Raw genomic sequence first — 72,089 nt, forward strand, 5'->3', positions numbered from 1 at the left:
AAATTAACTTCCTTTTTTGTTATGATGCCATATTTATGGCACACTAATTATTCTGCCAAGGCCTAAGAGAAAGAAAAATGGATATCAGACATGGATTTAAAAATTGCTGTGAAAATAGTGCAAGATGGAAAATTTTACCAGAGAATTTCATCTTAAAAATTGAGATAAAATTCACACATCTTAATATTCACTCTTCAAAGATATGATACAGTTTTTAGTATTTTCACAGATATGCACAACATCACCATTATATAATATTTTCATCATTGCTAAAAGAAATCCATTACCTATGGGCAATCACTTCCCAATTCTCTTACCCTCAGCCTCTGACAACCACTAAGTTATTTTCTCTCTCAATGGATTTACCTATTCTGAGCATTTCATAAAAATGGAATCATGCTGTATGTGGTCTTTTCTGTCTGCCTTCTTCCACTTAGCATAATGTTTTCAAGGTTCACCTGTACTGTAATATGTACTTCATTTTTTTCTATTGTTGAATGGCATTTCATTGTATATACCACATTTCACTAAAATATCACGGTTTGTTTAGCCATTCATCTGCTGATAAACATTTTCTTTTTCAATTTTGGGCTATTATGTATAAGCTTTTGTGTAGATAGATGTTTTCATTTCTCTTGGGTATATCTAGGAGTAAATTGCTTGTTAATATGGCAACTCATATTTAACCATTTGAGAAACTGCCAAGCTGCTTTCCAAAGTGGCCATAACATTTTACATTCTCACCAGAAATGCATGAGAATATGTATTTCTCCAAATCCTCAACAACACTTGTTATTGTCTGCTTTTTGATTATTGCCATCCTTGTGGGTATGCAGTGGTACCACATTGTGGTTTTGATTCATATTTCCTTAATTACTAATGAGGCTGAGCATATTTTCATGTACTTATTAGCTATTAATAGATTTTCTTTGGAGGAATGCCTACTCAAATCCTTTGCTGATTTTTGAATGGGGTTATCTGTCCTTTTACTGAGTTGTAAAGGCTCTTTGTGTATTTTGCATATGAGTTTATACATCTATGCAAATATTTTCTCTCATTCTGTAGTCAGTCTTTGTATTTTCTTGAAAGTGCCTTTTGGAGCAAAAAGTTTTTAATTTTATGATGTCCAATTTATTTTTTTCTTTTGTCATTTGTGCTTTTGATGTCATGCTAAGAAACTATTGTCTAATCCAAGCTCACTAAGATTTATGCCTATGCTTTTGTGCAAAAGTTTTCCAGTCTAAACTCTTAAAAATGTAAGTCTTTGCTTAGTTTCTGAATTAATTTTTGTTAATTGGGAGCCAGGGTCCAGCTTAATTCTTCTGCATGTGGATACCCAGTTTGACCAAGATTAAATTTCACTCGATGGTGAAATATTGCAATCTTTACCACATAGATAAGGATTAAGAATGCTCGTTACAGCCACTACTACTGAACATTGTATGAGATTCTTTTTTTTTTTTTGCTAGTGCAATAAATCAAGAAAGAAAAAGATACAAAGATGAGAAACCAAGAAATAAACTCCCACTATTCACAGGTAACATGATACTGTACACAAAAAGCACAAAATAACCTAAATAAATTACTATAATTAATAAATGAATTTAGTAAGGTCACTAGTTACAAGGTCAGCTTATCAAAGTCAATTGCATTTCTATATACCAGTAAAAGGAAAACTAGAAAATAAAAATGAAAAAATGGAAAATGAAACATTTAGAATGATAGTATGTACACTAGCACAGAAAATTAAATATAAACAAATATAATATAAACAATTAAATATAAACAAACAAATTAAATATCAACAAATATAAACAAATTAAATATAAACAAATATAAACAAAATTAAATATAAACAAATGGATCTAGTAACACATATGAAAGAGCTCCTCACTGAAAACTACAAAGTATTATTGAGAGAAACTTTAAAAGAGCTAAAACCATAGGCCATACCATGTTTGCAGACTGGAAATCTCAGTATTGTAAAAATGTCATTTCTCTTTAAAAATCTATTCAAATAATCTATAGACTCAATGCATGCCAAATAAAATCCTAGCAGAATTTGTTTTTTGTAGAAATTAACAAACTTATTCTAAAGTTTAAATGGGGTTGCAAAGAGTTGGACACCATGGAGTAACTAAGCACATATAGAGAAAAAGAGCAATCTTTCCATAATTATGCTGTACACACTGGATATTTTTATGCAACAAAAATAAATCTTGATTATCCTACCTCATATTATATCCATAAATCAATGCCAGATAGACTGTAGATTTAAATGTGAAAGATAAATCATAAAGAATTTACCTGAAGGACTAACAAATGATTTCTACTTCTTAAATTCCATTCATTGAAAGACACCATTAAGAGTAACAGGACAGGTCACATAATGGGAGAAATAATATACATATAGACATGCATACATGTATTTCTGGGAAAAACATTAATATCTATATATCAATTTATTGATCAATCAATTTATCTGACTTCAACAGTCACTTCACAGAACAAGACATGCATATGTTCAAAAAGTGAGAAGATGCTTAACTTTATTAGACATCAAAAAACAAAAGTAAGATACCATTTCATAATGACCATGTGACAAATAAAACTATTGACAATACCCTGGGCCTGCAAGAACTCATAGTAACTCAGATCCTCATACATTGCTATTTGGAGTGTATATTGTCCCACCACTTTGATAAATTGCTTGGTAGTAGCTTCCCTCCATGGGATTCTCCAGGCAAGAGTACTGGAGTGGATTGCCATTTTCCTTCTCCAGGGGATCTTCCTGACCCAGGGATCGAACCCAGGTCTCCCTCATTCCAGGCAGATGCTTTAACTTCTGAGCTACCAGGGAAGCCCAATAAATTAGAATATACATATACAAGTTTAGAATATATGTTCCTAAACTGTCTTTAGGGTTCATATATTAACAAACCAAAGGTCTTTCAACAGTAGAATGAATAGTAAGTTATGACCTTTTCATAAAATAGAAGAGGACATATCAAAGAGAATGGATGAATCTCACAAATATTATATTAAGCAAAAGAAACTAGACCAGAGTTTGGTTTCAGAAAAATTAAACTTAAAAACAAGAAAAACTAATCAGTGGTGACGGAAGTCAAAATAGTGGTTACCTTTAAATACAGCTTTTGAGAGTGGGTATGAGGATTTCTTGCTGGAGTTGGTAATCCATTTTTCAAAGTAGTTGGTTAAATGGCTAAGATCACTTTGGGAAAAATTCAGTGAGCTGTACATTAATGATTTGTGAGCTTTTAGTATAAATGTAATAGTTTAAAAGTTTTGCTTCAGTTGATACAAAAGACTTTGGTTAAGGCAGTAAGTTCTTATGAGGATATCAAATGCTGCTTCTGAGACAACAATAAAAATAAAACACAAAAACTAATGTAAATTAAACTATAGCACAAAATAATAGAGCTTTTATTAATTTATTCAAGTGGAATGTGATGCCTCACGAAGCAGTGAGTTTGCTGTCAATGGATTTATACAAGGTAAAGACAGAAGCATTCCTGTTTAAGGGTGGGCTTTGGATAAAATGATCTCCAAGGAGCTTTCCAATTCTAAGACAAAATAATGTCAACCTTACCGTGAAGAAACACAACCTCCCAAGTGTATATTCCAGACAATTTGCCAAACAACTGTTTATCTGTGAGAAAATCATTTAAACTATCAAGCTGACTCCACTTAGAAAATGTATTTCTCACTTCCTTATAAGTTTGACAATATTTTGTTATATAATTTAATATATATGTATATATATATGTTATTAAGATACTGACTTAAACCATAGATTATGCCTAGATTTTTTTTATATATTTTAAGAAAAACCTAAAATAATCCAGTGACAGTTGACTACTCTATTGGTAAAAGATGATTTGCCATGGGAAAATTTAGAATGATGTCCACTATATTCACTGTACCAAGAATGCCTTATGAAAAATTAAGCAAGTTCTGTTTATTGCTCACCTAAATAGTCAGATGAGATACACATAATGTGTATATGTTTTGATATAAACATCATCATGTATTTTTCATATTCCATAACAAAGAGATTTCTTATAAAGGATTTTGATTCAGTTTTGAATGAACTTCAAGTGCATGAGAAAGAGACTTGCAATTATTCTACTTTTAATTCACAGGACCAACTCCTCTTGGTTGTCAAATAATTATTTGCAGATATCAAAAATTGTTAAATTTTTTGGTTCAGGACTTGCAATAAAAATTGTGTATAGTCAATACAGTAAAATTTAGACATGAATAAATTTAACATATAATTTTAGAGAATTTTCAGATCCTTTGCCTTCCACCTACATATCCAGCAGTGTAACAGATATCACAGGTCCTGGCCTGGTTAAATAAAATAATGTATATTTGAGACAAAACTGGCATTGTTGTTGGCTTTGTTACAATATTAAACAATAGTAGGCATCCTACTCTGCATGATATATTCAATTTGAGATTCTTTAAGTTGTTGAAGAAACATTAAGTATTTATCATCACCCAAAATTGTGCCAAACATTGCATAAAGTATATACCTGTCTTTGAAACTTTGAGAGAAACCCATGGCTAATGCTGAATTTTTGCCTATAGTAACTCAAATAACATGACATAAAAAAGTAAGTCACATATATTAAAATTGTACCCTGTAAGTAGATTGAAAAAACTGTAGTACCTGCATGCTTATTTACGTAGGATCTCATGGTAAAATCTCAGAAACTCTTAATTTTCCAAAACTGAATTTTATATCCTTCCATGTCTTATATTGTTTCATTCTATCTTAAACAATTTGTTTAATTCTGTAACAATAAGGAAGGACTAGTATGAAGTGGAGGAGAAGGCAAAAGTCTTCTACTGGTCTGAACCTATGGTGACTCAATGCAAAGAAAATATATTTATGCCTCTAAAATAATGAAGTAGGAAGTGAATCTGAAACTAATACAATTTTTTCTTATGTTTTCCCAACAGCATGCATTGTCTTTACATTTTCTTTACTATGGAAAATATTTAGCCTGAACAAAGAATAGAGTATTCTGCTTAACAAATTATTTTGGCAGATAGAGAATTGCCACATTTTCCACATATGATTAATAGTTTTTAAAAATAATTTAAAAGTTACTTCAGGATTTTACATTATATATATTGACTTTACTATATTGCAGAAGTACAGAATTAACAATAAAAAGGATATTTGAATTCCAGGAAGATGATGGCTTATGTCGAAGTCCTTCATTCTGCTTACCACTCATCCACCCATCCACCTATCTATCCATCCATGCACACACCCATTTTGTATAATATGGGATATACGGAAATACAATGGTACACAAGATGAATAATTCTGCCCATGAAGAATTATTCTTTCATGAAGAAAATTGCACAGTGACTATACTAGATGATTGGATTTTAAAAAATTAGTGCAATATAATTGACATATAATATTGTCCCAGTTTGGGGCTTCCCAGGTGCCTCAGTGGTAAAGAATTCACTTACAAATGCAGGGGACTCAGGAGATGTGGTTTGATTCCTGGATTCGGAAGATCCCCTGGAGAAGGAAATGGTAAGCCCCTCCAATATTCTTGCCTGAGATATTCCATGTACAGAGGAGCCTGGTGGGCTGCAGTCCATGGGATCACAAATAGTCGAACCCAATGGAGTGACTGCATGCACCCTTAAGATTATTAGATAACTGTTCCAGTTTAAAGTGTACAACATGTTGAGTTCATAAATTTATATTTTGAAATATGATTACCACCAAAGTGTTAGCTAACGCTTCTATCATGTCACATAATTTGGTGGTGGTGGTTTAGTTGCTAAGTCGTGTCCAACTCTTTCAATCCCATGGACTGTAGCCCACCAGGCTCCTCTGTCCATAGGATTTTCCAGGCAAGAATACTGGAGTGGGTTGCCATTTCCTTCTCCAAGGGATCTTTCTGACCCAGGGATTGAACCCACGTCTCCTGCACTCCAGGAGCTACCGACTGAGCTACCAGGGAAGCCCCCGTCACATAATTTAGATGATGAAATTTCAAGTGATCTTTTTCCTTGTGAATTTTATAACCACCATAATTGCATGTTTTTATTTCTTCATAAGCTTTCCATTTATTAACTCATTTGATCCTGTAACAACCTTGGAGGTAGGAACTATTAGTATTGCTATTGTACAGCTGCAGAAATAAAAGCACAGAAAGGTTAAGTAATTACCTAAAGCCCCTCAGCTAATAAATAGAAACAGGATATAAGCTATACAGTGTGTCTCTAGACACTGTTCTCAAATCCCACAGTTGTATTATCTGTCAAACAGAGGTATGTTAATATGATCAACAATACTGCAATATTATCATCATCAAGAATAACCATAATAATATATACAATTTTTATTCATTATATAGACTTGTCACTCGGCTCCCCAAGTGGTGCTAGTGATGAAGAACCCACCTGCCAATGCAGGAGACATAAGAGTTGCAGATTTGATTCCTGGGTCAGGAAGATCCCCTGGAGGAGGGCATGGCTTAATCCTTAAAGCATGATTGAAGTAGGACCCTTTAACAGTCCTTTAAAATAATAAATATCCATATTAGCTCTAAAGAGATTATATAATTCATTTTTATAACTGAGACCAGTAATTCCCAAATAGGAGTATAAAAAGTCTGAGGGAGAGAAATAAAACAGTGTAAGATATTATATTTACCAAAGGAGCATGGGTTAAAAAAGGTTGAGAGACTCTGACACAAAGAAAAATTATTTGGACATCTTGGGAGATCTTTCATCAAATGGAAAAAAGAAAGTTCACAAAAGTTAATTGATTATAAAAGTAAACTAAATCTAGAACAAATGAATTTTAATGACTATCTTTCAAAGAATGATTAATTTGTTAATTATGCATTATAAAACTAAAAGTTGGTGTATGGATGGTATACTATGGAGAATACTGCACTGAAAGCAGAGACATCTGAGTTTAAGTCCCAGCACTGTTCCAAATGTTGGGGTCCTTCATTGTTCTTGATTTCAGTTTTCTTATGTGAAAATGAAGGGGTAGCCCAGAAGACTGTTAAGTGCCTTAGCATTCTGCTTCTCTATAACTCACCTAAACTTTTGTCGTTTTTTGTCAAAGTATTTTGTAGCCTCCGCATAAGAAAAAAAAAAAAAAAAAGATGTGATAATTGCAGGATGATAGCTATAATTCTAACTAGAACCTAAGTCCTTGACCCTAAGGCCAACAAAGTAGTAGATTATGCATTATAACCATTCTGCAAACCAGAACCACTTGTGGGGCACCAGCAACCTGGAAGCTATCACTCAGTAGATCTGACAGTGCATCTGAGCCTGTGTAATTTGAGCATCTCACTCAGTGATTTTTGTTCTGTATCAATTGGCTTCCCTTGTGGTTCAGCTGGTAAAGAATCCACCTGCAATGCAGGAGACCTGGGTTTGATCCTTGGGTCTGGAAGATCCCCTGGAGAAGGGAAATGCTACCCACTCCAGTATTCTGGCCTGGAGAATTCCATGGACTGCATAGTCCATGGTGTCACAAAGAGTCGGAAATGACTGAGCGACCTTTACTTTCACTTGTGAATAATCATTGTTCCAGATTCTCTTTTGACAAAATGTTACTTGAGTTTAAGTTGCAGACAAAGACTTATGCTAACAAGGGAAACAAATGCAATATTATAATTAATCTCAAAAAAACACTATTTCTTTTTTAGTCATCTGTGGATAAGATCAATATTTCTTATGTGACTTGCACTGTATCAGAGCTTATAGATCTTAGATACTTGAACTTATTTTTTTGCTGTGATAATAGAAGATCAAGGAATAGAAACTCAGTTGGCATTGAGATGGAATATTCAGAAAATATATACACACACATATGCTTAAACATAGTACATAAGCTCATAAAGATACATAAATACAAAACTTTTAATCTCCATTATCTTTTGTTTGCTCTTCCAAATTCATGCACCACTTTTTTCACCCTTTTCCATCCTGCTCTGTGCTCTGGGAGACTGACCTGAATGAACTGTAATAGTACCCATAGCCTTTGGCCAACGGGTAACTGGTAGGATACTGTATGAAAGGATAAGAGTGAATTCAGTGTGTGTTTGCCCATGGATCACTCCTGCTCATCTTCAGCTGACTGTGTCCCTTGACTAAAGATCACTGATCCCCTTCAGCCTGGTGAATAGTTTATGACACTCTGTGCTTTGAAGTTTTGATACTTGGCCCCTTTCCTCATTCCTTGAAAAACTGTAGCAGTTCTGATGCAATTGGCTCCAGTTTACTGCACAAACTCCTGTGGATTTTCTGCATTTACACTTTTAAATAGATGCTTGTAAATAAGCCCTGCTGGAATTATCAAATTTTGTGCATGACGTCTATATTTCCTATTTACAGGGATCCTGATTGCAACAGTCTTTTATGTTAAAGGTACCTTTGAAAATATTTGGTTAACACAAAAGAAGTAAATGTATGGAAACTTGAACTGAAATTTTATTAAATAAATAAACAGTCATAATGGATAAAAACAGTATACTTAAGTAATTGAGGAAAATATAAAACTCATATTATTAAAATTGAGGTAGCAGTGAATATAAGAAAATGAGACGTTGGCCTGATATGGAAAAAAAGTAAGGAGATGTGAATTTTAATTGATACAAACACCAAGTCACAAGGCTGAAACTGATAGAGCTTTCTCCATGCCCCAGAGACACTTGATCTGTGCTACTACATTCATCTAGGGGCAGCTCATTACCAGAATAATATAGGCAAGCTGGAAAGATTCATAGAGGAGTAACAAAATGATAAAAAGTGCTGAAGGATTGACCTATAAGAAGAGATTAAAAAGAGGAAATCACTCTGCTTTAGCTAAGCAGTGACTAAGGGGGAATATGTCAACCATCTATAATTATGCGAAGGTTATAAACTCCAAAAGATAGGCAGCAATTACTACAAATCTAGGGTGTAGTGCTCTGCAGAAAGATAAATTAAGAAAAGGAGATTTTAACTCAAAAAACAGGACCATTTCCTAATGTAGAGCTATTTTATGTCTTCTAAAGCTAAGTGTTCTATAATATAGCCTTTGAAAAAGACAAAAATGAAACAAATTACAAACCATTACTTATTATTATATATGTAGATTCTTTACAATCTATTTCTATCTATCCTATCCACCTAACTAGCTGATCTAACTATTGGTGTGTCTCAGAAATCAACCTTTCACAAACATATATAGCTATTTATTTAGCAATATATTAAATAAATATTTATTTAGTAAGCATCTCATTTAATTGTTAACATTACATTTTAGCAATCAAAGAAAAGAAAATTTAAGCAATGTTCTGAAGGTTACCCAGCTAGTAAGTATCACAGCCAGAGTACAAACCCAGGGGTCTTTATCTCCATGTCTCTGCTTATCATCCTTGAATAGTTAAACTACTTCAGTACATTATTATATCATTTCCACAACAATTCTCCATTCTTGAACAATCCATGTGGTTATCATCCATTCTAGCTATGTGATAAAGCCTAAAGTAGTTTTCATTTCCTTATCCTAGATAGATAATACTTATTTTTAATCTTGCAAAATAATTCCTTAATTCACTATTGTACACAATTCAAGTTATTCAGTAAGTCATAATTATTTATAAAGTTTAAATTTAAGAAAGTATGCTATTGACTTCTCTTAAAAAAATAATCACCTCTCACAATTTATTTGAGTTGAAAATACATTGAAAAAAAAACCGTGGTCATGGCTAGTATTTCAAATAATACAGAGACCATAAAGTGAAATGAATGAGTCCTTTTCACTTAAAACCTTCAACCTCTGTGGTTAGAGATAACTGCTCCTAGTAGTTTCTTTTGTGTATTTCCAGGAATTTTCTATGTACGTATCTGCGCATACTTTCTTTTCTTTCCTTAGAAGTGATTTTGGTTGTCTTTCCACATCCACACATAAATTGGTACTTTATCCTTTTTAATGACTGTAAAATATTCTATTGAATGGGTGTAACATTATTTGTCAATTTCCCTGTTGATGGATATTTAGATAGCTTCTAAAATAATCAGTCCTATTATGAACATATATTTACATTCATCTTTGCAGACTTATCCCTTACTGATAGGGCAAATTTGTAGCTGGAGCATTTTCTAGGTCAAAGCATATGTATGTTTACATTTTTATAGGTATTTCCCAATTGTTATCTACAAAATAGATTTTACATTAATACAAAAATATGAGAGTCTAAACAGGCTGCTCACACTCTAAAATTCACATAGAACCCCAACATGTCATGGTATTAACTTCTGCTTTGTGAGCATAAAATGGCATCTTGCCAAACATTTTATTCAACATAAATATTTTATTCCTGGACCAGGTTTATCACTGCCTACTTATATTTCAAGTCATTAACATATTACTTGTTTATATTTTTCTGTGACTTAATTAAAAGAAACTTGCTAATGTTTGAAATAACAGATTTGACTAATTGTTTGTCTTACACCTTAACTTACACTATTTCTTCCACCTGGAAAATCTACCTCATTCTAACCCTAGATGTCTATGTCCTACCTACCCTTCATGATTTCTTTCAAATGATACCTTCTCCATCTAAATCTTGTTTCTTTCCTCAGAACTCCCAGCATCTTATTTAACCATTTAGAGTTACATTATACATAAGTCCATGATCAATGGTGGCTATCATTATTATTAAATACTGGATCTTTCGAATTCTATAAATGCTCTTATTCTCTCCTGCCTTCCTTTGCCTTCTTCAATGGATGGATCGAACTCAAACTACATATTTAGTATTGTGATACTATTTTTATTCTCTTTTAAAATAAATGGTTCAATTTTTAATTTTTAATATCAACAGGTTAAAGTAATATTTTACTCTAAAGTTTCAGATTTTTGAACACAGCAGAAAATGATTTAAGATGTCTCTTTAGAACTCATAAACACACTCAATTTTAAAAATTAAGAGTTAAATCTGAAACATGCTGCCGAGAGTTAATGTGGATGCTATCATATTAAAGGCCTTTGGAGGCAAGCAAGCATAGTTTACACGCCATCAGACCTATTTATAGAGCTGACTCCTTTTTGCAATGTCAACTGTAACCTTATACTTATTTTAAGCCTCAGTGTCTCAAATATCAGCCTCTACTAGTTATACAGTTCTCCCTTATTTGATATCAGAGAGCCTAATGGAGCCTTCTGAAGAACCTAGTCAGATTAGCAAAGATAACTTTTTAGAAGTTCCTAGTTTATCTGATTCTCTTTCTGAAGATGAAGAAGTTAAAGCTACCTTCAGACCTGGATTCTCCCCACAACCTAGCAGACGAGGTTCTGAATCATCTGAAGACCTTTACCTGGACTCTCCACCATCAGGTGCAAGAAGAGTTTCATTTGCTGATACCTTTGGACTCAATCTTGTGTCTGTTAAAGAATTTGATTCCTGGGAATTACCGAGTGGTTCAGCTGATTTTGACTTAAGGCAGGACGTTTTCCACACAGAAGAATATGTTTTATCTCCACAATTTGGCTTGCCTTCTTCAAAAGAAGATCTTATGCAACAACTTCAAGTACAGAAAGCAATACTGGAATCAACCGAGTATCCTCCTGGATCTACAAGTATGAAGGGCATTATTCGAGTTTTGAATGTTTCTTTTGAGAAGTTAGTATATGTGAGAATGTCCTTAGATGACTGGCAGTCATATTATGATATATTAGCAGAATATATTCCAAATTCATGTGATGGTGAAACTGACCAGTTCTCCTTTAAGATATCATTGGTTCCTCCTTACCAAAAAGATGGCAGTAAAGTTGAGTTTTGTATACGTTATGAAACTTCTGTTGGTACATTTTGGTCAAATAATAATGGCACAAATTATGTATTGATTTGTCAAAAGAAAGAACAAGAGCCGGAGCCTGAAAAACTACAGGAAGACGTTCCTAATAGACAAATAAAAGGCTGCTTAAAGGTAAAATCAAGGTGAGGCTATATCTTACATCATTACTTTTCATAATTTTAAAGTTTTTAAAAAAAGTCATTCTTTATTTCACTACCAAGAAATAGCCATACTGTTTAAAAATATAGTCTTGTTATGTATAAAGCAATGGTGCTGGGCTTTAACAAGGTCAGTGATGTTTGGATAATAGTACTGTGTCATCTCTCCTCCAGATATAAGGAAAATATGGGTATAATGTAACAGATAGCACGGGGAGTGCAATATGTATATTTCCTACCTAATGAGCTATAAATTGCTTAAATTCAAACAATGGAATCTAGATTCTTAACATGTAAAACTGTTTATTTGCCATTTAAAGTATATTTATGTTTAATATTTTAAATACTATTGCCGTACTTAAAAACATTTCTGATGAGCATAAAACTGTGTTTCAATATGTACCTAGTGCTCAGAAATTCATAGACTTCCCCTCAAACTTTTCAATGACATTTAGTTGTATAGGGATGTCTGGAGTAACACATATTTAGTTACATTTTAAGAGCTATGATGACTTTAGTGATAAGCTAAGAGAAAGTAGTATATGAGTGGTATATGAATTATCCATAAAAATTTATAATTATAACCAAATGTAACATTATAGAACACAAAGTAGTATAATTTAGTAAAAGTAAATGGAGCAGAATAAAAAAAAATGACCCAAGTAGAAATAAGGATATTAGCTTTATAGATTAGAGATTTGGGATATGACCCTTCATTAGTAACCTTGCTCTCCTGTTAATGTAATAAAATAAAATAAAAATAAATGGGTATTCAGTTCGTTCTCTCTATTGTAGAGTTGGCTCATTTCCATGACAGTAGGTGAGTAGATAAAACATCCAGGAGGAGATGGATGTCTCCTGCTCCTCAGAGTGTCCCAAAGGAAAATCACATTGCTCTACCAGCCACAGGCAAAAGCTTGATTATTTTCTGGATGGTCCATCCTAACTGTCATTAGACCCAAAGATTCTAGTAACTGCACCAGAAATAGTGTAATATGATGAAAAGGGAACTGTTTTAGGAATCAAGACATCCAGATTCTAAGTGGAAATAAATAAAAACATAAAGAATTACACTGGAAAATTTTTAATCTTTCATGCTCTAATGCCTTGATCTATTATATGATAATAAATAATAACCACTAAATGTGCTATTCTAATGCATTAATGAACTAAATATAATGTAAGTGAAACAATTCAATCATATAAAATATTTCTGTTTTCATTATCCTTTAAAGTAATTTAAAGATTGGTTTACCTGACTTTGTGAGTTGTGCTGTCTTTCTCAGTCCAAATAAACTTTCTTAGGTTTTAACTGATGCTATTGAGAAATAATAAAATCATAATCTGTGTGCTAAAATAATTTATGTTTATGAGATCACTCAGCAACATGTTAGCTATGTAGACAAAATATGTTCAACACTATTTAATAAACTAATTTGTATACATAAACATACACATATTAAATACAAATAAAATCATCATCAGTGAATAATGTACAGGCTGCAACTTGGTCTATATATTAGAGAAAAGCAAAATTTAAAAAAGGCACAGCCGTATTGTCAAAGCTCTCATAAAAGAAGGAGTGTTTAACTCTGGATTTTTCTGCAAGTTAGAAATGCAGTTTAAAATTATAAGCATTACAAGCTGAACTATGGTAAAGATAGAGGATTCCTTTGATAGACCAAATTTGACTTGAAAATAAGGACAAAAATGGATAACTGCTAGGCCTAATCTACCCCAGTCTTGATATTATTGAAACTTCTCCTAGTCTAAGATATGTATAACTGGATATATATCCATACCCACATTTATATTCAGAACAGTAATTGTTAGGTTCATAGCGGACACCATTCAAGTTTTAATATTGCTTTGGGGAAAAACTTGAGAAGAACTAAACCACAAAATGGTCTAAAGGCCTGTAAAGTTTCCTAATGAGTTATAAAAATGGAAAAAATCTCTCTCCTTCAAAACCACAAATACATTTTCTGCACTTCTATAACTTAAAAATGACCAACATAATTCAAACCACATTTTGAAAAAAAAAAAAATGCATTTGCCTCTGGAGAAGGCCTTTTGTGCTAAGTTTCAGTCCAACATGAATTTTTACATCTGATTTATATACCACTCAAAATGGAGTGTATAAAGGAAATCCTGACAGATCCTTAGAACAGCATGTGCCATAATAGAATATTTATACAGCTTTTCCATGATATAATTTATATGCAATGGGGTTTCAAATATTCCTAAAACTCACACAAGAGAGCATTATCGAATTTCTAAATGAATATTGCAGTTGGATTTCATTGTGAAGAATTTGGTTAAGGAAAAATAGCACATCTTATTAGTGTTTCTTTACGAAATGTGTACTTGGCTAAAGCAAAAATTCACTAACACTTATTTGATCAAAAAAGTTACAGCTTCTAAAATATCTTCCTCCCTTCAAAAGTTACAGAATTTTGTAATTTAATTTGTAATTTAATTTAGCGGTCAGTTGTTTGAGAAGACAAATGCAGAAGAGAAATATATGTCAATTTTTACTTCATATATGCAGGTAGATTAATAATAGTATGTAATATAAGTCAGAGTTAGACTGAAAATAAGTCTGTCTTAACGTAGAGAGTAGCAACTAAAGTGAATTCCTCTTGATCCCAAAGTTAATTTGCTTTCAGGATCTCAGAGATTGTATCTTCTAAAAGCATCAAGAATCTCTTCTAAACAGTACAGAATGAACTGTGGGAACACATTTAGTGAGGTAGGATTTCTGTTATGTCAGTCACCCTAGGCATGATGTCTTCTCTATGGAAGATTTTTTCAGGTCAGAGTTTGCAAACCTCCACATTGATGTGGTTGTCTGATTTTTTTGTTTTTGGTTTTTCTTTATTCTTATTAATCTATCCCCTTTGGATCAAAAGAAATATCTAGTGGGGGAGGAAAAGAGAATTTGTAACTCATAGGCATGTGACCGAGAGTGACCCAGAGGTATTTAATTGCACTGAAAGGCATGCATCATGAGATACTTGATAAGTGTCACCACATATGTAGTACTGGAGTATGTGTTAGCAAACAAACTAAGCACACTGCTGATCTATGTCCCATGAACATTATTTCAAAATAAGTGACCAAAAGAATTAAATAAAATTGACATAAGTAATATTAGATATATTAGATAAATAAACTAAAAATAACATGCAGAAGCAATATACCTCCAAAGTTAAAATTTGGGTTTCAGAGATAAACATATCTGGGTTTGAGTCTAAGCTGCACTGCATGCTAGCTGTGTGACCTTCTGCAAGTTAAACTCAATATCCCTTCTGTTAATTGTGAATAACAATTAGAATCTAATAGAGATTGTTAGAGATTTCCGTAAAATAATACATACAAAGTTTTGGCCTAGTGTATGGCACATAGTAAGTTATCAGAAAATAATAACTCCTGTAAAAAGCCAAGGCTAACTCTAGCTTTAGGTGGATCTAAAAAACCCTAGGGAGGCCCAAACTATCCAAAAGTTTCTCTTTTCTTTCTTTTCAAAGTTTCTGAAATTTCTGTTTTGGAGAGCAGTTTTCTTTGTTTTTTTTTCAGGATTTTAATCAACAAGGGAAACCCACTGAATTGTCAGTTTTCTTGAGATGTATGTTACCTGATATCTGGAATATCTTAAAGTTGGAAAAGATCTTAATGACTATTAAAATTTTCATGCTTAATAAATTAAAAAAATAAGGACTAGATCAAAAGGGTTAAAAAAGGCTTAATTGAGGCATTGAACAAATGTTATTTATCCCAGTTCATATTTATAATATTCATAATACATAATACATATTTATAATATTCATAATACATATTTATCCCAGTTAATATTCACTTAATAACTATGTGGCTATGGACATATTATTTTACTTCTTAAAGCCGCTATTTATTCATATGTAAAATAGGGGCAATGGTGCTTGTCCAGTCTTGTGATGATTAAGTTAACATAAAATGAGATTATATTTTTAAAGCTTCTAGTAAAGTGTTGGGCATATATATAGCTATCAAAACTCAAATATAATTGCCATCATTATTATCAAATTGTGTTCAGCTAATTTCTTGGTTCTTGGACTTGTGTTATTTCTTCTGACATCATAGTCTTCTTGTTAGGGTTTCAAAATTCATTCCCTAAGTGTTTATTAAGGGCCTGTGTTTCAGGTACTGTGTTGTTAGGCACAAGGTTGGAAACATGACTCAGTGAAGACCAGAGGCCCCAAGGAAACAGTCCTCACAGGGGCTGAGAGCAGAGGGGGTGAGGGGAGAGAACATTAAAGCCAAGCTCAGATTCTTCAGGTAAACAAGGGAAGCCACAGATGAAAAATAAGAACCACTTACATTACATTTTGAGTTTTCTCAAATCTGTGATCAATAACTGGTCTTGAGTACTGGCCAGGGGACTGACCTTTTCAGCATATCCTTTTCCCTACCAACAGCTGCTAAATGTTCCCAACTGTTGGGTACACAGACTGACTTCATATGGTCTTGTATTTTATTAAGTGAAACCAATTTATTATTTTAAGTAATGAAATGGCATGATATAGGTGTTGGATGGTATTTATAACTTGGCCAGGTGAATGCAAATAAATTCCTGAAAGATTTCAAGGCCAAAGGAAAAAAAAAGATCACTCTTCAGTACCTGAAGAATAATAGAAACAGGCACATTCAAGAATAGGAATGAGAGAGAGGCTTTCTAAAGTATGACTTGAAGATTACAGAGAGTTTATCTTTCAGGGTGGTAAACTGTTAAAATGAGGCCAAGAAAAACACTGGAAAATGGTGCCTAATATATGCTCACATTGCATGTTCCAGTCAGAGCTATAGCATTGTGAGACTTCCTTAATTTACACTTACAGTATAATCTGGAGTCCTGGAAATAGTCCAAAGAAGTGTAAATAGCCCCATGAAGCCTTTAGGACTTAATATATTCCATAACCAACCTGTTTTGAGTCCTAACTAATTGTGGAACCCTGGTCTGTTTAAGGGAGGGACCTCTGGCAAGGCCACATGGAAACATAAAACACAGCTGCACAGGACCCGTCAAGAGGACTGTTTGGAAACTGCCGGCTGGTTGACAACAAGGAGCCAACTAGCTTAGAGTTTCCTTGGAGATCTACCAGGGCTTTGTGGCTTCCTGGTCTTATGGGAAATCCATACTCCTATAAGCCTTGACTTTCCCTAGAGTAGTTTTGAACCTTTTCTGAGAGAAGAAGAGGGTCTCATCACTCAAGAGTTTCTCTCAAGCCCTAGCTAAAGGGGATCACTATAGATGCCAGGCCTCAAATGGATCCTCTGGGATCTCTACGAGCCTAATTTCCCACCTGAAGCCCATCTGCAGCCTGTAAAAATGGAGCGGGGGCCAAGAACACGGGGCCAATAAAGCTCCAGGCAAAAGATGATTGTGAAGTGGGACACAAGTTTTTCACCTTCTTCCAATTCTGCTGACCATGACTCCTGTCCTTGTTCCAAGGTTTCACCCCAACAGGCCAACAGGAATAGTGTAAGGGCAGTTACCTTAAGGGCAGACACCTGAAGAGGGCCTGACTGCCCACTGTGTTGTCAGACTTAAAAGATCATACAGATATAGGTATGTGTGTGTTTATATGCGTATGCACACATTTACATGATACACACACACAAAACTCCTCTTCTTGAATACAGACACCTCCAGGACAGAAGGGACTATACCTACCTTATACCCAATTAAAGTCAACTGCACAAATGGGCTTTGAGTTTGGATTGAGACAATGGAAATGGATAATTTTAGAGAAGAGAGCACTATGGGCAGAGTTGAGTACAGAGTTCTGGTAAGAGCTCCACAGAAGCAGGAGGGCCCAGGGGGTCTGGAGTATGTGTGTATATTTGGGAGGGAAGGAGGATTCCAAAAGCAATAAGGCATATTGGAAACAGTGTAAGTAGTAAAGTAGGGCATATTTGGGCTTTCATTCTTACTAATTAGTAGCTGTATGAACTTGGATAAATTACACTTTGTATCCATTTTATTCAGATGTAAAAAAGGGATATAATTTCTACTTGGCAGAGCTGCTATGAGAAATTCATTAGCTAACATATATAAATATCTATCCCAGTTGCTGACACTTTGTAGATACTCAAAATGGCATTGGTGATAAATTCCATATTTTAAAATCTTGTATATGGCTAGTCCTTTGACCAAAATTAATGGAGAAATGTTTTTTTTTCCCCTCAATATCATTCCTGCTACCTAGACCCAGGTTAGTATAAATCCATAGTTTTGTAGCTCAGTTGGTAAAGAATCTGCCTGCAATGCAGGAGACTCAGGTTCAATCCCTGGGTGGGAAAGTTCCCCTGGAGAAGGAAATGGCCACCCACTCCGGTAATCTTGCCAGGAGAACCTCATCGACAGAGGAGCCTGGTGGGCTACAGTTCATGAGGTCACAAAGAGTCAGGCACGACAGAGTGACTAACACACACACACGTTTTAGAATTATGGATTTTTCAACAAGTTTGGGGGCACTAACTAGGGAAACTATATTCTATAGTATTGCTACTATGGGGGAAAAATGATTCCCAAATTCCAGAAACTTCTGGGCTACAAAAAATTTTTGGAACATCAGTCAGAAACTAGGTATTTTTTTTAATGAACTACAACATGTTTTTTCCTTAAGGTAGTTCTTAAGATGGTTCTTTTGGACTAAAAACTGAGTTGGCTATACAGTTTCATTTTATCATCTCTGTATATAAACATGAATAGAGAGTGAAATTTAATTTGATATAGTTTTTTCCTCTAAGAAGATATATTATACACCTTTGAATTTTAATCATTTCTCTGCTTTTAAAGCATTTTCTGTACACCACCACTGTATAAAAAGAAAAGGGTCCTCAGGACATAGCTCTCAAATCTTTTCAGGTTTTTATTCTGCTTCTCTAATAACTTTTCTTGGGTAACTGGCACGGTAGTATTATTATCTATTATATAAATAATACTGCAATTTCCTGTTAGTATAGTGGTGAGTATCCCCACCTGTCAATCTGGAGACCAGGGTTCGATTCCCCAGTGGGAAAACACTGGAAACCTTTGGGCTTCCCTGGTGGCTCAGACACTTAAGAACCTGCCTGCAATTGGGAGACTCAGGTTCAGTCCCTGGGTTGGGAAGATCCCGTGGAGAAGGACATGGCAACCCACTCCCAGTATTATTCCCCGGAGAATTCCATGAATGGAGGGGTCTGGAGGGCTATGGTTCATGGGGTCGCAAAGAGTCAGACACGACTGAGCAACTAACACTTTCACTCTCATATAAATAGTAACTGGTTTGGAAACCTTAATCAGACCATCCTGCTGTTTAAAGATTTTATGATAAATAGAAATAAATTGCCACATTGGACTGTTACACAGCACTGTTTAGTAACAGAGACCAACTGTTCATTAAAAAAACCTGTCTTAGGAAATTTCATTGTTCCCTCCCCTTATAGTTAACCCTGAAAACAGTCTGTCTGTATTGCATACCAGTGCTATTCAAATTACAACTAGAAATGGGATTCAAACATCGTAAGACAATGATTTGCCCTGTGTGCAGCTGTGGATTTGAATTTCATTCACTCCTTTTGAAATTTGCAAAGTAAAAAAGATCAAAATATCCCCAAGGTTTAAATCTATAAAGCATGCCAAACTGTAGATGCTTTTACTAATTATGTGAAACAGATTTTATAGCCCATTTAACACTGATGGTACTTTGCTTATTTTACAGAATTAAACCATAATACAAAGCTAACCTATTGATGATGAAATTATAAGAAAAATCCCAAACTGGTTTCACTTTTAAAAATTATTATAGATGTCTTCACACAATTACAGATTACATAGAACTGCTTGGGTAACTTTCAGCTTCATAAGCCATATAGGAAATAAAACAGTATTTTTTCATTTTAATAAGATCTTCTCCTGGTGATTAATCTTAAAATAATATATTGTAACTACTTAAATATCTTGAATATTTTACCAATTGAAAAATCTCACCAAATTTTAAAATTACATTCAGGTACGAGCAGAAAAAAAAAATATGATCCTCAGATGTAATCTTGAGTATGTATATAAGACTATTGTGTTTTAGTGTAAATGAAATTATAATCATTTTTACCAATGCTAATACAGCACTTGATCTGAACAGTCTTCCTTGAATTGTATTGTAGGAGAGGCCATCTAATTCTATCCTTTTCTTTCAGGCAAAATTATTCTGAAAACTACCCAAACCAAATGCTTATAATATTCTCTTATTAAACATCTCCTGGAGAGATTGTATTCTTTAGTAAAGTATTATTTCAGGAAATTCTATATCTTTCATGTAGTCATTCCTGTTGTTCTATGTCTTTAATCTTGTCATTTTTAATGCTGATTCTCAATTGAAATAAATGTTGGAGTTCCTATCCTTTTACTTAAAGTTAGAATTACACTGTTTATGTGACTGATTTCTATTTGCTATGTCAAATAAGCTCAATAAACTTAGATCTCCCCTCGAGTTCCTAACTATTAAACTAATAAGCTAGTTTGTAGTATTTCAATGCAAAAGTCAAAGAAGAAAAAGATCATCACCAAGCAGTGAATGACAGCACTATTATAAGGACTGTGCACTGCCAGAACCATGGTTATTAGGGAAGCTGAATGGATGAGTAGGCTAGCTAAGAAGCGCTCCCAATCCTACCTCCTTTACCTTTGAGTCCTGATTATTGAACTCCTGTTGAAGTCAGAGAAGGGAATAGACTTTATTTTACTAAATTACAAAATTAAAAGTACTTCAGAAGATCATTCCATTTATTCCTCAATCCTACATGTAAAGTTAGCTGTATTAGATTTGTTGAAGCTCTCTTAGACAAATAATGAATAATTTTGAATAATCATTACTATTTTCTAGAAATCTAATTTTTAATTCAATTTCATTCAATAATATAATTTTATGAGTACACTGAAAAGAAAGTTTGAATAGATTTATAAAACTCAAATGTAATACTTCCAACTGAAATTTAAGCTATCTTAAATTTCAATGATTAAATTTAAGTATCATTTTGTAGAAAGGTTAATACTGTGTCTACAAACAGAAGTCATTTGAATATGTTAAAATTATTGATTGTGTCTATGTGTGTTTACAATTTTTTCCCATATATGATTTTTAATTGGAGGATAATTGCTTTACAATGTGTATTGGTTTCTGCCATACATCAACATGAATCAGCTATAGGTATACGTATGTCCCCTCCGTCTTGAACTTCCCTCTTACCTCCCACCACATTCCACCCCTCTAGGTTGTCACAGAGCTCCAGTTTGAGTTCCCTGAGTCATACAGCAAATTCCCACTGGTTATCTGTTTTACATATGGTAGTGTATATGTTTCCATGCTACTCTCTCCAATGTGTTACAATTTTAAAGGTATTGTTTGAAGGAATTAATATGTACAGAGTATTGGTATAGTCAATCTAGTTGATAATGTATTTATTAAATTAAACATGTGGGTGCTAAGTCATTTCAGTCATGTCAGACTCTTTGTGATCCTATGGACTATCCCTCAGGCTCCACTGTCCATGGGATTCTCCAGGCAAGAATACTGGAGTGGGTTGCCATGCCTTCCTCCAGGGGATCTTCCCAACCCAAGGATCGAATCTGCGTCTCTTATGTCTCCTGCATTGGGAGGAGGATTCTTTACCACCAGCACCACCTGGGTTTCAAAAGTTCTAAACACGTCAATATATACATAAAATGAATGAATAAAATAATCACTTCAGCATGATATTCTTGCTGCTGCTAAGTCACTTCAGTCGTGTCCAACTCTGTGCGACCCCATAGATGGCAGCCCACCAGGCTCCCCCGTCCCTGGGATTCTCCAGGCAAGAACACTGGAGTGGGTTGCCATTTCCTTCTCCAATGCATGAAAGTGAAAAGTGAAAGGGAAGTCGCTCAGTTGTGTCCAACCCTCAGCAACCCCATGGACTGCAGCCTTCCAGGCTCCTCCGTCCATGGGATTTTCCAGGCAAGAGTACTGCAGTGGGGTGCCATTGCCTTCTCCTGATATTCTTGAGCTTCCTTCATATTTGTTTATACATTCAATATCTGTGCTGAGCTTCTAACATGGGAGAAAGAATAAGTAATTTTGCCCACCTGTGTTCAAGTCATCCTTGATGCATTGCTTTTTTGGTGGAAAGTACACATATATGTATACATGAGCTTTTCACTTTTCACAAAGATAGTAATTTTCCAGTATTTTATACTGTTTGTATTAGTAATAATACCTCATTCAAAGCTAACTTTGGTAAATCAAGTTAGGTTTGAGACCATGGCAGTTATACAAATATTCAAGGCATTTATTTACAAATATCATAAAACTCATGCAGTTCAGGGCTACTCCTGTGGCTGATTTATTCATGTTAGGCAACTTGCTTTTGCCCTTTCATGGCTTTGACAAGCTTCCTTAAAATACCTACATTTCTGGCAATATTTTCCCATAGAGTAGCTACCCCCATGATGCAAAATAAAACAACTCCTTAAATAAAAGTGTTGATGTTTGCCATGTTTGCATCTGATGTAACTTACAGGCAAAGAAATTACATTCAGTGAAACTTTACTGTTTATCAGATATCTTTATTTAAGGAAGAAGACTTTTGTCTTATACCCCTTTATATATGTTTAGTCACAGTGTTGTCAATACTACCTTTCCAACAGTGGCCTTTCCCTGCACTTTCAAAAGTTTCAGAAACTTTTATGTGTGTACCATCTTCCCGATTGGACTGCAAGGTCCTTGAGGTCAGTGATAATATATTAGTTTAAGCATTATTCCCCACTGTAACTAACAAAGGGTTTCATGTGGAAAAGCTCTAAGAAAAATACTGATTAAACCTGATAACCATAAAGTCTGGTAAAATCCTAAAGTATTCATTCTAAATAATTAAGGAATGAATTATGCTTATTATAACATTAATGATGAGTTGTTTTATTGGTTTCACAATCTTTAAAACTCAGGGGCCTTCTGGTTATCTCCATCTGGATACCCAGGTGGCAAATTAACTCCGTTATGTCCAAAACCAAAGTTAAATTTCCCCTTCAATCCTAATCCCTCTTCCTTTATTCTATATTTTGTTTAAAATCATAGACATCATTCCAGTCATGCAAATAAGAATTATCAACATAAGAAATGATGATGCGATTTCTGTTTTGCAAACTCATATTAATTCTGCACTCATATTCTATTCCGTTGCCACAGAAGTAATGACTGTGCATTTGATTATAAATAAACATTATTTTAAAAATAAAGAATAAAGTATACAAAAACCATATTTACATATTATAAAAACAACAGATAAGAGGGAACTTTATCTCTGAATATTTGCATATTTGTTGCCTAAATTGACTCAAAATTGAATTTAGAATTGAACATATCATCCATATTAACATCTTGTAGTCAGTCTAAATTTACTTTCAGGTACCAGGATATCAAAGAAAGATCAAATTGAAAAATAAGTTAATACAGTCAATGGCACCCCACTCCAGTATTCTTGCCTGGAAAATCCGACAGATGAGCCTGGTAGGCTGTGGTCCATGGGGTCACTAAGAGTTGGACACGACTGAGCGACTTCACTTTCACTTTTCACTTTCATGCATTGGAGAAGGAAATAGCAACCCACTCCAGTGTTCTTGCCTGGAGAATCCCTGGGACAGGGGAGCCTGGTGGATTGCCGTCTATGGGGTCACACAGAGTCGGACACGACTGAAGTGACTTAGCAGCATATGATACTAAAGGATCATTCGGTCTTCCCTTCTTTCTTGTCTTCTAAAGAACTGACTCATTTTCTTTGGGACCCTTTGGACTGTAGTCTGCCTGGACCCTCAGTCTGTGGGATTCTCCAGGCAAGATCGCTGGAGTGGGTTGCTATGCCCTCCTCTAAGGGATCTTCCCAACCCAGGGATCAAACCTGTCTCCCGTGCCTCCTGCAATGCAGGCAGATTCTTTACCCGCTGAGTCATCGGGGAAGCCCACTGAGTCACTACAATGTTACTATTCTGTAATGTCATGCAATCTTAATATCCCAAATAAATACCCATTAGTCAGCTTTTGGCTTCCTTCATACCATAGGGTTGCAAAAACTCAGACACGACTGAAGCAACTTAAAATACACACACACATGCCACGATCCAGACCAGTGGGAAAATAGAAAAATCCAACAGGTTGAGTAACAAAAGACCAAAAACAGATACTGTATGTCCACTGATCAGAACTGAGTCATTCATTCTTTCTTTTTGCCAGGACCATGGCCAATACTGATTATTCATGTTAGTTCTACCGCTGCTGCTTGCTGCACTCACTGATTCTGACACCTGTGGATTCCGATCTGGCTGTTGTTCTGTCTCCTTTTCTTTACCTGAATGACTTCCTTTGACTGGGTCTTTTGCCTCTACCAGATTCCTCCTGTGTACCTAAACCTAAACACCTAAACCATGTCCTCCCTGTCTTGAGACTGCAGATTCTTTGTCTTTGTTTATTTGAAACCATAAAAACAAAAGCAATTAAAGAGAAATAATGCAGTGTATGTAAATGGTTAACCTTAAAACCTACCTAAAGATAAAATAATGAATCTGCTACATTCTGTTGAGTACTTTAAACAATTACTTTATATATTTTACACTTAAAGAAAAGTTATAGGAATAATATGAAGATGTCCCATATTCTTGTAAAGTATATAATAGTCCAGTTGCATTGATTCTTGTAGGTAAAAGCATTTATCATTGAAAACCATAAGCAATGGTAACTTTCTGATGTGTAGCTAATTACTGATTTTTGCACAATATAAAGTAAATTTAAAATTTTTTGTGAAAATAACAAGCTCAGATGGAAATAGTAGTTATCACTATATTATAATGCTTTCAATTTTTAATTATAGTATTTTTCTCTTTATGATATAAGAATTAGGAAACATATTTTTAGGAAATTAGCATAAATAATTACATATTTTATATGGCAAAATAATAGTAAACCCCATGTATAATGATATATTAATAATCTTTGAAATCACTATCCTCAACTGTCATCTCATAGTTTTCCTAAGAGTCTTACTATAATTTTCCTAATATTCTAAAGAGCTTTACTATATTAAACCTGAAGTTTCCATCCAAAGTATAAATGTATTATTGAAGTAGGTAATGCATGGTATTTTTAAGTAGTTATATTTCATTTTCTCATAAGAAGTGTTTTAATGAAATGCTGAAAATTAAAGTTTTATTATCTACATTTGTTGTCCAATTAACTTTCAGTATGCAAGTATGGATGGGTTCCTACTGAAAATGACATTTGTGAGACTGAATTGAAGAATTCTTGGGGATAGCTTAGCTATTGATGGAGCAGTCTGGAGGGGTAGTCTTTCTTAGTACAATAGAATATACTTGTCTGTGACTAATTGTAACCTCTGAGGACATTAATTTTTCAAAAACCCTCAAAATTATGTTGGTGTGATTATAAGAGTTTTTTTTTTTTTCTGTGTTATTCTTCAGTTTCTGGAGAATCTCTTGACTACTTATGGTAATTTTGGACCAATTTGCTTTCATTCTTTCAGTTTTTACCTGAGCATCTATAACATTTATTAGAACTTGTCTACAAAACCAAGTGGGACTCTCATCTTATTCATGGACTGTAGCCCATCAACAGCTTTAAATTTATGATATTTTACTACTTTAACATGTGAGCTTGTTCTTTTATTCAGAAATATCTAATTATATAAACTTAAGGAATGCATGTTTCAAATATCTCTCTTATTATTTCTTAAGTGATATAAAATTATCTTCCACTAGAACCCTTTTATACATTGTAATCAATAAGGCCCACTCCATTTACATAAGAAGAAATTTAGGCAACAAGGGATTTGTTTGATCAAGTTCAGGAAATATATAAGATGAAAAGTTGTTTTGTGATTTAAGTTATTTTGTGATTAAGGTCTCTAATTCCCTGTGCTCCATTAAGCCGATTAATCATAAAGAAATTATGGAGCCCTTGTTTTCTTCTAGTTAGCTTCTATTTTCAAGCATTAATTTGGTTAACAGATAATATTTATGAACATGAGAAGACCGTATGTGCCAAATGGAATAAAACAGACAGAGGAGATCATAGGAGATATGAACATAGATGTTAGAGAAATGATATACTGCAGGCTGCCCTGATTAGAAACAGTATCACAGAGGAATTGAACTTAATCTTGAAATGGGTAGGTAGAGAAGAGTTAAGAGACTGTTTATACAGAATAAAAAATATTTGTGGACACAGGAGCAAATAGATAAGTAGGTGATTTTGTTAATCAATTTGACTGCCTGGAATAGAAAGAATTATGAGAGTCAAACTTGAAGAACAAGGTTGAGAAAGAACTGCACAGTCTTGTTAGACCAAGGATTTTGAATTTAGTTCCTATGCTCAGGGACAAAGTATTATTTTAGCTATATCAATTCAGAAAGTGCATGCAGGATAAATCAGAGAAAAGTGGAGAGAAAAGCATGAACTAGGTCACTGTTCATAAGAAGGGACATAGATTTTCTACATTCATAACTGTTTATTACTGTTTTATATGTATGGAATGTTTAAAATGTAGAGTTTATCCTTTCTCATTTTTAATATCAATAATTGAATTCTGCTATAGGTCATCTTTAATGCAAATAAACATATACATATTATGCTACTAATTATTTTTTATTTAGACACTTCTATACTATTTCATGGCTGATTTATTTTACTATTCTGGTGATACTTAGGGGAAATTTACTGCTATAATTGTTTTTTCACCCAAATTCTTCCTTCAAAATCTAACGTGTATGTTTTAATTTTGTTAAAAAGGTTAGTCCAGGTATTTCAGTCTTTATCCTCTTGGATGGATACGTGGAAATCACACCAGTATGGTTTTTCTATAATACCAAGATTGAGAGGGTATTGATCCTGGTTCAGATGAAAAGAAATGGTCAAAGTATTACTAGCAAAGTTCTAACTTTGCTTTTCAGCTTGCATATTAAAAGGGTGTAGAAAAAAGATTAGTAACTAGAATAAATGATCTTCATACATTCGACAAATATTTATTAAACACCTACTATGTGCCAGGTACTGTTCTGAGTACTAGAGATACATCAATGGAAAAAAAAAATGATAATCCCTGTCCTCATGTAGCTTACATTCTAATGGAAGGAAAACTAATAGGTAATAAACATAAATATTAAGCAAATTATCTTGAAAGATGATATATGCAATTGAGAATATAAAGAGCAGAGCAGAACAAGAAGAATAAGAAATAAAGACTACTTCATGATAAGTGATCAGAGACTTGAAGAGAGACAGTCATGAAGAAATCTGGGGGGAGAGAGCTCCATGCTGAACAAAGCAACCACTGCAAATATTCTAAGGATATCCAAGATCTCCCCTTCTGTTTGCATTAGGTTTTCATGCTTTTCAGGTCTCCAGTACATTCTTGGGTTTATTTCCCACAGGATCCATCACTACTCACAAGGTCTCTGAGAGAAGGAGGGAGTACAGCATAGGTACAGATGAAAACACATCATTGGCAGTTTATCTTTGGCATCAACTCTTTTAGGGTCCCTTTTCTGCTTTCTCTGGCTGTCCAAATCTCTGTATCCTATCTTTTAGATCCATCTTTGCTACTGAAGGACTGAGTTGCAATTTTGTCTTGGTGAAGGTGCAGTTGTGTTATTGTATCTATCATGATTTTATTTTCAAAATGTTCCAGTTATCCTAACAATTGACTGCTGTGCTGTGCTTAATCACTCAGTCATGTCCAACTCTTTGCAACCCCAGGGACTGTAGCTGCCAGGCTTCTCTAGGCAAGAATACTGGAGTGGGTTGCCATGCCCTCCTTCAGGGGATCTTCCCAACCTAGGTATCGAACCCAGGTCTCCCACATTGCAGGCAGATATTTTACCTCCTAAGCCACCAGGGAAGCCCAAGAATACTGGAGTGGGTAGGCTATCCCTTCTCCAGGGAAACTTCCTGACCCAGGAATTGAACCAGGGTCTCCTGCATTGCAGGTGGATTCTTTACCAGCTGAGCTACGAGGGAAGCTCCAACAATAGATAATGAGTATTGTAATATTGAATAAGTTTATGTAAATTGATATCTGTGAGAAGAAAATATTCTTCATAAAATCAATGCCCTATACATATAAAGTAAGCAAATCATTTCACATTGATGATTTGGAAAGACAGTAAAAGTAATCTTGCAGGTTACTTCACTTTTGTAGCAAATAAGGAAAAAAGGCCTGAATGTATGCAGTTTTGATCTTTCTTTATAAAACATTATTTTACATATTATAAACTCCAAACACATTAAACTATCAGTATTATCCACAGATATATTTAAGTCATTACATTGCATATTCTGTTTTTTTCCATAACTGTCACCTCATCACTACCATTGTCATCTCAAGACTAATTGTCTCTTTTGTGGGATCTAACCAACTGGTGTCCTTGGCAATGCAGTTTATTGTCCTTCCATTTACAATAATTGTTGGGGTAATTTGACACATAGTGCAAATGGAAAACATTTTACCATCCCAGGTTTAAGTCTTAATAAACACCATCAATTTTATAATCAACAATACAGCTGTTAAGGTAGAGAAGATTAATGTTTCTTATCCTAAATAGCATCTAGATTTCCTTCCAGTTAAAAAAAAATCAGTAAATTTAAATTCATTGATGTATGAATTGGTAATATCTGTGATAAATACAAATTAATTGTTTTATAGACCTAACAGGAGCAGAAGTAAAATCTTTATAAAATTTACATTAATGCTAACCTACTTGATTATGTATACCCTCTCCTCCTCCCACCCTACAGAAAATCTTCAGTTCAGTTCAGTTGCTCACTCGTGTCCAACTCTTTGCGACCCCATGCACTGCAGCATGCCAGGCCTCCCCTTCCATCTTAATAGCAGAGTATTGTTACTGAAGGATATATTTTCTCACTATCCATACTTTGATATAGTAAAAGCCAGTAGTGTAAAGCAGTGTTTCTTAAGCTTGGGTGCACATCGGAAGGGGAAAACTAAGGCATTCCTGCCCAGATCCTCCTATAAGACCACACTTTCATTGGTAGGGGTTGGGTTGCAGGCACAGATTTTTAAAAATCTCCTCAGCTGATTCTGATATGCAATGAGTTGTGAACAGTATAAACAAAAGATGAAACACAGATATTTTGAGTTGTAACTTTTAAAAAAATTTTGAAAATCACTTAGTCTCAATATCCACCGAAAGAATAACACTATTAAACAAAGAAAAAATTAGCAAATAAAGTAATTCTGTTGCAAATGTGGCATGAGGGATTTTTAAGCATTAATAGCAACATTAAGGACTGTGGGAATTAAGATACCAAATGTAAGCTTTACAAACAGGGCATTTATTAAAGAAATTTTGTCCTATCATTTGTGATGACTTGGGAAAGAAAAAAGACTCATTAAATAGCATGGTAAAGTCTTCCATTTAGAATGAAATAGGCTTTCAGAAAGTATTTACTTTTTGAAAAGTGTATATTTTACAATTCAGAAAAAAATCAAACTTTTAAATATGGTGTGTAATCTTATTAAAGGATATGATCTTCTTTCAGTCTGATCTCTTTGCAAGCCTATGCACATGCGCAGTTGCTATTGTCTTCCCTGAGTTTGAATTATGGATCTTATTACAGTTGACCCTGTATGGATCCTGTATGGACCCTGTTATGGATCTTAATACAATGAGGATACCAGGGGTGCTGACCCTCTTTGTAGTTGAAAATCTGAGTATAACTTATAGTTGGCCTTACATACACTCAGTTCCTCTGTATCCATAGTTCTGCATCATCAGAGTTAACCAACTGCAGTTCAGGCAGTACTATAGTATTTACTATTGAAAAAACAATTGGCATATAAATGGACTCATGCAGTTCAAGCCTGTGTTGTTCAATGGTTAACTGTATTTTCTTCTATAGGATTCCATACTTCCCCAATCCTGAAAGGTATGGCTGTGATTTTAAATGGCCAGTTTTCATTTATCATTCTTCAGACAGTAAGCTCTATGAAGGCAGTTGATTCAATCGCAGCTTGTGCTAGTGGTTTAATTTCTAGCATGATCTAGCATGATGCCTAGCACAAGTTAACTATTTGTTGAATGAATAAACATTAAATTTTGTCCAACATTATTCTAACTTAGCCTGATTTCCAATCTAAGTTATAATAATGTAGAAGGACAGAATCCTTTTAAAGCCACTTGATAGCTGTATTCTTCAGAACATTAAGTATAAAGTCCTGTGCCGTCATGTTACAAGTGTGGCAGAGATCCCCATCTTTGGAAGCATAACTGCATCCCTGCAGGATTTAGCTCTTGTGTCTGACACCTTCAGCAATCCCAGCCTGTGTCCCAACTTCTTCAGTCATCTGTTCTTTGTCTTTTAGTTCATATTGGTTCTCATCTTGTGCTTCCCAAACATCATACTGCTCTTCTAATCATAGTAGTCTATCTTAGTGAGCCCTTCACACTTCATCTTAGGATTCCCTGGTAATGTATATCGCTTTACTTAATCAGGGATCCAAAAGCTTTCAACTGGGAGAGTCATCTTGGCACAGATGAGCTCCTCCTGCCTACTCCATCTCCTCTAGTGAAAGGCACCAGAGGAATAATACAGTGTTTGTGCTCTAAGCTTCTTAAATCAGTTGGATTTCTTTTCTTGAATCTGTAGATTTGTTTGCATCATCTCTGAATCTGCTTACATCTACTCCAGTCTAGAAATTAGCTAGGACCAATAACTGGTATATGTTTTCTAGCATCACAGTATTGAAATTAACATGAACAAGAATATGAGATGTAGATAATTGCATGTGATAACTACACTTATAGAGACTATTTATTTTAAAAATAATATTGCTTCCTATTTAAAGAATTTTAATCAAATAGATTCTATGTAGTGTATTGGCAAGTTAGCGAAGATCTTAAAGCTAATTTAAAAATTCTACTGCTTGGACATTATCAAAGTTAAGCACTCTGCACTCCAAAAGACACAGTCAGGACAGTGAAAATGGGAGAAAAGACTTACAAATCATGTATCTAATAAGTGTCTTACCCAAAAGAACTCTTACAGATCGATAATAAAAGACAGCCTAATCTGAAAATGAGTAAAGATTTAAATAGACATTTCTCTGGAGAAGATATAGTAATGATCAATAAGCTGCAGTCTATGGGGTAGCAAAAGAGTTGAACACAACTTAGCAATTGAACAGCAACACAAAGAGCATGAAAAAGAACTCAACATAATTAGCTACTATAAAGTAAGTGAAGTGAAAGTCACTCAGTCATGTCCAACTCTTTGCGACGCTATGGACTGTACTCCATGGAATTCTCCAGGCCAGAATACTGGAGTGGGTAACCTTTCCCTTCTCCAGGGAATCTTCCCAACCCAGGGATCAAACCCAGGTCTCCCACATTGTAGGTGGATTCTTTACCAGCTGAGCCACAGGGGAAACCCAGTTACTATGAAAATGCAAATCAAAACCACAATGAGATGCCACTTTATGCCCACTATAATGACAACAATCAATAAGAGAGATAATAATAAGTGTTGGTGAGAATGTGGAGAAACTGAAATTATAGGATTATCATAAATCCAGCCATTTCACTTCTAGGTATCTAACCAGGGGAAATGAAGACACATGTCCATCCAAACACTATGCAAATTGTTCACAGAAGCACTGTCTACCAGAGCCAAAAGCCAAAAGCCAACTCAAATACCTATCAACTGGTGAATGCGTAAATAAAGTCAGTGTATCTATACAATGGAATACTATTCACCAATACAAAATGAAGTATTGATACATCCTACAACACTGATGAACCTCAAAAACATTTTCCTCCATAAAACAGGGAAGAAGCAAAAAACACATATTGCATGATTCTCTTTAGTGTGAAAAGTGCAGAACAAGCAAATATATTAAGACAGAAATAAGATTAGTGGTTGCCTAGGACTGGGGAGAGGAGTAAAGAGTTATTCTAACAGTCACACCCTTTTGGGGGGTTCTGGAAATGTACTAAAATTAGATTTGGGTGGTAACTGCACAATTCTGTAAATTGAACAAATCTGAATTAAACATTTAAAATGGGTGGATTTTGTGGTATGTAAATTTTATTTTAATACAGCTGTTACCTTAAAAAAATATATTACTAATTTTGTGTAGAGATACAGATATATTATGATAAACAGATCTTGATTTCTGAGCTGCACTGCAGAATTTAGGGTTTATAAGTTTAGAAATAAGGGTCTGTTTCTCCTAAAATTTAGTAGAGGAACAGTAGTAAAAGCTTGTTTTGTTTTTTAGATAAGGCTAGAATAAAATGAGAAGAAAATGAATATAGGTTAGCATATAAAGTCCCAGAAAAAAACTGTATTTCCATACATGGTGTGTGTATAAGCTTTAAAAGATACTTGAATACCTTTCCACGACTTCTATAGCTAATTCTATTGTGGGAATAGGAATATAAGTTGATTCCCTTCTTCATAGTATGTTAATTCAAGAACTGAACAGCTTTCACTCTATAACATTTTTCTTATTGTTTCAACAGGGAATGCAGATATTAATTTCATCTTTTTTGCAAAGTGTAAAGTGTTGATGTAATAATAATAGCTAATACTTATTGATTGCTTGCTGTATGCCAGACACTGAGCAATTCAAATCCATTTCTTCACTCATGTGTTACATTGGCACAAACACTTACTTGGCTTACTTAATTGCACTATTCTTTCTTGTGTCCTCTTTCATGGCCTTTCTCTGCTCTCTTTTTCTTTTTTCTACTCCACTACTCTTTCCCTACCCACCTTTAGAGCAAATTATTCAACTGTTGGCTACACTCTTTGTTTCAGAGTTTCACATTTTAAAAGCAAGTGTTTTGTTCACATTGTTCTGCCTTTGGCCAAAGACCAATTTGATATTACAGAAAAATATCAAATCAGATTTTATGCTGAATTTTGATTGATTTAGTCAAAATGTTCAACTGGTTTGTTTATATAAACCTGCCTTAAATCAAAGAAAGGTGGGCTGAAGGGGAGGAGGTCTTTGAAAGTGAAGTGGTAGATTCCACAGGAGAGCAGAATCTTTTGTGAAAAAATCTGCAACAGAGGACAAAAGAAAGAAAATACTAGTTCACAAAAGGTGTGGGTGAAGGACTGGCAAAGCAAACCTATAACAGAAGATGTGGACATTTGTGAGTATGCCTCAGTGCATTGCATTAATAATTTGCATATTAAGAAGTCACGAGTCTTCATGTTAATGAATCCCTAACTAGTCTCTGACACAATAGACTGAGCGTCCCTGGAGGAGTCATTATGGCCCATCATGTCAATGATCCGCATATTAATGACTCCCTTACAGGCTCATCAACAGGTAGCCTCATAGGCTTCCATTGAGTTCTTTTTCATTTGCTTTTTAAATGTACCTTCTCCTCCCTTCCTTTTGTAATCTATTGTGAAGAATTGACAAAAAGGTGCATTAAGATGATTTTAATGTGATGTAAGTTCACAAAAGCATTAAATTTAGAAATAATACATTAAGACTTTCTGAGTCTGCCTACAAAACTTTTCAAAAGCAGTTACATACAAATCCAGTTTGATAATAGCATTATTATTTGGATTTCAACACAAACCATCCAATCTAATTTATCATATTTCTCTTTTCACTGATATATCAATTTATGCTATGATTAGCATAAGTAGAACAGCTAGTTTAAAAATGTTTGTGAAATTGAATTTCTTGAAAATGGAAATGAATTTCAATGGATTTCATATCATAAAGATTACTAAACACTTACTAAAACTATAAAACTAAAAAGCAGAAACTGCTAAGATATAGAATTTTAAAATATAAATGAATTTTAAATTAAGAGAAAAAACAAGACAATAAATAAATGGTCCTAGGATCTAAAAAAAGTATTTCATAACTTATAAATTTAACGTTTAGTTAAAAGCAATCACATGAAGGCAGTACTTTAATATTTCTAACTTGATTTGGCTTGCTCTGACTTTTGTTGGTCCTAATTATTGTATTATTATATATGAAATGCCTGGCCGGATGAAGCACAAGCTGGAATCAAGACTACCAGGAGAAATATCAATAACCTCATATACGCAGATGACACCACTCTTGTGGCAGAAAGCAAAGAGGAACTAAGGGCCTCCTGATGAAAGTGTAAGAGGAGAGTGAAAAAGTAAAACTCAACGTACAAAAAACTAAGATCATGGCATCTGGTCCCATCACTTCATGGCAAACAGATGGAGAAACAATGGAAACAGTGACAGAATTTACTTTCTTGGGCTCCAAAATCACTGCAGATGGTGATTGCAGCCATGAAATTAAAAGACACTTGCTCCTTGGAAGAAAAGCTATGACCAACCTAGACAGTATATTAAAAAAAAACAGAGACATTACTTTGCTGACAAAAGTCTGTCTAGTGAAAGCTATGGTTTTTCTGCTGGTCATGTATGGATGCGAGAATTGGACCATAAATAAAGCTGAGTGCTGAAGAATTGATGCTTTTGAACTGTGCTATTGGAGAAGACTCTCGAAAGTCCCTCAGACTGCAAGGAGATCAAACCAGTCAATCCTAAAGGAAATCAGTCCTGAATATTCATTGGAAGGATTGATACTGAAGCTGAAGCTCCAATAGTTTGGCCTGATGCAAAGAATTGACTCATAGGAAAAGACCCTGATGCTGGGAAAGATTGAAGGCAGGAGGAGAAGGGGATGAAAGAAGATGAGATGGTTGGATGGCATCACCAACTCAATGGACATGAGTTTCAGCATGCTCTGGTAGTTGGTGATGGACAGGGAAGCCTGGCGTGCTGGAGTCTATGAGGTCACAAAGAGTCATACATGACTGAGTGACTGAACTGAACTGAATTATTATATTTATGATATCTGGTGATTTTTTACAAACATAAAAGGTATAATCTCCTATATGAAATACTGTAGAACTGCTCTACTAGTACTTATATTGAATTACACATCATTTCCCCTGATTTACTCTACAGATAAAGGGAAAGGTATTGATATATGCTTGAAACTCTCAAGAGACAGGAATGGGACAAAGGCTGGGGGAAGAGTTGTATAAGATTGCCACTTTGCCCCCACTAAAAAGAAAAGAACAATCACATGCAAACTATACTGTCTTGGGAAACAATACAGGGCACAGATGCTCAGGGGAGTGGCTGCCACCCTAAGTTGGACAACAGATCCTTTTGGGAGGTGAGGTTCCAAAAGATTTGATTTCACAGCCTGGAAGTCTCATGCTCCTTTGTCTTCCTTCCTGCTCTCAGCCCTTCCGAATACAACCTTTCCACATACACACTGGGAATATCAATTTACATTTTAAATTGTCTTTTTCTTAAAACAGTTTTCAAAACAATATGTAACACAAGTTCTGTAGAGCTTGGATGTCAAAGCTCGGTATTGAACAAACCAAGTATCTTAGTGATACTTATATGTAGATTTCACAGAGAAAACAGGTTTAATCAAGAGTTCCTTAATTGCAATTAGTTGGCTCACAGTCATGACCCTGTGATAATGACATTTTACACAACCACAAACAAATCAGTAATAAATAAAGCCTGAGAATTAGTATCCTTAGGAAAAAACAGATATTAATAATTCTCTGATAATATTTGAAAGGAAGATGAAGTATAAAATCCTTAGAAATTGCTTTGTAGGGGAACATGGAGAATCAGAATGTCAGAATTTTAAAGTAGTAAGAATCTCAGCTGGACAACCATTAATTTTTTGTCATCCATGGATGACAATTACTTCCATTAAGAGCTGAGGTAAAATAAGGACTTTAGACCAAATAAAGTTAAGAATTTTTTCTGGTATCTCTCTGATATACATTCTTTAGTTTTTCCTCCATCACTTAAAAACATTTACATTTCTCTCTTGCTAGAATATAATTGGCAGATTGTGGCAGAATAGTCCCTTGGACCAGGTTTACCTATAAGTTTTGTTTTTTTTTTTTTCCATTTAAAATTCATGGATTCTGGTTGTAATTGCATTGCTCCCAAAGCAATCTACAATATTTTTGTTGTTCACATGTGAACTTCCAAGATTTGACTTCATTACAGACTAGATTCTCACATTTTGGTATTCCTTTAGAAGACACTCTAAGGAGATCTCATCTCTATAAAATTGCACATGATGCCCAGATTTGATCACAGAATTAAATCCAAATAATTTTTTCACTCTAATTCATGTGGGATGGGGTGAGCAAGAAAAAAATAGTACCCACCACTTTGACATGACAAAGCAGATTTGAAAATAGCAATCCTTGGCAGAAGACAGAATTAGGAAATGAAGCAACTTTGGAAAAGTAACTTACCAAAGAATTCTTCAACAGGTTATGTTTTTCAGTTGCTTCTTTCTCTGCTATTGAAATTTCTCGCATCAAGAAGGCATGGCACCATCATCGTCAGTATGTTTTCAAGATCAAGGACTGAAGCAATAGGCAGTGTGCTAAATTTAGAAATGCAGAAGATTTTTGGGAATGTAGCAATTCAGCTTTATGGAAAACAGGAAAGTGACTCAATAAAACCATCTTGTCACTAATGTGGTAGTATATACTCAGTTACCTGAATACTTAAGTCACTAGAGTTTACTCAAGGGTCTTATGTTGCCATGGTTTATGCTTACATTTTAAGAGTAATAAATTAACTTATATCATATGTGTTACACAATATATTTGCTCATCCCAATCACTTGTAGATATTGGTAATGTTTTTTCATTATTAAAAAGTTTTATCTGGACATAGTAAAATAATGGGGGAACAAATTATTGTATAATCTGCATTATAAATTGTACAAGACTAGTTGACAAATTGTAGTGGTAGGATTTCTGTAGGTATTAAATTTGAAATGCTAACTATAATATTTAATTGAGAATGTATCTTTGTATTGCAATGTTAATAGTTATTTCTATTGATTCTTCTAGCATTTATATGTCTTTTGACAATAAATTTTAAAAATTTCCAAATCATATTTCAAAATTATATTTATGGGATGCTATTAGTCATATAAATATGGAATTTTAAAGCAGAAGGCCTACTATTTAATATCAAAACTGAGAAAGGCAAATTTTTTCTATTTTGAACAATAAAGGAGTTGATAGGTAGTGGCTGCCAGGCTGCATAGAGAATGGTCAGCAGGCTCAATCTGGACTCAGCAAGGAAACCCCTTGATCTGTTATCAGTGCTTGCCATGGATGCTAGAGAGGGAGGCCAGTGTGAGAGTATTGTATTTGATATCCCTAATCTAATCCGGAGCTTTCACTTTGAAGATAAGGAATGTGACGCCCACAAAAACCATGTTCTTCAGCATATTAATTATTAGTCCCCAGATTCAGCATCTTAAGGAAATACAAAGTCATTTAAAAATGTTTATGTTTTCTCTTTGAGATTATTTTTGCTTCATTCAATCCAGCATTATCATCAAGGAACTGAATATTAATGCATGTTTTCATCCTGAACTCCTTCTGGCATTGTGCCTTTAAACTTTTTTTCCTTAGACACTTTTGTTCACAATTAGACATTTATTGCTCTAATTGTCTTTCTTTTGATCAAATATTTCTTTTCTGTTTTCAGTTTTATTCCTGATCAAAAGAAGACTACTGGTGTTTTAACACCAAAGGATTAGATACTGAGCCCTTGTAGTTGGTTAATGTATTATGAACTTCACTTCTCATTAAGTACAAGTTTCTGCTCTCCTCCCTCCTCCAAATCATAAATGGCTGTAAAATGTCAGAACACAAGAAAGTCCATTTTTAGCGAAATGTCACAATGAGATTATGAAAATAAACAACATATAATGCATAATTATTTATTTCAGGAAAACCTTTTCAGTATAAGTATCCACTTAGCAACGCCAATTCTAATACTGAAATATTCTTCTTAAGTGTCCCTTAAAAACTCTTAAACGAGGCACATATTATTTCTAACTTAAAAGCTCTCTGTTCATTTATTTTCCTTTGTTCCTTTAGGGAAGGAAGGTAAAGGAAATCAAATGAGAGCACCAGCTTTGAACAAAGAGGGCAGACTTAACATACTTTTTGAGGAGTTCAATATTGACTTTTTAGCTGCTTATCAGAACAAGAGGTGATGCCTAAGAATTCCAAGCTGGTTATCTTTAGTCAGTGCTGAGTACTTTCAAGCAGAGTTGTTATAGAGACACAAATGCAACATTCATGACTCATTTTGGAAATGATCCTTTTTTTATGCCAACTTTTTGATTCCTCTTGGAACAGAGTTACACTTCTACTAACTACAACCTAATCCTGACATTTACCCTGACTGGCTGGGTAATTCCATCACATTAGACAGATTGTGTGGAACAGGTTTCACTCATATTTTAAGAGATATATGAGCTTTTAGCACAATAGCATTACAGAAACTCAGGAAAAATGATATTACTACTTATACTAAAACTACTACATTTTGGCAGTGTTAAAATTAACCATAACTCTAAAAGCCTAAGTGCCACATACCTAGAAACTGCAGGAATATTAACAGGGTGCATAGATTCTGACACTGAATAAATCAATTGGGTAATAACAGAAAGTGTGAATTAGCATTCCCATGCAAACTGTGTTTGGTGAAGACATTTTTAAATAGAAAGGTACATTCACTGATGATCTAGTGATCTTTCTTTGGAGGGTGGCCTTCTGATAGTAAAGGTATGTTTTTAAAAAAACTAAGCAAGTATGTTATCATGGGCTGCCAGTTTTACACTTGAAAGTAACTTGTGGGAAAAATGGTAACTTGTGAATTAAAGACATGAGAGAATGGAGTAAACCTTAAAAAATATATAGATAATTGAAAGTAAAAGGAGAAGCATGGGAATTGGTTACTGCAGCAGTGGAGAACCGGTGATCAGCATGGTATTTACTACATGTCACTAATAATGATAATAACAATAGTGATAATAATAATAATACATTTATTAAACATTTCCACATATTGAGAATTATGTTAAATAATTTTCTTGTGTATAAGGACTAGGCAATAATTGGAGAAAAATGATACACAGAGAGCTTAAATGTTGTGTTGTGATTAAGGCTTGTTGGAGGTTGCATAGCTAGTAAGTGACTTAGTAATTGGTAAGTAACAGGAAAGACAGATTTGAATCCAGGTCTTTCTGCTTTTTTTCACTATGAACTGACTAAAATAAAAGCCAAGAAACGAGGCATAACCTACTGATGCCCTGTTCAGGCACACATACCCTAGAATAGAAAGGAAGGCTGAAAAGTGTCTACATGAGCACCCGAGAAGCAGATTACCCAGCCTGGAAGACATCAGAAGTCAGCCAGCAGACTAATTCAAGAATGCCAATTTACAGAACAGGAGCCGCAGATGGCCACTGACTTAATTCTCCCTTGCTTAGGTCTTGGAAAGGGCAATACTTGGTTTCTAAGAACCAAGTATTCTTGAACTTGTGAACTCAAGAACACAACCAAGGTTAGGTAGAAAGAAGGCATCTTTAAAATCTACATCCAGGCAAGTATGTGTGTATTAGTTGCTTAGCGTGGCCGACTCTGCAATCCTATGACCTGTAGTCAGGCTCCTCTGTCCATGGAATTCTCCAGGCGAGAATACTGGAGTGGGTAGCCATTCCCTTCTCCAGGGGATCTGCTGGCTCAGGGATTGAACGTGGGTCTCCCACACTGAAGGCAGATTTTTCACCCTCTGTGATACCAAGGACACCCCATATCCAAGGAATCGATCAACAAATCACACTGATGCTACCAATTTGATTCCTCTTCACCCTCCTAATTGCCATGACTTTTATCATCATTTGTGCCTGAAATATTGCAGGAGTCTCATGACTTAACCTTCCTGCTTCACTATGGCTTATCCCATTCAGGCTCTCCTAAAGAGAGATCCTTAAGTGTACTTCCAGAGATTGGTCCCTAAATGTAAAACCTACCCTGTCTCTCTCCCATTTAACTCCTCCACTGCCCGCCTTATCACTGCCACCCCTCCTCAAGCATTGATTTAAAAGTAAATAAAGAATTCAGACATTCAGTTCCACTTTTCCTGGCATACTAAGTCCTTTAAACCTGACTTAAACTAACCCCAGTTCTATTCCTTGGCATTAAAGAACAAAACACAAACCACAGCTCAAACCCTCTGAACATCTCTTTGTTTCTGGATGGTTCTCATCTTTTTGTGCTTTCTTACCTTTAATTCTTTGACCACTTCTTATTTTTTCTGCCTGGAATGACCTTATCTTTTTTCTCTAGCTGAGGAAGTCCTACTTCCCATAAACATAAATTTTCCTTTGTGAAAAACTTCCTGATTCCTCCAACTGAGTGCTGTCCTCATTCCTGTTCTTTGTTCTCTGGAAAATATCATATCCCATTATTTATTATAAAATTTATCACATTATAATAATTGCCTGCTGATGTATCTATTTCCATCATTACATTAGAGCTTCCTTGAGGTAATTATATATATACATATATAATTCATCTTGGATTTCTCAGTGTTTATTAGAATGTATGGCATATAGATTTCCCAATGTTTATTAGAACTTAGGGCATAGAGTGGGTGCTCAAGAATGACCTGTCTTAAGATTAAATAATACTAATGACTGACTATAGTATATATTTAAGGTACACTATTAATGAAGTATCCCTCCACAAATGACATATCCTTTTGACTTTTTAATTTCTAAATTTATACTAGATTTAAATTTTTTAAAATTATTTAGGCCCATAGTTAAAAACTTTGCCTTTTAACTTTGGAGGGGGAGGTACTTCAAAAACATTATAAGACAGAAAAATATGCATGCTTTATTAGAATTTTTATGACACTGACTTTTTTTTAAATTTTATTTTATTTTTAAACTTTACATAATTGTATTAGTTTTGACACTGACTAATGAGGAAAGAAAAGAAGAACAATGTTATGATAATGCTGATAAGAGGCAGACAGACAGGAAGAGTAGAAAGGACACTGTGCATTTATTCAGCACAATGACAGACACTTAACCACTAGGAAGACCAGTAAGAAACTCCCCTGCTCAAAAAGGACTCAGGGAAAAGAAAATCTCTTTAACAAGCGCTTCTAGGAAAACTGGTCAACCATGTGTAAAAGATTGAAACTAGAACTCTTTCTAGCACCATACACAAAAATAAACTCAAAATGGATTAAAGATCTAAATATAACACCAGAAACTATAAAACTCTTATAGGAAAACATAGGCAGAACACTCTCTGACATAAATCACAGCAAGAACCTCTATGACCCATTTCCCAGAGTAATGAAAATAAAAATAACAATAAACAAACGGGACCTAGTGAAACTTAAAATCTTTTGCACAATGAAGGAAACTATAAGCAAGGTGAAAGGCAGCCTTCAGAACAGAAAAAAAAATAGCAAATGAAACTACTGATGAAGAATTAATCTCCAAAATATACAAGCAGCTCATGCAGTTCAATACCAGAAAAATGAACAACCCAATCAAAAGTGGGTCAAAGAACTAAGACATTTCTCCAACGAAGACATACAGATGGCTAATAAACACATGAAAAGATGCTCAACATCTCTCATTAGAGAGTACCAATCAAAACCACAATGAGGTATCATCCCATGCTGCTCAGAATGGCTGCCGTCAAAAAGTCTACAAACAATAAATGCTGGAGAGGGTGTGAACAAAAGGGGACCCTCTTACACTGTTTGTTGGAATGCAAACTGGTACAGCCACTTGGAGAACAGTGCAGAGATTCCTTAAAAAATGAAATAGACCTGCCATATGATTCAGCAATCCCACTGCTGGGCATACACACCAAGGAAACTAGAATTGAAAGAGACACATGTGCCCCAGTGTTCACTGCACCACTGTTTACAATAGCTAGGACATGGAAGCAACCTAGATGTCCATTGGCAGACAAATGGGTAAGAAAGTTGTGGTACATACACATAACGGAATATTAGTCAACTATAAAAAGGAGCACTTTTGAGTCTGTTCTAATGAGGGGGATGAAACTGGAGTCTATTAAACAGAAAGAGACCAGCAATACAGTATATTAATGCATATATATGGAATTTAGAAAGATGGTAATGACGATCCTATATGCAAGGCAGCAAAAGAGACATAGATGTAAAGAACAGACTTTTGGACTATGTGGGAGAAGATGAGGGTGAGATGATTTGAGAGAATAGCATTAAAACATGTATGTTACCATATGTAAAACAGATAACCAGTGTTAAGTTCAATGCATGAAGTAGGGCACTTGAAACTGGTGCTCTGGGACAACCCAGAGGAATGGGTGGGGAGGGAGGTAGAAGGGGTGTCCAGGATAGGGGGGACAGGTGTACACCCGTGGCTGATTCAAGGTGATGTATGGCAAAAACCACCACAATATTGTAAAGTAATTATCCTCCAATTAAAATAAATTACTTTTTTTTTTTAAAAAAAGGACTCAGAGTATAAAGGGGAGACTAGAAATTTTCTCTAACATATTTCATTTCTACCATGACTGTATATAGTTCTGGGGCCTATCATCATCAACCATAAAGTTCTTTGCCTTTATTTTCAAATTTTCTAAAGTTGTTTTAATTAAACCCCTTAACTGTAATTGGTCATATAACAGATACTTTGGGTTTTGGAGTGGGATTTTATCTATACACACCCTGTAACTTAGACCAGAGAGCAATCCATTTGTCCGAATATATTACCTGAAACTAGAATTTAACAATTTAGATATTTTAAATGATACAATAAACACCTGTAAAACAAAACAACTTATCATTTCCTCATTCCTCTCCTCTGACTCACCCCACTTTTACATAATCATAATCTTGAAAATCAAGCTTTCTTGTTTACATGAATGATATCCTATGTATTCCTTGATAAATATATTTAGATTATTTCAATAGCTTTTAGCACAATAAAAAAGAACCTACTCTGATGCAATGTTTTAGCACTGTTCATTTAATATTATATGTTGCTAAGATTTATCCATATCATGGTATGTCTCTGTGTATTTTAAATCAATTTTGAGTGCTATGTATATTTCTCTTGTGGTATACCAAGTTTTGTGTCTACTCTTCCATTGATAAACATTTGGATTGGTTCAATTTTATGTAGTTGATGGCGATCAACTATCAACTGATAAAATTGACAGTCAATTTTATCAGTTGAATAAGTATAAAATTAAATAAGTATAAAATAGCATCTCCTTGTGGTCTTGATTTGCATTTCTCTGTTTTTTAATAACGCTGACCATCCTTTATATGCTTATCAACTATGTGCATTTTCTCTCCTCTCCTCTGATTCTATTGAAATGTTTGTGCTTTCTTATTGCATTGTAGAAGTTCTTTATATTTCTTGACATTTATTTTGTGTTGATGCTGTACAATGTAAGCATCTTCTCCCAGTTTAGCTATATTTTTCTGTTATAAAGAGGTCTTTCAATGAACAGAAGTTTTAAATTTTAATAGAGCTAGACTGATAATCTTTTTTTAATTTTAGTTTATTTTCCTTAATTTTAGTTTTTTTTCCTTCTTTAAGAAAACATTTTCTACTCTGAAGTCTGAAAAATATTCATATATTCTACTAAGAATTTCAAGGTTTTTGACATGTAAAGTCTTAATCCATCTGGAATTGATTATTGAATATTTATTGTGCTAATTTCACTTTTTTCCCATGAGGGTAGTCATTTTCCTTATCTCCGTTTACTGAGAGGTCCCTTATTTCACTGATGTCTGACATGCCACTTTTATCAAATACCAAAGTTCTAGATATGTATGGATCTGTTTCTAAGCTCTCAATACTTTCCTGTCTCAGTGCCAATATAATTGTCTTAATAACTATATCCTCATAGAAGTATTGAAACTACATAGAGGTGCTTCCTCTACTATTTCTTAGAAGTAGACCAGCTATTTTTAGTCCTTTATCCTTCTCTTTAGAATCATATCTTCAAATTTTGTGAAAACATGTTTTGAAATGTTGATTAGAAGTCAATTTGTAGATCAAATTTGGAGATACTATCTTCATAATTTTCCTATCTATGAATATGGTATATCTCTCAATATTTTCTAGGTCTTTAATACTTATTGATGCAATTCTATTCTTTTCCCTGTAGGAGTTTTACACATTTTCTATTAGTTTTTTAAACAAATATTTGATATAATACTTAAATTTCATCTATTTTGAATTCTTTTTCTTGTATTTACCTCTAAATCTAAGATTTCCCCTCTATATTTCTGTCTTTACATGTTTTTGTAAGCTATCAAAATAGTAATATCCACTTTGATACCTATTTGTCCTCACAGTGAGTTAAAAGCAAGTTCCTTTCCTTTTGATGAAATTATTTGATTCTGAAAGAAAGAATGGAATATGACTGGTGAGAGTCATATTCCATTTATATTCCATGAAGGCTTCCATATACAGAAGCCTTCAAAAGTATAAGTAATGTTCTAGTTCAGCAGAACCATGTCGGGAATTTGGTAAAAACAAAACCAAACCAGAAAAACCTGAGTTCTATGCTACTTCTAAGAGCTTGGCCTCTGTGATCTCTCTATTAGATTTCCAGAGAATTCTGATAGATACCAAGGTTTGAGAACCAAGGTTAACTCTTCAGATAGGTACTGTGTAAACAGAAATTTATTTTGTAATTATCATTTAAGTATATATATACATTAAATATTTTCTTTTACATGTAAAATATATTTCATTAAAATTTTTATGTAGTTCCTTTAAAAAAAGAAATTATTTTAAAAATTTAAGCATTCTAAAGAATTTAATAAGAAAAATGATTAATAACATTTTGTTTAGGCAAAAACATAAAGCTTTAATGATATTTTCCTCTACAAAGGAGATTTTTCAATATTGTTATTAGATGAAAGATAAAGAAAGAATACTTAAATGCTGTTTAATGGTTTATATATTTTAAAAAGTACATAGATTTTCTGGACATAGAGAAAGAAAAATGTGTCAACTTGCAGTTGGAGTCACAAAAATGAATCTTTGTATAATTATAGGTCTGATTAAACAATATAGATTATAGATTAAAACAGTATCACTTATGGTAATATAATATTTTCTAATGAAATTGGCTATGTAAAAACATTATTTTCATTTCGGGGCCCACTTCAAGGTAGAAAATAGTTTTGGCAAAGCTAAAATTGAGCATCATAAATGTTTACAAAGCTGAGTTACTTCTTACATGGTCAAGATGGAAGAATTTGTAATTTTCTTGTGATTTGTCAAAACAAGATTAGCCCTCTGGGGATTTGGATCAACACTGTCCATGCAATGAAAACTAGGTTCTATTATACAAATTCATCAGTCATTGTGAACTCTCTGGATTTCTTTTATTGCAGAAAAATCATTGAGAAAAGTCAGTAGGAGAAAATTCAGCTGAGATAGTACAAGAAAATGTGAATATTGGTCCAATCATTTCTGACAGACTGACTTGTGACATAACTATACACAAAGTGAGCTTTTCACTAACTATTTTCTTGCTATTGTAGTGGGCAAATTTAAATTCTTATACTTCCACAAATACACCTATAAACAGAATACATTTGAAAGGAAAAAGTATTTATCTTCCTCAACAAGTATGCAGAATATGAGATAAAAGCAAGTATAATCTGAATTATTTTAAAGAAAAAAAAATATGCTCCCATATGAATGACCAAAGTCTTGGCTGTAAAACTGGCCTTTGGCAATACACACATGAAGTCTTTAAACTGGGTATAAATTTAGCTGCCGTTTAGTTTCTGTTAAATTTGTTTGTTTTCTCCTTTTCTGGAGAGAGAGAGTTAATATTATGTCAGTTCAACTGGAAGAATTTTGAGTAAAATGGAACACAAAAAAATTAATAATTGGAACATTAGAAAGTAATTTCAATGACCACAACGGACTGTCAGTTCATAAAACTTCATCATTTAAAACAAGAGAGAAATATTTGGACTTTCAAAGTGAGAATTATGGGATAATCTAGATTTATATATATTTTTCCTTTGGCTGTATGTTTTAATATGAGTAAAATAATTTTATTTAGAATTATGGTATTGTGTAAATAATTTTTACATTTTTCTACAACTAATATACTTTATTGCATCATTCTAAGAGATCATTTTAATGAAAAAAACATACAAAGTACTGCAAGAAAATGTGAAAAGTTAAATAATATTTGTTTAGCTTGTAACTGGTTTGAATTTCCTATGATAAAAATGCTATACATTTATAGTCCCTGAAAAAGTGTAACATTTTGTTGTAAATTTAACAGTAAAGAAGAATCATCGGTAACATCAGATGAGAATAACTTTGAGAATTCAAAGGTTACAGGTAATATTTCTTTAATTTTTAAACAGAATATATTTCTTTTGTTAAAGCCTACAACTAGGACAATCTTACATAGGTACAATTATCTTAACTTTTCAGATACATATATCCCAACAATTGTTTGTTCTCATGAGGACAAGGAAGACTTGGAAACCAGTAATCAAAATGTAAAAGATGTAAACAGGGAACAGGATGAACGTAATGAAAAAGAATTAGAGCCGATGGTAAGTATTCTGGTTGCCAAGGTATTAGAGAAGATGAATCCATTTATGCTTCAAAGATGCTGCAATGTCTGCTTTTCAACAGCTTCAGCTAATATAATTTGCAAATGTGAAAGCATAGCCTATTCTGTCCTTGCGTCTCTGGCTTCATCAACAAGGCTAGTGATTTGATTTCAGTATGTTACTTCAGGTCTCTGCAGTGGCAAATTAATGACATTCATTTCTTATCTCTTTACCAGCGGCTCTGAGTAACAGTTTGTAGGAATTACAGAAGAGGTAGCGCTATCCTGATGTGCATTTCTAATCTTTGTGACAAGTGTACACTTATAAAATCGTCTGTAAAATGAGAGGGCTGGACTGGATGATTGTTAGGGTTCTGTCCAGTTCTACAAGTCTGATTCTTGCATTTAGCAGCTTTTTTTTTTTTTTAACTTACTTCCATCTTCATGAGAATCTCTAAGTTCTATATCATTGGAAAGTATTAAATTACCAAATGAGGATAAAATAGCTTGTGCCACAATTTTTAGACAGGAAACAAATTTAGAACTGTACAATTTAGTATTAAATTTGTTATAAATTTCACGCTTCGTGAACATTCAATCTATTTGGGATTTTTAGGGGGATGGTTTAGATAGCATTTTTATCACAAAGAAAGAAATAGGAGTAAATGAGTCACATAATGCAATTTATCCTTTACTGTATTTGGTTGGAGCTCATATCATTAGGATACATGGATTCATAATCATCAAAGATTAAAATGACATTTGCCTCTTCAAGTGTCATTGCTGAAACAGAAAAGAAATAGAGCTCATCTCTTTCCCCACGACATTCCACCCTTTCTATAGTGATATGGAAGCTGCATCACTAAAGTATGCAATTTACTTTGCTCCAACTTTAAGAAACTACAAAGTTGTCACCCACTGTGTGAATTCTCACCAGCTGAAAGTTAACACAGCCATTTTTTTCAAACCACAGAATATAATGAAAGGACTCTGAAAAATCACATACTTCACCAATACACCTCATTACAATGAGCAGGCGCAAATATAAAGTTTGTTTAGAAGTTACTGAGATTGTACATCCAATAAATGAACAGGGAGCTGTAATTTAGATGCTAATTTGCTCCATGCTGACGTTAATGCATAAAACAATGAAGCTCTATAATAGATGGAAATACAACCAAATCTGTGGAACCCACAGGCATTGGCTTACAAGACAGCTGTGCAGTTGACAAGTAACATGAGCCTTATGTGAGAAGAAGGGGAAAACGTAAGATTTGCATATAATTATTGAGATCATGCAAATGTCAGTTATGAGGAGAAAAAAAAACACAGGCATCTCACTGTTAAATCCTGACAGTTGGCATCACTGAAGAGCTCAAATACATTTGAGTACCAGTTGGCAGAGGGTCATTAAAACAGAATTTGCAGAGACATTAACTCCCTCACTTTTCTTTGAGTGACGTTTTGCTATTAATAGTTTGCAGAGGCTTTGCAGAAAACATATTAATAAGAGAAACTCTAATAGGGGCACCTACAGCAAGTGTAAATGCGGCAAGGGGCATCCAGGAAGCCGCTCTCTAATTGATGAGCATGGAGCTATCAATGTGTATATCCTAAGTGAGGAGAAAGGGCAATGACAAGCAGGAATGGTTGAATAATACAATGTGATATTTGGAAGCTGGGAAGGAGAGTTATTAATTTTGGCCCCTTTTCTTATTAATCTCATTCCTAAGTCATAGCCTACAAGAATCTCCCCCAAACATTCATCTTTCAGAATTTGTGCAAAATCTACAAGTGAAATGAATCAAGGAAATCTACCAGATAATTATTAGTCAAGTTAATGAAACCTATCTAACTTGCTTTGTATATTTAAAAACAATAAAAATCATTATTTTTGTTGTTTTTATCCCTTAAGATAAACCAACACTTGCTAAGAAGTACTGCTTCTGGAGATGAAAAGAATACAGTCAATTTCCCAAATAACGCTGAGAGGTTAGAGAAGAAGCAAATCCATGATGATGTATACACTGACTTGTTTAAAAGGCCTTCGTCTTCAAGTTCATCAGCAGAAAGATCCTTAAAGGGAGATTTTTACCACAAGGAAAAATATTTCTCAGGAAATGAGCACACTTATCCACCTTCAGAGGAATTTACTTCAGATACAGGAGAAATCAAGCTGTCATTGGGAAATACTAGTAGTGATGAGGTAGTACAATTACATATTGGCAGCAAAGAAGTACTGGATGATAATGCTAATCCAGCCAAAGGGAGACGCAGAGTGCAAATGTCTTGTCCCTCTGCAGACCAACTAATGGCAGACAACCTTAACAAAAAACTTGAAGGAGAAGCTAAAGAAATTGAAGTAAAAGATTGGGAATGTTTAAGAGGTGACTTCCGCTTGGATTTCCATTCAGAAAAATCGATAGAAAAAGGATCTTCCAAGAAAGATTATGGCAATGGTAAGAATGAGGAGGAGGAGCAAAAGATATATTTAGGTGTAAGTGAAAAACAAAGCAAAAGTTTTCAATCAGTCTTACATGACCAAGAAAGAAAGATGAGCCACTCTGAAATAAGTGTGGAAGGGATGGGAGCCAGTAACAGAGACCTAACTGCTCTGCCGAGTAAAGACACCAAAATTCATGACCAGTCAATCAGAGCAGATACGTTTCATTCACCAAGGACAAATCTAAGCCTGGAGGAAACTGTGTCAGCAACCTCAGACTCTGATCTCTCGGCTAGCAAAGGCACTGCTCTAGGAGGAATGCCTGGTCAAGCTGGTTCACCAAGAAATGCAAATGTTTTGAGGAATAAGTACCTTTTCCAAGCTGAAGAAGAAAAATCAGTTTGGATTAATCCTGAAGATCAGAATAAGAACACACAGCATAAACAAAGTTGGAATGTTCTGGAAAGTCAGGAAAGAGCAAGAGGGAGTAAGACAACTATAACAGAGCAGTCCAAAGAACAAGCAGATTGTGAAGACACGTGGGGGAAAAGAGATGACACAAGGAGCTTGAAAGCTAATCCTACAGAAGAATTGTTTACCTGCCAAGAAACAGCAAGCTGTGAACTGTCTTCTCTAGCTGATCATGGTATTACTGAGAAAGCAGATGCAGGTACAGCTTATATAATTAAGACAACATCGGAAAGTACTCTAGAATGCATGTCTGCTAGAGAAAAAGCAATAATTGCTAAGCTACCTCAAGAGACAGCACAAAGTGACAGGCCCATCGAAGTAAAGGAAACAGCGTTTGATCCACATGAAGGGAGAAATGATGATTCACATAATACCCTTTGTCAACGAGATACAGTAGGTGTAATCTATGACAATGATTTTGAAAAGGAGTCATGTTCAGGTATTTGTAATGTACATGTAGATGAAAAGGAGAAGGAAGAAACCATAGCTATATACAATCCTGGGGAGACACATGACAGGAAGAAATGTGTCATTGGGAATACAACATCTGGAGAAGAATCCTCACAGGTCATTACAGACAATCAAAAAGCAGCCTCAAAACTAGATTTACATTTGGGAATGTTACCAACAGACAAAAAAATATTTCCAGAAAATAGAGATCATGAGCAGGTCCAAGAATTATCAAAGAAAACAATTATAGATGTCATTATTCATTCTTCTTTAAACTCAGACACAAATAGAACTTCTCAGAATGGCTCTCAGGTTTCCAATCACCATGCTAAAAGTTCAGTGTCATCTCACGAACAGGCCACTACTACAGGGCATGCAATTACTACCATGACTCTCCAATCTATTTCTTCTAAATCAGAATATAATTGTAACCCAACAAGTGAAATCCAGGGTACTGAAAAGCACTCTCATCCTGCATCTCCACTGGAAGAAGTTTCCGAAAGTTCAGGAATAGTGACATCAGATAGTACAAAGGAAAGATGTATAGGCCAGATTGTCAAACAAGGAGAATGCAGTGTGGAGAAACCTCTAGGGCCAACGATTTTAATCAGTGAAGCTTCTGAGAACATAGAAGGGGTAAGGCATGAAAATGAAGGATTAATAAACTCTGGACAATCACTGTACTCTTCAGGCGACAAGGAATCTGACAGCCCTGCTTCTGATAGTCTCCCTGCCCAGGAAAGTCAATCTCAAAGTGAATCTCTGCTTTCAAAATACATCAACTCTAAAGTACCTTACTTCCTTTTGTTTCTGATATTTCTTGTAACCATCTATCAGTATGACTTAATGATTGGCTTGGCATTCTACCTTTTTTCATTGTACTGGCTATCCTGGGAAGGGGGAAGACAAAAAGAGTCTGTTAAAAAGAAGTAACCTCAGCACTATTATTACTCTCTCTTAAAAGATAAGCTATTTAGCCCCAAACGTTTGGATTGGTGAAAGAGACTATTCATTGTTCAAAGAGCCAGTGCAGTTTTTCTCTTGAAGGATCATTTAAAAAGGAATGCGTATGAAGTTTGCTCCTTCATATAAGTAATTATTCTATATAGGACCATTATATTTGGATCATTAAATACCTATATGAATATGAGATCTGAAGCACGTCAAGTTGAAATTAGGTACAGCTGTTGCTCCTTAGCAGGCTATGAAGTTTCAATGCTTCATGTCTCTTCACTACTTAAAGTGCCATTTCTTGCATTCATTTCTTTTGCAGTAAAGCTTCATTTTTTTCCCTGAGCGTATTTTTCCCTCTGTGGTTTTTAAAAATAGATAAAACATGGACAATGACAGAGGACTTTTTTTGGTCTTTGAATATTGACTATGAAATTTGCATTTACCACTGTATCATTTATCAGCACACTTTGATAAATCAAATCTTTCAACTTTAAGTTCATATTTTTAAAAACAACATCCAAGCGTGGATTTAAGTTGAAGAAACACATTGTGTACCTGAATAACAATACACATATATACGTACTATCTCCTGCATACCTACAAAATCAGGACATTTGTAAGCCAAATTTGACAAAGATCAAAACAATTAAGAGATGATCTTTCAGTTTTGCAAAATTTGGGGGATGGCCTTTCTATAAGCAATATTTTTTCTCTTTTAAAGGAAGATTGTACAACACAGTTGAACAACTTTGACATCAACTATTATTCAGAGTTATAAATTTAAATTAAAAGTTCCACAAACATTGCTTCAGAATGAATTTGTACCTATAAAGCATAAAGCATTAAATGATAATAATTAAAAAAAGATTTACAAATGGACTACTCGGTTTTTGTTTTTTGTTTTTTTGTCTTCAAGCAAATTTTTTAACTTTCCTTACTATAAAACAATAAATTATTCCCCAAGGTGCTTTAAGAGAATAAACAACTAATCGTTGGTAATAGTCATTATATAGTTACCAAGTTGTTAAATGATATCTCAAATTTTAAAAAGTCAAATAGGCAGACAAGGAGATCTTCTGATAGAGAAATGAATATCCAATATACCAGTGACTGGTTGCTGCTATTAGCTATGGCTAAGTATGTGAAATAATGGAATTAATCATTTTAGTCACATAGGTATAATAAAAATATTACTATACAATCAGTTTCAACAACTATTTATTAAATGACTAAAATATGCAAAATCTTGTGCTTTGTTCTACAGTAGAGCACTTCCTTTGATACCCCAAACAGCTAATCCTCAGGAAGGAGGCATTAATAAGTAATTTGATGCTTTTGACTTGGTCAGAAATATGGGACAGAGTCACACTGAGGGAGCCCATTTGGGTGATTTCTTTTTAACAGGAACTTCTTTCATAGAGAATGTAACATTGATCTTCAGAGAGAAAAGGTAATCTGTTTATTAACCTATGAAGGTAATTCAATGACTAACACTTGTATATACCATCCCACACTCCTAAGAAACATGCATGTATGGGAAGACAACACGAGAATGAAGCATTTAAACTGACTTTCATATGGTAGTAGATAATTTCCTTAATTTTCTTAGGTTTAAGATAATATTCTTAATTTCTTAATTAGGTACACAACTATTTCCAAATCCCCTAATTGCATGCTTGACTCAAGTCCCATTGAAATTGAATGCTTGACTTTAACTTTTTAGTTGAACAAATACAAACATCCTGAAGTAGAACTGAGGGCAAATATTTGATTGTTTGAGAAAGCATATTTTCATTAAATACAAGTGGGATACTGTAGGCTGTACTTAGAATATTATCTCTAAAATTGCTCTCTTGATAATTTTGTTGACAGGTCTATATTACAACAAAGTTAAGGTTAGCATTTCTTCAGTTCTGAATGACTTGGTTTTTGCATTCTACCTTTAAGAGTTTCAGTCAATATGCAGTGTCTTATTAATGCAAAGAACACTATATTACTTATGAACACAGGTGTCTGAACTGTAACTATTTTCTTATACATAAAAGAATGTAACGTCTTTAATCTCTTTTATTTGACTTTAACATTAACTTACTAAACCTTGTCATGCATATTTGCAATACTACAAAGAAGTTTCCAAGGACTTAAAATATGTCATGTGTACTTCAGTGCAGGCAAAAAAGAAATAATCGGTGGTTTAACTGATTTTCCAATGACCACTTGTGAAGAACTGGAAATAAAATCATAAGAACCATGAAACTATTGCTAGGTGGAGGGGAGGTAGATTTTTGCAACCCATTTTGGTCACATCACTATGTTGAACAAGAAAAGTGGATCTCAGGAAGAACCGGCAGCCTCTGGTTAATAAAGATTTTACTCTGAACTATCATAACAAGGGTCACCTTTATAAGCTTAGCTGCCTTCATCATGTCCCCTCAAGTATTGGTTAAGAGCCAAAAGAGGATGTGGCATGAGAATAAACAAAAAGAAGTGTATTATTGCACGTCTGTTTCTTTAGTGGGTACGAAATGTGATATAATAACCATCACCTTTTATCTTGCTGGGCTGCTGTCTATTAGGGGCAAAGTTCTAAAAATTAATTGATGAGTCAAGCAGGTATAGGTAGTACAATTAAATACCTTTAAAAAGTCACATCTACATAAGCCACCAACATCTCAACAAACTTTTCAATGTAAGAATAAATGAGCCAATGAGATGACATTCATCTCTCAACCTTCAAGAATATTGGCTTAATACTATATATATATATATATATATATATACTATCATCATTTTGTAAGAGAGATAGGATCATTTTTTGTATGTTATCATAAACCAATCTTCTGGTTAAATGGAAAACATAAAAGTATCTGGAGTAGATACAGGGAAATACATAAATTTTTTCCCAGATAGCACTCAGCATACTTTCTTAGTAATTTTTTAGTCATGGAATATTATTTTATATTGCCAGGCCTGCTGTCTTTATTAGGCTCAATTTTTGCATATAAATTTTGGCAAAAAAGCAAACAAAACAAAACAAAAAACTAGCAGGAGAACTAGTGAAGATGCAGGCAGGAGAGCAGCCACCCCAGAGTCAGGTCATCTGCTGAACTCTGAAACCTTTAAAATTTTCAGAGTGAATACAGAAATTGAACTAGGCAATAAAGATGGTGGTTTGCTAATTAAGTTCTGTCTTAGCTGATTCTGTGGAACTGAGGAATAGGATCTACCGTGATTCTGCAACAAGGTAAGAAAGAATAGGGAAGCACATGTTCTTCCAACATCTACACAGCTGTACTCCTACATAATAGAACAGCTTAAAAAGTTACTTTTATTTATTTAATTAATTTGCTTAATTTTTTTCTATTTCAGAAATAATTCATAATAAAACTCAGAGATGTAAGTTACTTTTCATCTTTTAAAAATGGATTCAGTCACTAATAAAATATATTTCCATAATTTTACCCAAACCTCTTTAAGAGCTAATCAAATTTTCACTAGCTTTGAACATGTTTTACAAGGAATGTCATTACTATACTGTGCTAAAACCTTATTAAGCAAAAAACTCTTTAAGAAGTTCAGTATTGTTATTTGTGTCAATTCTATATTTGTTAGATACCTACATACTACCTTCATTTGTCAGACATGAAACAATGTATTATATGAAAATTTAAGAAAAAATGAGCTAAGTCTTTTCCTAATATATTCAATTCTTTTGTTCAAGATAATAAAGAGTAGCATGGGTAAGTCAAAAGTGAATTACAGAGAAATCATTTTTGTTTGGCTGAGATGACACCAAGACCGATTTTGCAGCATACTTCAATGTCTAGTTAAGTTACTGGTCTTGGTTGGAATCAGTGCATTGTCCTTATTACCTCATCTGAACCATGCAGCCCTAATATCCATCGCTCTTTGCCTCAAGTTTTCTGTCAGTCAAGCAGCTCACACTGTCCCAAGGACATGCTGTGTTCATCTGTTCCTCTGTGTCTGCTCATGTACACCCCTTTGTCTAGAAGATTTCAGTTAGCTTTCCTCCTCTCCTCCTTCCCAACTCTGTACATTTTTCTATGTACTACTTTAATCCTTTTGAAGTCTTCTACTATTTCAGTTGGTGGTATCTCTTCATTTTCAGGTCTCTTATGACACTAGTTGTTGTGCATGCACTAGTAATTTGACTAATTATCCTAACTGACCGCCTGTTTATTTAGGAGAGGAACATGACTTCTTCCATCCTATCACTTCTCAAGGTCTAGTTTGTAGGAATCCATAGTCAATACTTGTGGATAGAATAGAACTGTAGCAATGTCTTTTTCCTATCCTATCCCTGAAATGCGGACAGGATATTCTGACATCTGATTAGCAAAGCTAAAATGTTTTTGTATTAATAAGCTACCAAATACAATGTAGAAAAAGATAAAGAAAATGTACCTACAAGACAGAGTAGTGCAGTGGATTGGGGATGTGGGAAAGAGAAAAAAAATCTTTTCTCTCATACCTCTTAGCAATTAAATTGTTTTTTATATTAATTCTTCCTGGCACAGGAAACATTCCCTTCATTCTATTTCATGGGAAATATTATATAATTTGCTAAAAGAATAATAATGAATACCGTAATTCACTGGCTAATGTGAAAACTAATAGAACAAGGCGTGTCTTCAAATAAAGAAGCTTAGTAGATTAAAAACCAACAGACATCACAAGGTATAAAGTGTAAGAAACTCAATCTTCCCATCTGCTGCCATGCCCTTCAAAAATGGCTGATCTCTCAATTTCACACCTGTTCTGCATGTCAACTTTTAGGATACGCAAACAGAACAACTAGCAAAGATAGTAAGTGGATTTTTTAAATGGAAACATTTCCCTGATTAGCAATGAGATTATCTATATATAACTCAAACACACACACATATGCATGCACACATACACACACATAAATACACATATTCTAAGATCTAATAAATGACAGTAGTGATAGTAAATGAGTAAACAGTCTACTAATATCATATGGGGTGATATAGTAGTGAATATAATATAATATATAAAAGGTTTATCTTTTCTTTGAACAGACTCATTCTATTATATTTAGATATGAAGTTAATTTTATTGATTGATTGATTGATTGATTTTTGGCCATAGTACTCAGTATATGAAATCTTAGTTTCCCAACCAGGGATTGAATCTGTACCCCTTGTATTGAAGTGTGGAGTCTTAACACTAGACCATCAGGGAAGTTCCTAAATATGAAATTAAAATAACACAAAGCTATGCCTGTTTAGCAGGTAGAGTCTAAAGGAAAGCAGTATATGGCCTAGAAATGTAGTAGCAAGGCATTTAGCAGCCTAAGACCATTAGACCATTTTTTAAACTCAAGATTTTTTTTAAAAAGCCAGATACATGTCTAGTCTATTGTAGAATTCATCAATATTATGCATCAGTTGACTTGGTTCTGAGTGGAAGCAGATTTAAAATTCCCTAAAGATACACTCTATAAAACATAATATCAAACAACAGAGACAGCGGGTTTAAAAAAATCACTATACAAGGTTAGAAATTCTCTTTGTAAACACTTAACCCATAACCCACTTTTAATAATTCTATGTAGGTAACTTTTATGTACAGTTAACAAAAATTTTTAGCATAGAGTATTTATGAATATATCATACATCTAAACCATTTTTATACATATAGTCTACAAATGATATTTGCTACTACATATTAAGTAATTCTTCAGTTTACCCATAAATCTTTGGGAATTCAGTTGTAATTTTTCATTACACCTGAATTTTCTGTGTTTAATGAAACAATTCTAAGCCCTACCTAAGAAAGAGAATAAAAGCTTAAGAAAAGATAATTTATTTCCTATCTTCACAGATATGAACACGTATATTTTAAATACATCTTTACTCTTTGAAAATTGGAAATAAAAATAAGAGATTATAAATGTCATTCATATTTATTTCATAGTCTTTAGTGTTTGAGATCAGGCATATTTTAAGCCTTTTTTTCCTACCATTTGAATTCTTTGGCCTACATGATCTTACTCCCATGTTTAAATTAGTATTTAAGTGCAGCATGTTAATGTTTTATTACATGAATAAGTAAAGAAATCAGTTGTAGCCTGAATCTTTGAGTATAACATCTATATTTGTATCTTTATTGATCTATGCGTGTGAGGTTCAACTTTTAATGATAATAAGTAGTAATAGTTATAATGACTATTATTATTACCCTATAATAGCCAACTCTTGAGTGTTAAATATAATTGGGCACTGATTTAAGTTCTTTATGTGAAAAACTCATTCATGTTTTACAACTTAATGAGAGAAGTACTATTACTTTTCCATTTTACAGATAGAAATAGATGCACAAAGGCTAGTTTTCCCAAGGTCATATGCTGGCACAGATTAAGACTCCAACAGTCTTTCCCCAGAGTTGATCCTCTTGAACATGGTACCATGTTGTTCCTTCAATTTAGATATACCAAGTTATCTTAAAAACTGTAGTTATATGTTACCATGCTGCATGGTGCCATACTAGTATATAAGTATATTACATACTGCGAGATATGAGTACACCATATCTCTCCCACAGATGATCATATCTTTGTAATGCTCTTATAAAGGAAGTTTCTAGAAATATTCTGTTCTCATCAATTTATTCAAATGACCTAAAAAAATACACATTGACCTTCTTCCAAGCCACAAGCTGGTCCAAAATCTTGCCTAGTTTGAGTATAGTGAAGATAGAGTTCAATAATTAATTGCAATATCTTGTTGCCAGTTCAACAGTAGAGGTAAGATCTAGGAACAGAAGTGGAACAAAGGAAGGACTATTTGGTCCTTTGAGGACTCTGCTTCTTATGCTCAATATTTCATAAATGTGTTATCTTTTCACCACTATAATTTTTGGTATCAAGGAAATCACAATAAAACCTTCCAAATGTCTGACTGTAACTGATGTATTACATAACAACTACAATGAAGATATATATTGATGTGACTGGTATAGTGCTTATTTATGACTGGTGTCTCAGTGTAATTATTACCAGCATTCCTTTCACTTTCAAAAGCAATGTGATTTGGATGAAAAATGAGGTCAGCCTAAAAGTCCAAGAAAATATCCTACTAATAGGTGTATTTCAGTCTGTGTCCAAGAATAAAGGGGGAACTTCCCATATGAATGCCATCTATAACCTACTGGCAGAATTCCTGTCCTTAGGTTTGTATAATATAATTCATATATACTATTCCCTGGTCAGCCGAGGTAAAGAAGAACAACATTTCTGCAGATTCAGTATTGCAGAGGGCAATTAAAAAAAAAAAAAAAAAAAAGTAGGGACGTTTTGTAAAGAATGTGCTGGTCAAAATCCATTAGAGAGAAGTCATTTACATTACTGACACTGGATAATCATAACACTTTGGAATCTGATACTATAGCCTAAAGCCTACTGAGACGGCTCAGGATATGATAATTCCATTATTCAGTATAGTAAAAGTAGGACAAGATGGAGGAGACTTATGCCAAAGTTGTGGAAGCCATTGCATGTTACTCAAAATTATAATGGCATATGTTGCTGGAAACTGTATTATGAGTATATGTATTGTTCAAAATTTGTAAAAGGAATAAAATTTTTGTGCATAAACTACATATTACTGACATTTAATAACCATGAAGCAAGACAGTAGTATTTTAACAGCAAAATAATTAAAATATAAACATTTTATATTTTAATTTGGGAAGATTTGGGAGAATGGCATTGAAACATGTGAAATGTCATGTATAAAACGAGTAATATGTATAAACGAGTAATGTATAAAACGAGTATAAATGTATACATGTATAATGTATAAATGAAACATGTGAAATGTCATGTATAAAACGAGATGCCAGTCCAGGTTCAGTGCACGATGCTGGATGCTTGGGGCTGGTACGCTGGGACGGCCCAGGGGGATGGTATGGGGAGGGGAGAGGGAGGAGGGTTCAGAAATTAATAAAAAAATAAATAAATAAATAAAATATAAACAAATAATCACAAATATCCAATAAGAGACAAAGACATTTTAAGGCAAAATGAGTGTCAGTCCACCTACTTTTGGCCTTTACAATAACCTTCACTTTTGGCCTCACTTCACATAGGTGTGCTGTGCTAACACTGCGAATGATATTGGATCAGCATTTCTTTCACTTCTGCTTAAAGGGTGTGCATTGGAACCTTATCCAAAGAACAACTATCATAATTAAAGCTGCAAAATATATTCATAATGAATGAATGGCAAAAAGCTAGCATAGTTGTCCTTGTTATTTAGTCACTATTTTGTGTCTAACTCTTTGCAACCCCATGGACTGGAGCCCACCACGTTCTCTGTTCATGAGATTTCCCAGGCAAGAATACTGAAGTGGGTTGTCATTTCCTCCTCCAGGGGGGATCATCCTAATCCAGGGACTGAACCCACATCTCCTGTGTCCCCTGCATTGGCAGGTGGATTCTTTATCACCAAGACAGCTAGCAAGATGCATGGTGCCTAAAATAGAATTCTCCAAAGGTAGTCTTGCATCCTGAATGAATATATCCAAAAGTTAACTGTTAGAGTTCCCTGGATCTCAGTTCTTAACTCCTAGAAGAGAGAAATTTATTCAGATGTCCGTTCTAGATGCAATCCATTGTTTCCCAGTAACTGGAGGCAGAGGGTGATAGAGGGACTCACTGTAAAGGAAATGTTTGTGGGTTCTTGAAGGCAGGTAGGAATATGGAATTTGTAATGTGTGTTTCTAAAGTGCCAATTTTTATATTTTATAGATATATTTCTGCCTCTCTTTTTCATTTTGTAGATTTACATGGCCCAAATTTCTATAGATTTATAGTAGGTATTGATACCAGGTAAGGCAAGTTCCTATACATTGTTCTTTAAAACTCTGTAACTCTTGCCCTTTGCTGTTCTTCCACATAAATTGTAGGATCAGCTTATCAATGTTTCATTAAAAACTTAAATTTTGATGGAATTTTACTGAATGTACATATTAATATGGGCTTCCCTGGTGACTCAGATGGTAAAGAATCTGCCTGCCATGTGGTTCGATCACTGGGTTGGGAAGATCCGCTGGAGGAGGGCATGGCAACCCACTCCAGTATTCTTGCCTGGAGCATCCCCAGAGACAGAGGAGCCTGGTGGACTACAGTCCATGGGGTCACAAAGAGTTGGACATGACTGAGCGACTAAGCATAGCACATACATTAATTTGAGGAGAACTGACATTAAAAATATTTTTTAAATGAAAATATTGTTTTTCCATCCAAAAGAATAATATATTTCTATGCATTTCTGTTCCTTCAATTATGATTTCAAAATATTCTCCATAAATGCATTGCAGGTTTACTATTAGATATACTCCTAAATCTTAGAGGAAGAAATGGCAACCCATTCCAGTATTCTTGTCCAGAAAATCCCATGGAGAGAGAAGTCTGGAGGGCTACAGTCCATAGGGTCACAAAGAGACAGACCATGACTGAGTGACTGACCACCACACTCCATAAATACCTTATGGATTTTTTTTTTTTTTTACTATTTTGAATGAACCATTTTTCCTATAAGATCTTCCCTGGGGAAATTATTGATATTTTGTAACACTTGATTTTTATTTGTCACTTATTCAACTACTTTGCCAAAGTTTCTCACTAGTTCTACTAGTTATTAGTTTAATATTTTGGTCATTATGGCAATAATGCATAAAACACTATTGAGTTTTATATGTCCATTTATGTTATGCATCTTGTCAAATTCTATCATTAGTACAACTAGTTTGTGTTATTTTTAATTCACTTCTATTTTCTTTCTCTTGTCTTCTTGAGATAAATGTATATCCTATTTATTTTTAATCCTTTCTCTTAAAAAAAAGTTCATATAAACCAAATATTTTTAACCATGTTCAGTTGTTTTTGAGATAATTACCTATATCTTAAAAACATATATATGTGTATATACATATATACAATATTTAAACATTTTAATTCCCTTTTATTTCCTGTTTCCCATAATTTCCAGTGTAATTTAACACCTTAGTTATTTAACAAGACATTTAATTTTTTATGATTTTTTTAATTGGTATAAATTACGTTACACTATGCTAAAGCCTTTGACTGTGTGGATCACAAGAAACTGTGGGAAATTCTGAAAGAGATGGGAATACCAGACCACCTGACCTGCCTCTTGAGAAATCTGTATGCAGGTCAGGAAGCAACAGTTAGAACTGCACATGGAACAACAGACTGGTTCCAAATAGGAAAAGGAGTATGTCAAGGCTGTATATTGTCACCTTGCTTATTTAACTTCTATGCAGAGTACATCATGAGAAACGCTGGACTGGAAGAAACACAAGCTGGAATCAAGATTGCTGGGAGAAATATCAATAACCTCAGATATGCAGATGACACCACCCTTATGGCAGAAAGTGAAGAGGAACTCAAAAGCCTCTTGATGAAAGTGAATGAGGAGAGTGAAAAAGTTGGCTTAAAGCTCAACATTCAGAAAACGAAGATCATGGCATCTGGTCCCACCACTTCATGGGAAATAGATGGGGAAACAGTGGAAACAGTGTCAGACTTTATTTTTCTGGGCTTCAAAATCACTACAGATGGTGACTGCAGCCATGAAATTAAAAGATGCTTACTCCTTGGAAGGAAAGTTATGACCAACCTAGATAGCATATTCAAAAGCAGAGACATTACTTTGCCAACAAAGGTCCGTCTAGTCAAGGCTATGGTTTTTCCTGTGGTCATGTATGGATATGAGAGTTGGACTGTGAAGAAGGCTGAGCGCCGAAGAATTGATGCTTTTGAACTGTGGTGTTGGAGAAAGCTCTTGAGAGTCCCTTGGACTGCAAGGAGATCCAACCAGTCCATTCTGAAGGAGATCAGCCCTGGGATTTCTTTGGAAGGAATGATGCTAAAGCTGAAACCCCAGTACTTTGGCCACCTCATGCGAAGAGTTGACTTATTGGAAAAGACTCTGATGCTGGGAGGGATTGGGGGCAGGAGAAGGAGAAGACAGAGGATGAGATGGCTGGATGGCATCACTGACCTGATGGACGTGAGTCTGAGTGAACTCCGGGAGTTGGTGATGGACAGGGAGGTCTGGCGTGCTGCGATTCATAGCGTTGCAAAGAGTTGGACACGACTGAGCGACTGATCTGACCTGACTGTCATAGAACGTGGTTGACAGCCATTGTTTGAAGTGATATTTCCTTTGTGATCTACTGCATTGTCAGTGTAATTAGTCTATGTACACATTCTTTTTTGGGTAGAGTTCTCTATGTATTTATTAGGTCATGTTTCATAAATCTGTTGTTCAAAATACATTCAAAGTCCAGAAAATATCTCATGCACCTATGGTCAACTAATTTATGACAGAGGAGGCAAGAATATACAATAGAGAAAAGACAGTCTCTTCAATAAGTGGTGCTAGGTAAATTGGACAGCTACCTGCAAAAGAATGAAATCAGAACATTCTCTGACACTATACAGAAAATAAACTCAAAATGGATTAAAGACCTAAATGCAAGATGGGACACTTTAAAACTCTTACAGGAAAACAAAACACTATGACATACATTGCAGAAAGGCCTTTTTTGACCCATCTCCTAGAGTAATGAAAATAAAAACAAAAATAAACAAATAGGATTTAATTAAAATTAAAAGCTTTTGCACAGCAAAGAAAGACATAAACAAAATGAAAAGACAACCCACAGAGAGAGAAAATATTTGCAAAGAAAGTGACTGACAAGGGATTAATCTCCAATATATACAAACAGATCATGCAGCTCAACATCAGAAATGCAAACAACCCAATCAAAAAAAAAAAAAAAAAAAGTGTGGAAGATCTAAATAGATATCTATATGTACGTGACATGTTAAAGCAAATTAAACAACAACAACAACAAAAAACCTGTGAACTTACTTTAATTTAAAACTGTATATGGTATTCTCCATTTGCTAAGAATTTGATATTTGGAAAGAAGAAAGTACAGTCAGTCCTTTGTATCTGCATATCCATGGATTCAACCAAAGGATGGAAAATAATTGAAAAAAATTCCATGAAATTCCAAAAAACAAAACTTGAATTTGCCACCCATCTTCAACTACATTATATTTGAGCTTTCCTGGTGGCTCGGACAGTAAAGAATCTGCCTGCGGTGCAGGAGGCCTGGGTTGATCCCTGGGCCAAGAAGATCCCCTGGAGAAGGAAATGGTAACTCAGTCCAGTATTCTTGCCTGGAGAATTCCAGGGACAGAGGAGCCTTGCAGGCAACAGTCCATGGGGTCACAAAGAGTTGGATGTGACTAAGTGACTAACACTACAGTATGTATGTATAGACATCTTCCAAAAAAGACATAAGATGGCTGAGATCTATGAAAGATGCTCAACATCAAGAATTATTAGAGAAATGCAAATCAGAAAAACAATGAGATATTACCTCATTCCAGTCAGGAAACATCATTAAAATGTCTACAAACAATAAATACTGGAGAGGGAGTGCAGAAAACGGAACCCTCCTACACTGTTGGTGGAAATATAAATCTCCGTACAGTCAGTATGGAGAACAGTATGGAGGTTCCTTAAAAAAATAAAAGCAGAGCTACCATTTGATCCAGTAATTCCACTCCTGGGCATATATCTGAAGAAAGCCATAATTGAAAAGATACATGCTCATTGCAACTCTATTTACCATAGCTAGGACATGGAAGCTATCTAAACTTCTATCAACAGAGGAATGAATGAGAAGATGTCGGGGCTTTCCTAGTGGCTCAGCAGTAAAGAATCTACCTGCCAATGCAGGAGACACAGGACTGAACCCTCTGGGAAGATCCCACGTGCTGCAGAGCAACTAAGCTCATGTGCCACATCTATTGAGCCTGTGCTCTAGAGTCCAGGAGTCACAACTTCTGAGCCCACATGCTGCAACTACTGAAGCCCACGTGCCCTAGAGCTCATGTTCTGCAACAAGAGAAGCCAGCACAATGAGAAGCCCAAGCACCACAAGTAGAGAGTAGCCCCTGCTTGCTGCAACTAGAGAAAAGCCTACGCAACAACAGAGACCCAGCACAGCCAAAAGTAAATAAATGAATAAAAATTATTTTTAAAAAAAGAATGTGTGGTACATATACACAACGGAACATAGCCATTAAAGAGCAAAATGATGTCATTTGCAATGATATGGATGCACCTAGAGATTGTCATACCGAGTGAAGTAAGTAAGACAAAGAAAGATAAATATCATACAATATAGCTTATATGTGGAATCTAGAAAAATGGTACAAATAAGCCTATTTACAAAACAAAAATAGAGGCACACATGTATAAAACAAACCTACAGTTACCAAGGGGTAAGGCGGGAGGAATACATTGGGAAATTGGGATTGAGGTATACACACCTATATATGAATTAGGTAAGTAATAAGAACCTGTTATAGAAGAAAAGTTATGACCAACCTAGATAGCATATTCAAAAGCAGAGACATTACTTTGCCAACAAAGGTCCGTCTAGTCAAGGCTATGGTTTTTCCAGTGGTCATGTATGGATGTGAGAGTTGGACTGTGAAGAAGGCTGAGCGCCGAAGAATTGATGCTTTTGAACTGTGGTGTTGGAGAAGACTCTTGAGAATCCCTTGGACTGCAAGGGGATCCAACCAGTCCATTCTGAAGGAGATCAGCCCTGGGATTTCTTTGGAAGGAATGATGCTAAAGCTGAAACCCCAGTACTTTGGCCACCTCATGCGAAGAGTTGACTCATTGGAAAAGACTCTGATGCTGGGAGGGAATGGGGCAGGAGGAGAAGGGGACGACAGAGGATGAGATGGCTGGATGGCATCACTGACCTGATGGACGTGAGTCTGAGTGAACTCTCGGAGTTGGTGATGGACAGGGAGGCCTGGCGTGCTGTGATTCATGGGGTCGCAAAGAGTCGGACACGACTGAGCGACTGAACTGAACTGAACTCTATTCAAGACTCTATAATGACCTATTTGGTAATAGAATCTAAAAAGAACGGTCACGTTTGTCTATTTCATTGTGTTGTACAGCAGAATCTAACATAACACTGTAAATCAACTATTCTTCAATAAAAGTGTAGTTCAATTCTAACTAATATTTAGCCTGCTTTGACAATCATTATTTCAATTTTCCTAATACTATGAAATTATCCATTTTTTCTTGTAATTGTGCTAGTTTTGCTTTAAATATTTAACACTCTTAGCTTTCAGCTGCAAATAAAATGCAAATTTTACCATTTCTTAGTGATTTTTTCCTGTATTATTGTACATGGCATTCTTATTAATAATTGCCTTAAATTATATGCCATCAGATATTAATACTGATGTACTGGGTTTCTTATGACTAGTGCGGTTTTCCTCATCACTTTATATCTCTTGCAGTTATACTTTAAAAATACAACCTATAATCTGTCTTTTAACACAGGAGTTTGAACCATTCATGGTATTTTGATTAGGTAATACATTTGGAATTATCTTTACCATGTTATTTTGAGTTTCTATTTAAAATTTTTCTTTTCCCTCTGTCCTGTACTCTTAAGGAATTTCTTGAATTACCCTTCTAATTCAGTAGTTGTGTCTTCTACTTTGTCTAATAGGAGTTATTTTTCATTTTAATAACAATGATTTTTATTAAATATATAGAATTTGTTCTTTTTCATACTTAGCCATTTTCATTTTTTCTTCTTCAAAGAATAATTCTGTATACCTGAAACTAAATCAATATTGCAAATAGGAAAATATTGTTAAAGAATGTTCAAACTACCGCACAATTGCACTCATCTCACACGCTAGCAAAGTAATGCTCAAAATTCTCCAAGCCAGGCTTCAACAGTACATGAACCATGAACTTTCAGATGTTCAAGCTGGATTTAGAAAAGGCAGAGAAACCAGAGATCAAATTGCCAACGTCTACTGGCTCATTGAAAAAGCAACAGAGTTCCAAAAATATCTGCTTTATTGATTAAACCAAAGTCTTTGTGTAGATCACAACAAACTGTGGAAAATTCTTCAAGAGATGGGAATACTAGAGCATCTGATCTGCCTCCTGAGAAGTCTGTATGCAGGTCAAGAAGCAACAGTTAGAACCGGATATGGAAGAACAGACTGGTTCAAATTGGGAAAGGAGTATGTCAAGGCTGTATATTGTCATCCTGCTTATTTAACTTATATGCAGAGTATATCATGTGAAATGCCAGGCAGGATGAAGCACAAGCTAGAATCAAGATTGCCAGGAGAAATATCAATAACCTCAGATGCGCAGATGACACCACTCTTATGGCAGAAAGTGAAGAGGAACTGAAGAGCCCCTTGATGAAAGTGAAAGAGGAGAGTGAAAAAGCTGACTTTAAAGTTAACATTCCAAAAACTATGCTCATGGCATCAGGTCCTATCACTTCAAAGGAAATAGATGGGGAAACAATGGAAACAGTGAGAAACTTTATATTTTGGGACTCCAAAATCACTGCAGATGGTGACTGCAGTAATGAAATTAAAAGCTTACTCCTTGGAGGAAAAGCTGTGACTAACCTAGACAGCATATTAAAAAGCAGACATTACTTTGCCAAAAAAGGGCCTCTTTAGTCAAAGCCATGGTTTTTCCAGTAGTCATGTGTGGATATGAGAGTTGGACTATGAAGAAAACTGAGCACTGAAGAATTGATGCTTTTGAACTGTGGTGTTGGAGAAGACTCTTGAGAGTCCCTTGGACTGCAAGGAGATCCAACCTGTCAATCCTAAAGGAAATCAGTCCTGAATATCCATTTGGAAGGACTAATGCTGAAGCTGAAATTCCAGTACTTTGGCCACCTGAGGGGAAGAACTGACTCATTGGAAAAGACCTTGATGCTGGGAAAGATTGAAGGCAGGAGGAGAAGGGGATGACAGAGGATGAGATCGTTTGATGGCATCACAATTTCGATGGACATGATTGAGCAAGCCCCAGGAGTTGGTGGACAGGGAAGCCTGGCGTGCTGCAGTCCATGGGGTCTCAAACAGTCCGACACGACTGAGTGACTGAACTGAACTGATTGTAAATCAAGTATCCTTTATAAAATATAATTCCTTGATATTTGAAAATAAAAGTATTCCTTTATCACTTTGATTATCTTAAATGGTGATGTTTAAAATCTTTAGTGGAATACTCCATTTGTTTGAAGTGATTGTAACAGGTGTTGATTTGCTGCTGCTCTGCTGTGCTCCCTCATGTCCAACTCTTGGTGGCCTCATGGACTATAGCCTGCCAGGTTCCTCTGCCCGTGGAATTTTCCAGGTAAGAATACTGGAGTGGGGTGTCATTACCTACTCCAAGCGGGGCATCGTCCCGACCAAGGATCGAATCCATTTCTCTTGCATCTTCGGCATTGGCAGGTGGATTTTTTACCACTAGCACCACCTGGGAAGCCCTTCGTTGATTTGCTTTTAGCTACATTTAGTATTTTATTCCTTCATGTGTTTTAGAATTTTGGTTTAATAAATTCATTGTCTCTTTCCTTCTCAGAGTTCATTTCTCCCTATCTCAACACTGTTTGCCATTGTCTTCACCTGGCTTCTTGATCCTCACATATGGAGCATGATAATACCACCAGAATTGGGGACTTCCATACTGTGGAGAAAATAGAAATACCGCAGATTCTGTCAACTTCAAAGTCCCTTGGTTGCTCTGTGCTATTCTTAGTGGGAAAGCTGGAACTTGTTAAAGTTACATTTTAGGTATAATCTGTGTTTTCATGAAAAGGAGAGACCACTTCAATCTGTGGTTTCTAATTGAACATGTCTTTAACCATCATTATCAAATGTTGTTTTCAGTTATTCCAATTTTGTATGTGTCATATCCAGGGATATTGCAGGAGTGGGAGTTAGGAAGGAGAAAAATTCAGCCCTGCATATTAGCTAAAATTGATGTTAAAGGGAGAGGGAAGATATTATGTATATTGGCTGTGTCTGTTTCAATACTATATATTTAGGATTACCATATATCCCAGTTTACTCCAAAGAAATAATTTGTTTAGAAGGCTTAATTGATCAATGCCAATTTTAACATTAGTAAGAGAGAGTTACTGAGTGTATTGTCTTTCATTCTCTTTGATGGGTACTGAGTATCCTAAAATTAATAAGAATTTAGACTTAAATAGACATAAGAAATTTACCTTGATTCATGAACATAACATTCCAGGTTCCTAAGCAAAATTATTCTTTACAGCATCGAACTTTACTTCCATCACCAGACACATCCACAACTGGGCGCTGTTTTTACTTTGATTCCATCTCTTCATTCTTTCTAGGGTTATTTCTCCACTCTTCTCCAGTAGCATGTTGGGCACTTACTGATCTGGGGAGTTCATCTTTCAGTGTTATATCTTTTTCCCTTTTCATACTGTTCATGGGGTTCTCAAGGCAAGAATACTGAAGTGGTTTGCCATTCCCTTCTCCAGTGGACCACATTTTGTCAGAACTCTCCACCATGACCTGTCCATCTTGAGTGGCCCTACATGGCATGGCTCCTAGTTTCATCGAGTTAGACAAAGAGCCTCTTGATGTGAAAAAGGAGAATGAAAAGTGCAAAAGGAGAATGAAAAAGCCAGCTTAAAACTCAACATTCAGAAAACTAAGATCATGGCATCCAGTCCCATCACTTCATGGCAAATAGATGGGAAACAATGGAAATTGTGTGACAGACTTTATTTTGGGGGACTCCAAAATCATTGCAGATGGTGACTGCAGCCATGAAATTAAAAGACACTTGCTCCTTGGAAGAAAAGCTATTACCACCCTAGACAGCATATTTAAAAGCAGAGATATTACTTTGCTGACAAAGATCCAGCTAGTTAAAGCTAATGTTTTCCCAGTAGTCATGTATGGGTGTGAGAGTTGGACTATAAGGAAAACTGAGCAACGAAGAATTGATGCTTTTGAACTGTGGTGTTTGGAGAAGATTCTCGAGAGTCCCTTGGACTGCAAGGAGATCAAACCAGTCAGTTCTAAAGGAAATCAGTCCTGAATATTCATTGGAAGGACTGATGCTGAAGCTGAAATTCCAATACTTTGGCCACCTGATGCGAAGAACTGACTCATTCGGAAAGACCCTGATGCTGGGGAAGATTGAAGGCAAGAGAAAAAGGGGACGACAGAGGATGAGATGGTTGGATGGTATCACCAATTTGATGGCCATGAGTTTGAGCTAGCTCCAGGAGTTGGTGTGCTGCAGTCCATGGGATTGTATAGAGTCGGATATGACTGAGTGACTGAACTGAACTGAAATGTGAAGTTAATTTCTCGAATATTTATGATGGATCCATAAATCACACCATTATATATCCTTTTGTGGATTTCAAAATGTGTAGAGCTTATATTTTAAAATGATCATGTTTGAAAGGGAAGGAAATGATCTATTACTAGAGGGTCTTAGACATTTGATAAAATACTGGTTTCACTATGACCTAAGTATTCTCTAGGGTTTGAAAGGTACCTGGCCAAATTACTGGTGCAGTCACACACCGTTTGTCCTGAAATTCAAGTTCATGCATTTGAATTAGTTGATACTAGTTTTTCTCATATTCCTCCTTCTTGTAGCAGGGAAACTGAACATGGGTTGTGCAAGAGAATATAATGTCATTGAGAAACCTGAGACAGAAAATTCAACTTTTGGATTTTTAGGCTTTCTCTTTGCCACTTTCATATTACATCCCATTCTCCTCTTTTTTGTTTCTATCTTTGCCCCATTGAGTATATTACATATCAAGATGACCTCAGAGATGAAAATATATATACATATAAGTTTAAGGACTACGTCAAGGCAGATTAGTGTTTGCTATGGTTCCACTAAAGTATAATCTCACTGAAATATGAAATATCACTTAATATTATATAGATTATTCTCATTAAATGACTAGAGAAAAGAGATTAAAAAATTATTTCAGTGGCTAAAATCACATTAGCCAAAGAATGATTTAGACTACTCTCATGTTTTAGTTTCAAAAGACATGACCAAATTGAACAACATCAAAATACTTCATTGCAATCTCACTCTTGGATATTTATGCCGCTCTACTGAACCACACCATACAGTATGGAAGAGCGAACAAGTTACCCAGTCCTGACAATTATAAAATTGCTTTCATCTTATTCAGAGAAGGCCTGGTATGTATTTATTTTTCATTACAGGAAAATACATTTTTATGGATTAGCTCATCAAAAACATGCTGTAATATTACCTAGAAAAATGAGTATGGTTCCTCAGATAACAAAACAATTCTTGTATGGGGAAAGACTGGATTAAGTTGGGATTTTACTAGAATATTGAGTAAATACTTGACTTACAGTCAAGGCTACCTGGGGACCTTCAGAGAATTTTTTCCTTCCAACTTATAAATTAAAATTCTACTGTAGATGTGACCAAGTAGATTCCCTGAGAATATTCCTGAGTATATTCCCACTCAGGTCTTTCAAAGTATCCTTCTTACCACAAGAATAGTTTTTAGAATAATTTAGATAAAGTCAGTAGAAAGATTGAGTTCAAAACACAAAAGTTTAGACAACCATATGTTTTATTATGAGAAAAAGTTAGTAATTCTATAGCTATTTCTCACATTATTGCAACTATAACTGACCACAACTATTTCCTAAAGTAATAGATGTTAGTTAATTGATGTGTAAGTTTACAAGTACACAACTCTGTGAAAATGATAATCTGGGAGGCATTGGGAATGATTTTACAGAGAAGCTGGCTCATAAAGTTCTTAAAACTAGAATAGGATTTTGATAGGAGGTGAGAAAGTAAGAAGTGTTTTACCCAAGAAGGTTGAATTAATTTAACTCAACAAATAATTAGAACAAACTATAATATATAGGGTTAACTTCTAATCAGCACTGCTATGTGCTTGGCACTACTCTAAATATTTAACACGAATTATCTAGTTTAATCTATTAAAAAATACATATGTTAGGCACTATTAATATTTTCATTTTATAGATAGAGCCCTAAGGCACAGAGAGATCACTCAGCTATTAAGTGGTACTGCTGCTGCTGCTAAGTCACTTCAGTCATGTCCGACTCTGTGCGACCCCATAGATGGCAGCCCACCAGGCTCCCCGTCCCTGGGATTCTCCAGGCAAGAACACTGGAGTGGGTTGCCATTTCCTTCTCCAATGCAGGAAAGTGAAAAGTGAAAGTCAAGTCGCTCAGTTGTATCCGACCTTCAGCGACCCCATGGACTGCAGCCTACCAGGCTCCTCCATCTATGGGATTTTCCAGGCAAGAGTACTGAAGTGGGGTGCCATTGCCTTCTCCCTTAAGTGGTACTATCAGGATTCAATTCAGAGCAGCCAACTCCAGAGCCCACACTGTTAAAAATGAGGATCCTGGAGTCAACAGCCTGGCTTCACATTCTGGCTTCATGTACAACACTGAGGCTAGTTCCTGGCCCCCCTGGGTAAGTGCCTGGATTGTCATTGTTTAGTTGCTCAGTCATGTTAGACTCTTTGCGACCCCATGTATTACTGTAGCCCACCAGGCTCCACTGTTCATGGGATATTAAAGGTAAGAATATTGAAGTGGGTTGCCATTTCCTACTCCAGGGGACCTCCCTGACTCAGGGATTGAACCTGCATCTCCTGCTTGGCAGGCAGATTCTTTGCCACTGAGCCACCTGGGAAGCCTGGATAAATATTAACTATTTTAATTATGTTAACTATTAACTATTATAATAATTAACTATTATTAATTATGTTAACTACTTTGACTATTTTAATTATGTTTATTGTTATTAATAATGAACTGCTCTGTCATTGCTACTTCTCTATGGCTATATGAAAGTTATTCAATGTACTGTAGATGATGCAAACATGCCAGATTGAAGGTCTTAGTCTTCAACGAACTTTCAGTTTTCTGGGAGCAACAGATATAAACCCAGCAGTATAATAGGCTAAGTATAAGGGAGATTAATTTCAACTGGGAGAGATTAAGGAAGACCCCAGAGGTGGTTTCTGATCAGAACATAGGATGGTTATGCTTACAGTTGAAGACACAAGAGGGAAGGCTCACAGGATGAGAGGACCCTGTGCACAAAGGCACAGTGTTTTAGAAATGTTCAGAATGTGTTTGGAGAATAGCTTAACTCA

The 72,089-nt window shown here is 34.8% G+C and overlaps 1 protein-coding gene across 2 annotated transcripts; it reads left to right on the forward strand.

Annotated features, from left to right (window-relative positions):
- The first annotated feature begins 11,189 nt into the window (after nt 1-11,189).
- PPP1R3A (protein phosphatase 1 regulatory subunit 3A) lies at nt 11,190-51,811 on the forward strand. Of its 2 annotated transcripts, XM_019958740.2 has the most exons (5): nt 11,401-11,647; nt 11,926-12,008; nt 46,336-46,394; nt 46,491-46,615; nt 48,530-51,811. In XM_019958740.2, the coding sequence occupies exons 1-5, from the start codon at nt 11,537-11,539 to the stop codon at nt 50,909-50,911; spliced, it is 2,760 nt and encodes a 919-aa protein (XP_019814299.2). In that variant the 5' UTR covers nt 11,401-11,536; the 3' UTR covers nt 50,912-51,811. The 2 variants fall into 2 exon arrangements, with proteins under 2 accessions (XP_019814298.2, XP_019814299.2); XM_019958739.2 differs by having other exon boundaries at nt 11,190-12,008.
- The last annotated feature ends 20,278 nt before the right edge of the window (nt 51,812-72,089 follow it).

This window comes from Bos indicus, chromosome 4 (assembly GCF_029378745.1).
Source record: "Bos indicus isolate NIAB-ARS_2022 breed Sahiwal x Tharparkar chromosome 4, NIAB-ARS_B.indTharparkar_mat_pri_1.0, whole genome shotgun sequence".
In the NCBI taxonomy this organism is placed as follows: domain Eukaryota; kingdom Metazoa; phylum Chordata; class Mammalia; order Artiodactyla; family Bovidae; genus Bos; species Bos indicus.

Bases quoted from the DNA above. Each gene is read 5' to 3' on its own strand.
- PPP1R3A (XM_019958739.2), top strand. From the start codon at position 11,221: ATGGAGCCTTCTGAAGAACCTAGTCAGATTAGCAAAGATAACTTTTTA. The intron at 46,395-46,490 runs GTAATATTTCTT...TTAACTTTTCAG, and splicing joins TGAGAATTCAAAGGTTACAG to ATACATATATCCCAACAATT. The intron at 46,616-48,529 runs GTAAGTATTCTG...TTATCCCTTAAG, and splicing joins AAAAAGAATTAGAGCCGATG to ATAAACCAACACTTGCTAAG.